Raw genomic sequence first — 67,716 nt, forward strand, 5'->3', positions numbered from 1 at the left:
CTTGTTAAGTATGCCATCTATGAAGGAATTAAATCAGCTTTGGCCAGATATTAAGACATTCATGTTTATGATGCACACTTAACATGGCTTTCGTAATACTTGAACGATAAGTAGATGTATCAAGTCAGCTTTGGCCAGAAGTGATACATCAGAAGCTCATTCAAGTTAAGCCATTTTGGTTTTGTAAAACATTGTTTGATCCTCATTAATTAACTAATTAATTACAAAAAACCAATCATTTTGGTTTTGTAAAACATTGTTTGACAGCGTGCCCCCGCACGGGGCTCGGGGCGGAGCCCCGAGCTAAATCTTAGTTCACATTAAACAACCTAAAATAATGAGGTTTCGAGTCAGGTTTCGACTGAGTTATGAGATCTCGAGTCAGTTATGAGGTCTCGAGTCGCAACCTTGTTGTCACGAGTCGGAACCATGGTCTCGACTACTATATCTTATGAGATCTCGAGTCATGATGAGGTCTTGAGTCGCAACCACGGTCTCGAGTCGCAACCTTATGGTCTCGAGTTATGACGTTATGGTCTCGAGTCGCAACCTTATGGTCTCGAGTTATGACGAGACCTTTGTCTCGAGTTGTAGACCTTTGAGCCCTTATGATTTCGAGTCGAGACCTTATGGTCTCGAGTCGAGATCTGTTGGTCTCGAGTTGTGAAGGTTTAAGGACCTGATGATTTCGAGTCGAGACCTTATGGTCTCGAGTCGAGACTGATGGTCTCGAGTCGTAATCTGATGAACTCGAAGCTTCCTGTTAACAGCTGTGAATGTGAAAGCATAACTGAAAATTCGAATTCTAAGGGATTATGAGATATTATTTCCTGTTTTAAGATGATCTAATTTTATCAGCATATTTCGAAAATTATAACTGTTTATCTAATAACAGTTTTCGAATAAACTTAAAAAATAAAATTGGATCAAACATGGAAAAAACACTCATTAATCCTAAAACATTCCAAAACATAATAGAATTTTCGAATTTTCCTAAGAACATGATGAACCCTAAAAAAACATAAAACATAAATTCTGGAACCCGAAACCTGAATTTTAATAGTTTTTCTAAACAGATTTCGGTCAAAACATAACCCAGTTGAAATCGAGTGAACATATAATTAATCTTTTTTTCCCGAAAACAGAGATCTCGAGTCGATCTTCATGACTCGAAACCGGCTGTCACCGTTTTAAGTTACAAAAAATCCGTTTTCCAAGTTTCAATCCCAGAATTATGGATACGAAAACAAAACTGACTAATCAACATATGCTCTGATACCACATGTTGGTTCAGTTCTGTTTATACATGAAGGAAAACATGAAAACATACCTTTGATTGCATCAGTACAGGCCAGCAGAGAATCTAGATGTAGATGCAGCAATAGTGTTTGACATAGTTGTCAGTTTTGGTCTGGTTCCTCCTTAGGGTGCAATCTAATGATGGTGGTTAAGAAAACCGAAAAGGGTATCGGCTGTAGGAGAGGGAGGTCGAACATTATGATGTTATGGCTAATAGGGTGTCTGATTGTGTAACTGAGTAACCCCTTAACCTCCACATAAGTCTCCTTATATAAGCACCCAGGAGGAAACCCTAATTAGTTAATAAGGGTAATTAGGCCCATCAACAATTACCAACTAATTATTTAATAGGATTGTTATATATTTTGATCCATATAATGTAAATGATTATAATGGCTACTAGATTAAATATAAAATAAATATATTTAATCTTACAAATCCAACTCTAGTTTATTGGCCTGAGAGAATACAATGTGTTTGAAACTAAGGAGTAGAGATACAGAATCATGATCTTATGGTACGATTGAAAACAAAATTTCATGAAAGTGGCCATAGGTGTTTGGTAATTAAGCTATTGCAAAACTTATATTTAAGTAATTCCTCTTATTTTAGCATTCAAACATGGTTCCATGGTCTAGCGGTTAGGACATTGGACTCTGAATCCAGTAACCCGAGTTCAAGTCTCGGTGGAACCTTTGTTGAAGTTTTTTGTTATAACCATTTGTTCATATCAAAATTAATATTTTACCTTTTTTATATTATTAGGCATCCACATAAGGTACTCACAGTTACATACTTGTAAAATAATATAAGTGTTGTATTTTGCGATATTAGGTTACAATAATCATTGCGAAAATATTCTGATTTCAATAATCAGTTGCACATCCAAACAGCCTTCCAATTTCAAGCGATTGTAACAAAATTCCTTGGTATCATATGAATCCAACCAAGATACACATGAGCATTTTATTAAACATTAACATGAAGATCATCCACAAATACAAACACAACAAAACAAAACAAAACAGTTGTATGCATGTTGGGGCTTTTTTTCTTGAACTCAAATCAAATCCTGAGCCAATAACATGTATCATCTAGGAGTCGATCTCCTTGGAGCTGCTTGAACTGGATACTGCATGCACAATAAATTCAAAACAAAATTTCATCCATCATATGCTTAAGGAAACTAACTGATTAGCTACAGAGCCAGACCTGCATGACGACATATGGTGAGCTTTGTGCCATGAGCCTAACAAATTCTTGCTTCTTGACTTCAAATATGTACTTGACATGTTGTACAATTGCTTCTTCTCTCTGCACTTCTTCCACCGATGTTTCCTTTCTCCATTTCAGTTCCTTCATTTTATTTTCAATATCGTCACCTGCAAAAGAGCTTCTTGCAAATCTAACTTTCATCTCATCCCTAAATCACATAAAACCAATATATCAGCATTCGACTTTGGAATACAAACAATCATCATCTAATCTCTTACCGAGTGCCAAAAACAATAACACCATTGCTCCTTACTAACCCGCCATCCAGTGATATGGCTCCGTGGGATAAAAAAGGGAGAGCCTGAAGCATGTGGGCCCTTGTGCTGTAAACTTGCAGCCCCGAGAATAGATTATAGAAAAGAGTCTCTCTAAGCCCATGTCCATCACTTGTGAGAGATATCAAATGTGCGCTATCAAGCTGGATCATATTTACAGCAAACCCTAGAAAACCTTGTGGAGATTCACCATTTGGTAACTTCGGTTTCAAAAGAGCAAGCCGCTTTTGCGGGTCATCCGGTATAAACTCACCAACATATGGTCTTCTTATGCCATATTCAAAAAAAGGCAACCAAATCAGCACTGATTTTATCTGTGAAAGGTAGATTGGATGATAGGAAACACAAACCTTAAATTCTCTAGACAGATTACATTAAACCGTCCATCTATGGGCCTACCGATTGAAGCTGAGAGCCCATGAAGCCCAGAGCTTTTACTTACAAAGCCTTCTTTGTCATAAGTTTCCAGAGCTTCAACATCATTATATGTCACGCAAACTAATGCTAACATAGTATCTAGCCCAAGGTACTCTGATAGAATCCTATTCTCCATAAAAAACATTATATTAACGAGCATTTAGATGATTAAGAATGAAAATTGATTAACCTACTTCAACCTGTGATCATTTGTTTGTATTAGGGGAACTCCCAGAACACTACAGTCTACACCATATGAAAATGACTTACAACCTCAAGCAGCATAAACACTTGCACTATTTCCTGTAGCTGATTTGTTAATCTATTATGATTATTCAATATCACATAATCAATCAAGAATCTAATGGACCAAGATGTAAAATACATACACGGTTTATAGCGTATTTCATCTAGCTATCTTATAATACTACCCTTGCTGGAGCCCCCAAAAATAAGGTAAACACAAGTATATATATGTTACTTTTATTTCAGTAAATTGACTTTGACGCTCATAATTTAGTAAAGGCTGACCTTAACAGCCATGTGCAACCACTTTACACATACATTCAAGATGGCACAGAAAATAACTGATAACGAGTGGCAAGAAAATGCATATAAAGATTATTATCGACATGAATGTAAATAACCTGCTAAGGTTGTCATCATTGAGTTTTCCTAGAGTAGCAACAACACCTAGGAGATCATTAATAGAAGAATTTGGATCGGCATTATACTTCAGTTGGCATACAATGGAAGCAGCTGATTTCTGATGCTGCATTATCTGTTCTAATGTTGCCTGGGGTGCGTCTGGTGAATGATTCTTCTTTGCAAGAGTAACTAAGGGATATCATCATCACATGATCAAAGTTGAGAAACTATTGTAGCTGCATGGTATCAACAAAGTGAATATACCACCTACCTTGCATATCTGCAATTTGGTCATCTAAACTGCTTATACAAGTCTTCAATTGTCTGATATTTTCTTCATGGTGTTTTATGTTGTTTCCTAACGAGAGCAATTCGTCCTCAAGTTTCTGCAAAGATACACAAACAAACATTTGAAAAACATGATCTTAGTTACTATTACAGAGAGACAGAGAGACAAATAGCCAGATGCCTTTGAAAAACCTTAGAAGAATGGACTAGTGATTCTGCCTGAGACAATGCGAATCCATCCCTATTCTGAGCAACATAGTTCATTGGTGACGGTGGCGGAACTTGTACATTTAACAGATTAGCAGCAGCATGTACTGCCGCCATCTGAAAGCAAGCAAAATATCATCTTTGTAAAGATATGTAGGCTCAACAGTCAGTGATTCATTTAAACTATTACTGTGACTTGGAGAAGCAGTTTGTTATATCTAATTATTAGGGTCAAAACAAAACATTCACACCAGAGAAACAAGCTTTTTAAATAAAACGAATTAATAATAATAATTATGGAGATATTACAGAAAACCCTTATTTAAAGTAATTGAACAACTATTAATTCAAATAAAATCTGAGCCCTAAGACATGAGGTTTTGTTTGGATAAGAGATAGAGATGGTTCGGGCATGTGAATGTGAAGAGAAGACAAATTAAGGCTGAGTTATTGAGAGGCACATCCAAACACCCCTTACAAATGCATGCTGCTAGTATAATCAGCAGCGAGCATTGCCAATAAAAACAGGAAACAACAATCCCATCTATCTATCTATCTATCTATCTATCTATCTATCTATCTATCTTAGAGACAGACAGACAGAGTAATTGAGTGGTCTGAATTTATTCAACGAGATATAATAAAGTAACAACAAGTGAAGTGAAGATTTATCTGTACCTGTTGTTGCTGTTGGTTAGGTGAAAACATATCTCCTCCTCCTCTTCTCCCAACGCCAGCCAACTGCTTCAATTGGATTTGGGGATCATATTCATATTCATACCAAAATTATTAATCGCTTCTCTCCCATTTACTTTTTTATACACTTAATTAATTAATTAATTGCATTAATGGCCCTTACACTAATTTATATGGATTTATTATTTTCTTTTGAGTAAAATGCACGGATAGTCCCTGTGATTTTGTAAAATAACACTTATAGTCTCCAACTTTTGAAAATTACACTGGTGCTCCCTGTGGTTTGACAGTTTGTTACTCGAATAGTCCCTGAAGTGGATGGGGGTTAGTTTTCTCAGTTAAGTGGGTGTCAAATGACCTTAATGCCCTTGTTGTATTAAAAAATATTAAAAGATAAAGTTAACTCAAGTGGGCCCCACCCCACACTCAAACACACAAACCCCCCCCCCCCCCCCCCTTAAAACACCACCACTCTGTTATGGAGGCAGATTTGAATACAGATTTGAACAGAAGGATGGAAGTAACAAGGAGCTGGAGAAGGATTTCGGATCAAAGGTCGTCGTTGGAAGGATTAAATTTGCAGACGAAGTTGATTGATGATCGGAATCTGTTATGGAGGCCTGCGGGAAGCAGTTTTTTAGGGTGTTTCGGGTTTTCTTGATTTTGGCTCTGGTATTTAACATAATAATTATATTAATCGACCAATCGAATTAACAAATTAACAATCCCCTTTATTACAATGTGTATAACAAGTCAAATATCCTACAACTTATGTATAATGTATGCAAATACTGTGTACACACCCAACCCAACAAGTTAGTGTAGAAGTTGTTTGAGGACTTTATGAAAGCAGACATAAGCACATGTAGCTTTAAACTTACAGTAGTAGCTTAACTAAGTGTAATCAAAGAATTTGGTTTCATTAGAAACCAATAATACACTCATGACTCATTTGTGGTAACTCATAAATGGATAATCATGAACATTAACTCATAAATGCAGGTAATACATTGAAGAAACCAGAAATCAGCAAGTAAATGGGGCGGCGGTTGGAGATTCTGGTATTGTTGCATAAGCAGGGTAAGAGGATTTTGAGGAAGCGGTGGTGTTTGAGAGTTTCAGGTTGTGGAGGTGGGGGTGAGGGTGAGGGTGGGCTGCTTGAGTTAACTTTATCTTTTAATATTTTTAATATTTTTTAATACAGTAAGGGCATTAATGTCATTTCACACCCACTTAACTGAGAAAACTAACCTCCGTCCACTCTAGGGACTATCCGAGTAACAAACTGTCAAACCATAGGGAGCACAGGTGTAATTTCTAAAAGTTGGGGACTATAAGTGTTATTTTACAAAACCACAGGAACTATCCGTGCATTTCTCTTTTCTTTTTAAATTACATAGGACCTCGCCATTAATGATTTGATCCTTGGAATGGACAATATGAATTTTTTTTTACGCCCAACTAAATCACCGAAATAGCATTACGGGATGCCCTCAATTGAGCAAATGCATCCCCTCCTTCATAACGATCAGAGTTGGATGCATATCCGAGCCACCAAGCCACCAGTTCCGAGGAAAACCCGTCGCCCGAAGGCCCACTGCGGTAAAACCCGGTTTGTCTCGGTTTCAAACTGGCGAAACTTCACCGGCACCACCAATGTCCTTCAAAGTGATGTTAGTGGGAGTTGAACTTGAGACCTCAAAGAGAGAAACCAAGTGACTAACCACTAGAATATACTTTGAGTATTTTCAATTTTTTTTAATAACCCAAACATCTCAGATCGTCTGGTTATATGAAAAAATAAATAAAACTTGTGATATGACCTTACCATATGAACCATAAGTGTCGTTTACTAATAGTTTTACAGAAGTTTGTGAATAAAAAAATGAAATAAATGACCCATGTTCCTTCCTCAATGTGGCAAGGCCGTCCTATTGTCTCAAACATCGGACAAGGTTTCTCTATATATTTTTTGAACGACAACATTGTATTAACGCAAAAACAAGGCTAGCAAGCTAGGACAGGAACAACAACAAACACCAATCTCGCCATTACAACGTCTTGTAATTGGACATCCTGCAAAGTTGGATCCAATGTTCCTATTTCTCACCTTAGTGGCAGTGGCATGATCGAGAATATCATATGTAAATGCAAGGTTGACCTTTTTACATTCTAAGACATCATCAATCAACATGCTAAAGAAGGTGAAGGTACTTTGCACTGGAAATCAATGTTTTAAAAATTGGTTTTCATATCGTACCTTGTTGGGCTTACAAACAGTTCAACTGATTGGATCGAGCAGTACAAGTTGACCAGTCAACCCTATAATTCCATAGAATACAATTTTTGTAAGCCCAACAAGGTACGATATGAAAACCAAGATATGAAAACCAACCTTCCCATACGATATGGGGTATTTCTTTAAAAAGGATAAAAGAAATATAGAAAAATTCCCCAACCTGCCCATCGTCTTCTTCCTTGTTAAATCTGCCGATGCCAAATTGACTGCCAGATTAAAACCAGGATCTACCCCTTCGATTGTTTAAGAATCATCACTTTAAAAACCCAATTTAAAAAGATGGTAAAAAAAACTTCTCAATCGTTGTGAGAAATTAGTGAGAAGTTGTCTGCTACTGGGTAAATTTCTAGAGAGTTATTGATATGATAAGCACATACAAGTGATTGAAGAACTTTGCAAAAGATTGAAAACACTGCTTTAGTTTCTCATTAGAGAGTACACAACTTCTCTCATTGTATTATGTATTATAGAGGCTTTTGCTCAAATTCAAACTAAAATATGAATATAGTACCTCCAATCCATTGATGTTAACATAATTTAAAGGTTCAATTTATAAATTTTTACAATCTCAAACATTGTCATTCAGTTTTTGTTGCACCGTTTCCGAACCTCCCATCTCGAACTTGACTGATTTATAGTTTGAAACAAGACCATCAGGTTGTCGGTTGGGTGGTAGATTGGCATCCTTTGAAGGATCCATACGAATCGGAGACTTCCAATTTTGCATGGGGCTGGGAATCGCAGAAAGCCCATGGCAGATTCATCTTACCATCAATACCCATGGCAACAGACATGGCGAATTCCGGCGAACCCTGATCGTAGCAGACAACTTGTCACTAATTTCTCACAATGATTGAGAAGTTTTTTTTACCATCTTTTTAAATTGGGTTCTTAAAGTGATGATTCTTAAACAATCGAACGAACAGATCCTGGTTTCAATCTGGCAGTCAATTTGGCGTCGGCAGATATAACAAGGAAGAAGACGATGGGAAGGTTGGGGGATTTTTCTATATTTCTTTTATTATTTTTAAAAAATAACCCATTTTGGTAAATACTTTTAAAACAACCCATTTTGGTAAATAATTTTCTTGACTACGTCCATTTGGGAAAAAACTCCCATAAACGTCTCCTGTCACCACCTTTGCAACGACCATCATTCAACGTCACCAACCACCACTTTCTAATACATCCACCACCACATCCGCAAACCAGAAAAACATAAATACCACATCCACCACCGTCGCTTTCAACCACAACCCCCACCCACCTCGTTCCACCAACGCCTTCACCTTATCCTCGATTAAACATAAAACATTGAATTTCAATTCATGCAAATCACACAACCAAACGAGATTCATCAAGGTTTAATTAAATATTCAATTTAAGAACATGAACAACGAACTTAATTAGTGAATATCGGGTCAAATTAAGGTAGGGCTAGTTCTATTATTTGTAAGTGGATAAGGTGATCAAGACAAGAGCTTACAGATTCTTGCTGATGAGAGAATTGGATTTGAAAGAAGAAGAGAAGCCTTGAATTTATGAACCCTAGATATTGCTATGAGGATTTAGAAGCTGACACGGTATGGTGGTTGCTGGTTGATTTAGGGCGGCAAAGACTGTTATGGACTAAGAGCACTCGGGGCGGTGCCGTTATAAAACTTCATCACGCGTTGAATGCCCACGGAACACCGCCGCCGCTCAATTTTTCACGCGTTAATTTTAAAACGCGTTACATCTCGGAGAGAAAGGGGAAGAGGAAGAAGAACAAAATGATGACGTTCAAGAAATCGCTCCAATCGGCCGACAACCTTGGACGAGCGAGGAGGAGGTGTCCTTGACGAAGGCGTATTTGCACATCTCGGAGAGTAAGAAACATGGGAACGAGCAACGAAAAGATGCGTTTTGGAGACGGGTCATTAATCATTTTAGGCAACTTCCCGGTGCAAGGATACGAAACATGGACCAAATGATGTCGAAGTGGACGGATTTGAACGGGAAAATTAGCAAGTTCAACGCTTGTTTCATTCAAAAGGTATGTTTTTTATTAAAGTTTAATAAAAAACAGTTTTAAAAAAAAATACAGAAACAGTTTTTAATTAAAATAAAACAGTAACAGTTTTTTTTTAAAAAAAATTACAGAAACAGTTTTATAAAAACAGTTTTATAAAAAAACTGTTTTAAAAAAACAGTTTTAAAAAATACAGTTTTATAAAAAAACAGTTTTAAAAAATACAGTTTTATAAAAAAACAGTTTAAAAAAACAGTTTTATAAAAAAACAGTTTTAAAAAAACAGTTTTCTAAAAAAAATTAACATTTTATATTTTTTGTAGAACCGAAACCCACAAAGTGGAGCGAGCGGGGCGACGATCATGCAACAAGCCACCGCAGAGTATTGCCGAGTGTACAAAAAGAGAACTTTTCCACACGTGGGGGCATGGGAAGTTGCGAGACATCACCCGAAGTGGGTCCCCGTTGAGTTGGTTGACATGCATGGTCCTACGGCTCCAAAAAAACGAGGCGGTTCGAAAAGATCAAAGACATCCGAGTCGGGAACTACACGACTTCTGCGTCGGATAACTTGCCCCAAATGAACTTAAACGACGACCCCCTTGACGAACCCGATCAACCCCTTGACGACCCCGTTGAAGAAGATACACCCACAAGGCCACGACGCAGACGAGGTGGTGAATCGTCAAGCAAAGGGAAGGAAGCGGTGGCGGAGTCGATCTTCAGAATCGAAGAGGAGAAAATGACCTAATTCAAGAAGGCCGAACAAAGAAAAGAAACAATGATGTCCCTAAAAGTTGAACGCGAGCAGGCGTACAAGGAACACTTGAAAACGATTGAAAGACAAAATGATTTAAAAATCTTGTGTGAAAACCACACCCATCTCGACGAACCGTTCAAGTCAGTTGTCATTCAACAAAAGCGCGCGATTTGCGCAAAGTGGGGTTGGGAGATGTCACCCGTCTAGTTGTTTTTTTTATTTGGCTATGTAATTTATTTTTAAAGTTTAATGAAATTTATAATTTAGTGTTTTATTTTTAATTTCTAATTTTAAAATGAAAATTAAAAAAATTGGAAGTGATAGAATTCCATCACTAGTGATTACACCCCTCCTACATTTCTATCACTAGTGATATAAATTTGGTTGATGACATGGCATGATTTGATTGGAGAGTGAGAGTGATAGAATCTATCACTAGTGAACCACCCCTCCTCCCCTAAGAGGAGGAGAGGTGATAGAATTCAATCACTCCTAATATCCAATCAACTCATACCATACTCCTAATATCCAATCAACTCATACCATGTTATCATCCAATATTCTATCACTAGTGATAGAAATGTAGTGGGGGTGGTCACTAGTGATAGAATTCTATCACTCTCAAATTTTTTTAATTTTTATTTTAAAATTACAAATTAACAATAAAACACTAAATTATAAATTTCATTAAAATTAAAAAATAAATTACATAGCAAAATAAAAAACAACTAAACATTGGAAAAAAAAAAAAAACTAAACGGGTGGCATCTCCCAACCCCACTTTGCGCAAATCTCGCGTTTTTGTTGAATTACAATTGACTTAAACGGTTCGTCAAGATGGGCGTGCTTTTCACACAGAGTTTTAAATCATTTTGTCTTTCAACCGTTTTCAAGTGTTCCTTGTACGCCTGCTCGCATTCAACTTTTAGGGACATAATTGTTTCTTTTCTTTGTTCGGCCTTCTTGAATTGGGTCATTTTCTCCTCTTCGATTCTGAAGATCGACTTCACCACCGCTTCCTTCCCTTTGCTTGACGATTCACCACTTTTCTTGCGTCGTGGCCTTGTAGGTGTATCTTCTTCAACGGGGTCATCAACGGGTTGATCGGGTTCGTCAAGGGGGTCGTCGTTTAAGTTCATTTGGGGCAAGTTATCCGACGCGGAAGTCGTGTAGTTCCCCGAATCAAATGTCTTTGATCTTTTCGAACCTCCTCGTTTTTTTTTTGAGCCGTAGGACCACGCATGTCAACCAACTCAACCGGGACCCACTTCGGGTGATTTCTCGCAACTTCCCATGCCGCCAAGTGTGGAAAACTCCTCTTTTTGTAGAGATAGCAATACTGTTCGGTGGCTTGTCGCATTATTGTCGCCTCGCTCGCTCCACTTTGTGGGTTTCGGTTCTACAAAAAATATAAAAAGGTAATGTATTTAAAAAAAATCTGTTTAAAAAAACAGCTTTCTGTTTTTTTAACAAAAGTTGTTTTCTGTTTAAAAAAAACAGTTTTCTGTTTTTTTAAAAAATAAACTGTTTTCTGTTTTATAAAAAAATACTGTTTTTTGGTTTTTTTAACAAAACTGTTTTCGGTTTTTTTTTTAAAAACTGTTTTCTGTTTTTTTTTTAAATTAATTGTTTCTGTTTATTTAAAAAAATAGTTGTTTTCTGTTATATTTAAAAAAACAGTTTCTTTTTTTTAAACAGTTTCTTTTAAAAAAAACAGTTTCTTTTTTTTTTAAAAAACAGTTTCTTTAAAAAAAACAATTTCCGGTATTTATTATTAAAAAAAGATTTAAACTTTATAAAAAAAAACATACCTTTTGAATGAAACAAGCGTTGAACTTACTAATTTTCCCGTTCAAATCCATCCATTTCGACGTCATTTGGTCCATGTTTCGTTGCTTTGCACCAGGAAGTCGGCTAAAATGATTAATGACCCGTCTCCAAAACGTATCCTTTCTTTGCTCGTTGGCATGTTTCTTGCTCTCCGAGATGTGCAAGAACGCCTTCACCAAGGCCACCTCCTCCTCGCTCGTCCAATGTTGTCGGACGGTTGGGACAATTTCTTGAACGTCATCATTTTCTTCTTCTTCCTCTTTTTCTTCCTCTTCGTCTTCTTCTTGTTGTTCTTGAACGTAATCATCATCTTCATCGTCGTCAAGACTTTGTTGTGGTTCACGATACGTGTTTGCAAAATGATGGATGATGGTGTTGGTTTCTAGTAGTGGGTCGAGTTGGTGGGGTTGGGTTTGATACGTTTGGGGTTGAAATTGGTGAGGTTGAAACGGTGGGAGGAACGGTTGGTTTTGATACGTTTGCGATTGGAAGGGTGGATATTGTTGGGTTTGAAAGGGTGGGACTTGCTCGGGTTCGTCTTGCAACCTAAAGCGCATCGGCTCGCCAAGATTCGCTCGAACCTTGGGTCTTACGGGATTTTTCTTCGTACCCGAACCTCTTTTTTTCGAACCCCCACCTCTCTTGCTTGAACCTTCCATGTTTCTTGTAAAATTATTTAGATTGAGTTGGAGAGTTTGTTGACTTTTTGTATTGAGTGTGAGAATGGTTTAGAGAATTTGTTGTTTTTTTGAATTGAGTAGTGAGGATTTTATAAAAAAAAGGCTTCAAACGGTCAAAAAAAATTACAAACGGTCAAAAATCACATCCAAACGGTTGCTTTCAACGTTCCAATTTTGAAAATCAACGCGTGATACTTTCAACGCGTTTAAAATACCACGCGTGATGAACTATGCGGCGGCGGTGTTCCGTTGTTGTTTAACGCGTGATGGGGTGGCATCACGGACCACCCCGCCTCCCCTAATACCATTGCAAGGTACGGGACTTGTCCCACATCGGTTGTATGGGCAACTGATGTGGGGTTTATATACCAAATGAGCTCTCTCACTCACCAGACTAGTCTTTTGGGTTGAGTTCTCTTGTTTGGTATGTAACATTGATATCTGAGCCAGAACTCGGAGTGGTGGCCTGGAAAGAGCCAGCTGTGACCAACGAGGACGTTGCCCTTAAGGAGGGTTGATTGTAATGGACTAATACCATTGCAAAGTATGTGACTTTTCCCACATCGACTGTATGGGCAATTGATGTGGGGTTTATATACCAAATGAGCTCTCCAATCCACCAGACTAGTCTTTTGGGTTGAGTTGTAAGAACTCAGAAGTTGCACTTTTTGAAAATGAAAGGGACTCAAAATGACTCTGACAACATACCAAATGGACTTAAATTGCAGTTTAGTTTAGTGTTTGTACAATATAATTCTTTTGTAGTATAAAATGAAGAGAAGCAAGGAATAAAGATTGGTACCCAGATACCAAGGACCGATCATTCCATTCCAATTTTTCAATAATAATCGAAATGATGAGCAACCAACCTGCTTGCTTGCTTGCTTTTTTCTCTTCCTCCTTTACAGGTCTTCTGCTACCCTAATCTTGGAGATCTTCTTTCTTTCTTCTTGGAAATCCTTCATTATTTTGGTTGGACCCAACCCAATCCTTCCTTCTTTACAGATGAACAATCTTACTTGAGGATATCATTGTCGTTGATCTTTAATTATTCCATCACGTGTTTCTTCACCGGTTCTGCTTTTGCAAGCAATCCCCCCCTCCCTATATATTTGCTTGCTTCTTTTCTATGGACATACCACTCTGTAAAGCCCACACTTCATGGAACTTTTTGCTGTAAATAGTTTTCTTGTTTCTTTGGATTTAATCAACTGTTGTTAGTCTTATCTTATCCCAACCCAATTTGGCCTGCCTGGGCATCATTATACTTCCATGCAATGCAATGCAATGCAGTGGGGTTGCTTAAATATATATATGTTATTCACTAGTGATTTAGTTTCTTAAGTGAGTATCCAAACTAGAAAGAGGAACTAAAAAACCCTTTTTTATATAGTTACTTACTTACACTCACCTGTTTATCTGTTCTTTTTGTATAATAATAATATAATAATAGGGACAAAAATACAACCAAGATTTTAAGCTTTTGTCTCCTGGCCCAGAAGAGAAAATAAAAGTTAAGAAAGTGGGGTCTTGAGGTCTGCCTTTACTGAAACCAATGGAACAAATTATATTGCTCTTTCCCTCCCTATACTCATCACTTACATTATTAAGTACCTTCTATATAATTATTAATACCATCTCATTTTATATCGCTTATCCAGATTTTTCTCTTCATGCTCCACTTCAACTTCAACTTCATCTTGTAACTTCTGCCACTCTTTCCTGTCATTAGATTATATTCACTTGTACTTTTTCTACCTAATATTCTCAGATCCCTTAATTTTTTGCCACAACAATTTTTATTTGTTCAGGGTAAACACATGCATACCCTTACTTCCATGTAGTTGATCTATGGGGAGACTAAACATATAGTTTTTTTTTTTTAATTTTTTATAGGCATAACCAAATTCTTGCTATGAACAAAAAGGAGATCACAGGATCATGTGCGGTTAAACTCGATGAGAAATCGAGCACCTTGTATCCTATGCTTATTGGGGTTTCATGTGCACTCTTTTCCTTCAAACACTTGTTAAATCGAACTGAAACCACACATGAAATGGTTGGCCTCATGGGTTTGCTTCTCTGGAGAGTTGAGAGAGAAGAACAATTCAATTCCGAGAAGGGTGAGCTTTTAGATAAGCTCAACAATGCAGAAACCGAGATCAAAGAGTTAAAAAGAAGGCGAGTTGAAGATGCAAAAGCCAATGAGAAAGTTGTTGGCATCTTTGCATCACATGAACAAAGATGGCTAATGGAAAAGAAGAAACTTACACAACAAATTCGTCTTCTTGTGAAAGAATTACAAGTTATCAACACAAAGAGAGAAGAAGACATATCCGAATTACGCAGTCAGCTACAAGAGAAAGATGAGTTGTTGGAGGAAGAGAAAGGTAGGAGGAAAGAGCATGAAGAAACTGTAAAGAAGGTTGAGAAAATGAATCAAGTGTTGAGAGAAACGTTAAAACGTGAAGCTCAAGAGCATTCGAAAGAGATTTGGAAGCATAAAAGTGCATTTATTGAGCTAGTATCAACCCAAAGGCAGCTTGAAGCAGAGATGGGTAGGGCTGTTAGACAAGTTGAAGCAGAAAAACAAGAGCTTGATGCAGTCTTAGAGCAAAAAGAGGAGTATGTATTGATGACACAGAAGTTGTCAATGGAACTTATCAAAACACGCAAGGATTTGGAGCAGAAAGACAAGATCTTGTCAGCCATGCTCAGGAAATCTAAAATGGATTTGGCTGAGAAACAAATGTTATTGAAACAAGTCAAATTGTCAAAGAGTAAAAGACAGCAAGCTGCTGTACAAACCCGATATGAGAAATACTCGCTGAGAAGTATGCTATCTAGAAATCACAAAACCAAACTGCCAACCAGCAATTGGCATGAATTAGAGGAAGAGCAAGACACTGCTTCTCCCCTTTCTCAACAACCCATCACAGAAGCAACCGACGAATTGGGTAAGGATTCTTCAACTTTGTGCACCAGAAGAATGTCAACAATTTTATTTTAGGGTCAAGCATTCTTTAATTTAAACATCTTGATTGATTATGTCTTTTGAGTTGTAAATACTGGTTGCAGCAGATATGAGACAATTGGAAGGGTGGGTTCAATGTGAAGCTGAGAAATATGTAAGTGTCGTGGAGGAAAGGCATCAACTTGAGGTGAATGCTTTTGCAGAACAATTGAGACTCAAAGATGAGAAACTAGAAGCTTTTCGTTGGCATTCAGTGAGTACGGATATCGAATTGAAACGACTTCAATCTCAAATTGAAGGACTTACCCATGATCTAACAAAGCTCAAAGAACAAAACCATAAAGTTGAAGCATTGTTACTGGAGCGTGAATCAGAATTGCATTCCTTGAAAGAGCAAATGGAATCAGAATCATATCTCAGAACGCAATCTATAAATCATGATCAAGAAGTTTGCTTAGAAGAAATCTCAGAGGAAAACTCATTGAAAGATACAGTGTTGACAGTCCAATCTCCTGATAAGGAATTTGAAGATAACAAGAATACATCTATGGATATAATTTCGGTTGGTGAAGAATGTGGGGTGAAAAAAGATATTCAAAGTGGTGGTGAATGCATATCAGCAACAATATGGAAGATGGATCTTCATGCTCTTGGGGTGTTCTACAAGATCAAGAGGCTTAATCAACAACTTCTCATGTTCGAGAGGCTGACCGGAAAGCAAGAAAGTTGTGAGAATAGCAAACGTGATGACAAGAGTCAGTTTTCTAGCCTCATGTGTTTGGTCAATAAACAAGTCAACAGATACCAGTCTCTCCAAGACAAGGCTAATGATATCTGCAAAAGAATGGTAAGATTTCAGATTCATTTACTTGACTGCTTGAAAATCTGAATACTTATGTCTTGTTGGTTACTTTCTACACAGTATGAGAATGATCGAGATGCAAGCAGCAGGGGATGTATAGCTGCAAAATCGAAGGAAGAAACTAAGAAATTGGAGCACTTTCTTGAAGAAACATTCCAGTTGCAGAGGTACATAGTTGCAACAGGGCAGAAATTGATGGAGATACAGTCCAAGATTGCTTCTGGTGTTGAAGATGATGCCAGTTTTGACATGAAGAAATTTGCTGATTGCCTTCGAACCCTTTTTAGGGAAGTCCAAAGAGGTTTAGAAGTTAGAATATCTCGAATCATAGGGGACCTTGAGGGCCCACTTGCGTGCGATGGAATGATATATCCAAGAAATTAGTTATTTGATTTGTCATAGCATATTGCTGAAGAACATTGAGTATGTATAGGAAAGTGTTTACCTGAATTTTGTATAGGGAAATAAACAGATTTTGATGATGAATTATAGAAAGATTGAGCTTCATTAAAAAAAATATATATATTTTTATGCTCCTAGTGCCTTTTGTATGGCTGAGAGTAGTGCATTACATACAGTCAGAATATTCCAATGGCATATTACTCCAGTTATTCCATTTATATAGCATGCGGTATTCTCTCATTTCAATTTATAAATCAATGCATACTAAAGAGATGATGTTCGCTGTTGCAGTGCAGGTCCAGCGTATATTTACAGCTCAGTCTCAAGATTCTAAACAGCAGGTATATGAAATCTCCATAGTCAACTCATCTCAAATGCTCAATTATATTTTATTGAAGGTTACTTTGAAGTATTTCGATAATATTAACATGTTACAACTTGGTTTGCGAGGCTATATGCCCAATTGTCAACAGGGAAGGGGAGATTAGGGTGTAAAGTGATAACATTCCACATATAAAAGAAGCCCTGTTATTGTGAGAGGGCGGTGCCTATCCTAACCGGTTTTAGACGTCTTAAAACTCTTTTCATGTGCTCAGATGCCACCATGAATAAGCCAATTATGTACAATAATTTGAGTCTCAGCCTTTCTGTAATCCCGACATTGCTGGCTGGATTGCTGATTTCTGTTTCGGAATCTAACCTGCTAGATGATGATGACATCCAGCAGCCTGAAAACAAAAACCACAATACATTTGTTGGCTGAAAAGTGAGGAGAAATAGCATAATAAAACAATTAATAAGCAAGGGTTACCGGAGCTCTCAGGTGATAAATTTGTCCACTCACTCGGGCTTGTCTTTGTTTCTGACGCCTTAATCAAATCCAGCAGGGCTTCATTGACCTATCCTTTCCATCATAATATATAATAAGTTGTGGTTTGTGTTTGCAATAAGTGAAAATAAACAGATTACCAAATATATGGTACCTCTTTGGTCCTCTCGTGACTCACAAGATGACCTCCAGGAAGTTGTATCATCTTTGCAAATGGATATAGCTTCTTTGCGAGCCTTTTTGCATGAGATATTTGAGCAATGACGTCATGCCTAGGCAATAAGCAATTCATAACTTTGGTAAACTAGAAAATGGAAACAGAGATGTGTGAGTCGTAATCAAATGATGATACCTTCCATGAATGATAGATATTAAGAAACCTTGTGCACGGATCGCTTCAAGTTCGGCTTTTGAAACTTTGTGTGTCCAGCAAGCATTGATCTGCCCATCAAATCCATAACTTGACTGCATCCCCGTTGCTGATATCCCTTTAACATATTCCTGACAAAGCACGGGTTACAGATGAATAAATAACTGAGAACATGTTGTGTCTGGATGTTATATAGTCCTTACTTGATATAACACTTGTCTTCTTGTTTTATGTCCAACATATTCTTCAAGGTATTCCTGCACGGAAATTGTAAGAGAAGTCTAAAGTTATTAAATAAATGCAACAGATAAAGAAGGTGATGGAGGGACCTTTGTGTAGTGAGTGTCTAGATCAACATCTGCTCTTTGCTCTGGAGTTTTGGCTCTCAAGAAACGCAATGCAATGGATAATGTGTGACGATCAATCTGCATGCATACATACAGGAAGGTTAGTTTGATTGGGACGGAGGGTGTTCCAGCATAAGCACAGGCGTGATACCTTGGGGAGACATTCATAGCCTCCACCAGTTACGTTAAGTAAAGCCAAAGAGAGAATCCTATCCGGAGAGATGGCAGCCAGTTTACAAGCGATCATACCACCTGTATAATCAATCAATATTAGACTTAGCAACCACAAGTAGAAGAAGAAGAAGAAGAAGAAGAAGAAACCTATAAATAAATAAATATATGACTTACCCATTGAATGACCAAATACATGAGCTTTCTTCCAACCCAAATGATCCATTACAGACAATGCATCATTAGCCATCACCCTTGTTCTGCACACAACATCTACCTTAATATTATTATTATGTATGCAAGCATTGATAAAGAAGGAAAGGCGGCCACTTACGTGTATTCAGCTTTATTTTTAGGTATAGAGCTACGACCCATTCCTCGATTGTCAAAAGCGCACACTTGTATACCACTTTCATCATTAACGAGCCCCTCGATTTGTGGGTTCCAAGAATCGTGTGTCCCAGCCAGTCCTGACAAAAGTAAATTACTAAAGAAGATGGTGATGATATATATAGTCAAAGGAGCTAGTTAGCGAGACAGAAACACACCTATGATCATCAGAACTTTGATTGGTCCACTGCCATAGGTTGTATAAAAAATATTTATAGAGTTACTCTTGCCATCGTTACGGTACTTTCTAACGTTGCAAAACGGCATGTTTAATTTTCAGGGAAATGAAATGAAATGAAATCTTTTAGATGTGTGTATAGAGAGAGAGAGAGAGAGAGAGAGGATGAGGATTGGGGATGGAAGGTGTGTGTTGGGTTCTAGAAAAGAAAATGAGCATGTGGTATAAAAGGAAAATGGAGGGACGGATTTTAAAAACAGCAGACACGTATGATATATATTTTTTTTTTTTTTTTTTTTTTTTTTTTTTTTTTTTTTTTTTTTTTTTTTTTTGAATGGCTAACGTTACTCTCCCAAACTCCTATATTTACAAATAACTCACCCTTGCTTGGAATTGAACCCAAGACCTCCCACTAAGAGGCAAGAACCTCTACCAAGTGAGCTAGCCCCACTTAGTCAAAATATGACGGTCGGTCAGCAGTGGCAGCTTAGTCAAAATAAGCCAAGTCAACCCAACCAATCCATTTCATTTCATTTCGCTTCTATTATTATATTTGGAAATAATAATCTATAAATGTTAAATAATTAATAATATAAATGAGAAGTTGTACACCCGAATAAATAAAAAGCATTATGTTTGTTTTATATTAGAAATCCTTCCTTTGAAATAGGATATAAAAAGTGTGGTGAATATTCATCACTATCCGAAAAGAAAGATATTCAGGCCTAGAACAAGTTAAAGCCTCCAATCATGGACAAGTGTCTGGAGTCATCGTCACCTCAACTTTGTGAATGAAATCTTTTTTTTTTCTTTTATCAAAAAAAAAAAAAAAAAAAAAAAAAAAAAAAAAAAAAAAAAAAAAACCCTCAACTATAGGGTATCTGCATTACCGGTATTTGTGGGGAGTTAACGCAATGCACGTCTCCGTCCATGGCCATTCTTGGTTGTTTAACAAACGTTTTATTTTAGACATCCACCGCATAACAATAACCAAACAACAGGATAATAATAATAATAATAATAATAATGATGATGATGATGATGATACAAGCACATGCGTCTAAGATAAATAAACTCGGGCTTGCAGACTTCAATTTATCACCACAACCTCATAGGATGGATGTTTACAAGTGTCAGTTTCATATATGCACATACCTAAAACCATGTGAAATGTTAAGAAACCATTAGGCAGGCAGTAGCAAGATGCATGGTTTGCTAACAGACAATAAAAGAAACAATTTCCACATGGACAATCAAACAAAGTGCTTCCAATCAGGGAGAAGAAAATAACCAACCAGCACCAAGCTTGTGTTTGGTGGGGTACCATGGCTGATACTTTCTAAGCCTAAGCTGGTAGAGGCAAAGGGTCTCCAACTCAAGTACGTAGAGCCACTTCTTATAAGCAAACATCTGCTTGAGATGGCATGTTCCTTTTCATTGCAGCCTCCCTTACTCACCTTTCAGAGTAACGTACCTGAGTGTTGCTGACTTCACTATTGAACTTGACCTCATCAGATTGTGTCGTACTGTAATCATTGTTACAAGGTCAAATACAAGCCTAGGAACAACATGGTTAGTTATAATTACATATGCTGGTGACCAGTATAACACTATATTAACATTATTATTCAATATTTCAAAGATATGGTATTCCATTCAAGTATCAATATATATATCAGGAATACGGTATATAAGACCAAGTAGCCATCTATGGGTTTTGTAATTGTTTTTGTGTCCGCCTGAATGCCCAAAAGTATTTATTTGAATCCAAAAAAAAGGAAAAAGTAAACCAATACACAGGACTAGATAAAAACAGAAAGAGGTAATAAATACCTAAAAAACAGAAAGAGGTAACATGAATACCATATGCACATCTTCAAATCAAAATACCATTAATTTTACATATCTTGCTTCATACTAAAGAAGAAAAATAAATTAAGTCAGCTAGCTGGTAACTAATGATTTTGATATACAAACATAAAAAGAAACAGTTAGCGGTCAGTTTTCGATGATAGCCTAACCTCAAGCTCTCATGACACTTAAACAAGGCATGAATTTTAGGTAACCTAACATGTTCTCTCAGCTGACAAACACAAATGACATTGATATTTGAGTTTGATTTTTTTTTAAAAAAAACACCATGTTTGCAATTTGCACAATAGAAAAGAAGAAGGTATAGTATCAAGGTAGCAAAACAACCAAGAGGCCGTGAGTTTTAAAAAAGGGAAGGAGGTTGCTTGAACATATTCTATATATGAGAAAGAAGATCAACTAAAGGTCATTAACATGTTAGGTACAACTTGGGGATATTTACTCTAATTTATAGCAACACCCCTGGTGTGATCAAATGCTTTGTTTTGCGGCCCAATCAGTTAATATTCACTCGTATCAACACTAGAAGACAATAACATGGCGAGTAAGTAAAGTATTACCTAAAAGGAGTATATAAACCACACAGTGACCATCTTGTCTGAGGAAGTGGAAGATCACAGTTGTCAGAACGTTGGAGTGTTTTGTGAGAAACAAGGGAAGAAAAGTCATCTGCTCGCCACCATGGTTGATTCCAATCTGAGACTCTAGTTGTGAGAATAGCCTGGAACTGAACCCACTTTCTTATCACAACAATGGATACATTAACTCTGAATCTTAATATATTATCTCACTAACATTCAACAAGCATCTATGAAAAAGCAAACCTGCATCTGTTTCACTTATCAAAATAACAAAACTCTGATACACTGAAATGAATGATCTGTTTTATAGAATCCCAGAAATCAAGAGTTGATTATGAGAGATCGATTACAAGGTTAACCCGATTCAAGATGGGTAATATATCAATTACATATTAAATCGGATAAAGATAAAAACACCAACCACATCACAATGGAAAAACAAAGAAATGAATACTAACCCTAATACTGATAAAAACTTCCCGATTACTTTCCCTCCACTGATTTCTCTTGAATTAATAAATTTAGGCAGGAACGTGAATCTGTGACTTGACCCGTTTACCAGCCTCATTCTTTTCTAATGTTAATACCTAAAAATGTCCAACTTTATTTCAAGGTTGATTTATATCAAACCAAAATGATTGGTGTACAGTATTTTAACCATGAGCAGCTTTGTAAGTCTATCAATACACAATGCCCAACCACTAGTTAAAGGTAAATCATATTCAAGAGGACCTACAGAATGTTTGGTTCATTAATGATTTTGAGAAACTAGAGAAAACAAACTGTGAAACCAACCAGAGTCAAACCACAATATATATATATGTCTAAATAATTAAATCCTCAAAAAGGGTAAGCAATGGACAAAGTACATTCATTGAACTGTTGATATAAAAAAAGATGGGATGTTTTCCCGTATAACTGAAGAAGAATCAAGTGAAAAGATCATCATACAAAATGCTCAGTAGGATACTCATTTTCATATGCATTGTAGTCATAATACAATCTTTCTCCCTTTGATATATCACGGTTAGCCACTAGCAACACCCTGGCCTCCCCATCTACATTGAATCTCACACACTTCAAATTCTGCTTCTTTCTCCCCTCCCTGTTTTACACAAATCAATCAATATATAATATAAATACTTCATTGTTAATCAGGTAAAAGTATCCCTCACAAAAACAGACTTACGGTGTGTGATTGTTGATGCCATTGATGAATCTGGCAATATTACTGCGCTTGTCAGGGCAAATGACCAGAGTCTTTGAACAAGTAGCAGCAGAGATAAGAGTCATTATACTGTCTCCATCATCGTTTTCACGGTTTCGCAGATAATCAACATCCCCAACATACTCTGTGATGATTGTCATATCTTTAATGAATTTATCAGCTTCTACAGTGAAACTGCAGCAGCAGGAGCATACTAGAGTCAGTTAATAATAATTATAATCTGAGTTTGAACAAGAAAAAGAACAAAGAGAAGTGCACTAACCCTTCAAGAGGGTCAAAGACAACCATGAGAGGTGGGCATTCCCCTTTCCTCATCAAAGTCTTACACAAATTCAAAGCCTCAGTGTCTTCTCTTGATAGAAGCTGCATTCCCCCCTTCTCAAAAGCAGGGCAATTAGCTGACTTGGGAGCCATGCCAGGGATGTATGTAAGCTCATTACTGAACTCAGCGCCTGTGGCTGTCAACGCTGTGGCCAGGGAGGCCATCTGTTCTAGCCTTCTTGCAGAATCCTCACTTGGACTGTAAGCCAAAAGCCTCCTCCTTTTCTTCTTTAATGCCCCAAGGCTTCTTGTTCTCCGTCTTTTCTTGTTATTATTATCAATGTCTTCTACTGCAAATCAATAACAAACATCATGAGGAGGGACCCATCCTATCCCTATCAAACATAATATGAATAACAAATTACATACCTTGGCAATCAGTTTCATAGGACCTCTGGATGCGGAAGAAGTCAATGATTTTGGTTTGAACCAATGGAAATCCTGTCCACATTACAATTATAAATTAACAAAACAGAACTGGGGCATCAAAAATTAGGGCAAAATGAAAAAAAAAAAATAGGGCAAAAAAAAAGTTTTAAGAGTAAAAAAAAATTAGGGCAAAATGAAAGAAACAACATACTTGGAATGGTTTTCCGATTAGATGAGCAAGAAGAGCAGAACCATGAGCCGATTGGAACAGAGGGAAGGATAGGTCTGAGGCAAAACAAGTGAAACCCTCGGTCACATTGGTCGCATAAAAGGAGCTCCGATCCGAAATCACCCGACCCGCATTGTTCGCATCTTGTGTCGTCGTAGTCTTGTTTCTTGGATTTGGATTTGGAAGCTTGAGTCCTCCGTCTAGCCACAACTCTCGGTGTAGAAGCAGAAGAAGCCATCGTTGAGGAAATGGGGCCAGGTGTTGCTTCTATGTATACCTCTACACTCCGCGGGAATCCGGAACCAGTTGGCGCCCTAATTTAATTTTACCGCGTATTTGGGGCTAAAACCCAGCAAACAAAATGAATCATCAAATATAGCGGCTTTCTAGTTTTGGTGTGGTAACCCTTTATTAAATTTTGTTTTTTAAATTGTTGTTTTTTTTTTTTTTTCATATTAACTCATTAACTAAATACTAATAAAGTATTTAGTGATATACTTTGATATACATAGACACACACCAAAATTGGGAAGCCTTTCGATACAATTTTGTAAATACTAATATTTAATTTTTTTTACGTAAATGGCTCCATAACAAGGCTGTTCATTGCAATTTTGTATGTCATCTTCATCTATGACATCATCAAACAGATTTGATGATTGTAAAACTATAATATCAATGTTTTCATCGACCAAATCAAATAACGCATATCAAATCCATAAATCTTGATATGCGACTACTTGTAGTATTAGGGTTGGATAATCGTGGTCACCTCGATGGTGTTGCCCTTTCCAAGCAGTTAGACAAGCAACCCACATCCAATGCGTACAAGCTAAGCTACCTATCATCAAGGGAAACCGTGTATTCATTGGTGGGTTTCATATAAAAGTGGGATGCCGGTAGACGTCAGATTCCTCATATGTTGCCTTCCGTAGAGGTTGATAACACCTAATAAGATCATGTGTAGTGGGAGAGGAAGATAATGCCCCACCCTTGCGCATTATCCGCCATATGGCGGTCCAGGCAACTTTTGGGCATTATCTTATAACTGGTGTAGTGGTCTAATGCCCCTGCAGTTATTACCCATTATTATTTTTGTTTTTTTTATTAAACTAATGTTTAAAATGTGGTAGTGACATGATTGGCCAAAAGAATCTCACCAGGCGTTTGATTTGGAACGCCCCAATTAAATTTTTGAAGAAAAATGCCCCTGGGGGCGGTAGTGGGACATTTTTTTTGTTTTGTTTTTTTTTTTTTGGGGGGGGGGGGCGGCCAAAAAAAACCCACTACGGGTGGTCTAATATAAAAAGGATTATAAACAACAACAACAACAACAACAATAATAATAATAATAATAAGAATAAATTAAAAGAATACTCTTTCTGACATTCGTAACTACTCGTCCCATGCATCCGTTGCCATGTTGTACGCCAGCTAACGAATTGCGGCTATACATTTTGCAAACCAGAGAATCCAAGTTTATATCTAGCATCTTATATATACTCGCGTTCTAAATCGCCCGAAATCTAAAAAAAAAAAAGTCAGCGACTCATACAAAGGGGTTTTAGCAAAATAATCATCTACCAAACGTTGATGGGCATCCAACCAATCTCATTCAAGGGGTTCTTGTCTTGTATGTGGCTGAGACAATTCAGCTTCATTTCTTAAAAGTTGAACTGTCTCATTAGCAGCTTGGATAATCAAGTCGTCTTGCATTCCCGCGTCTTCCTAAAATGAGTCGAAAGACATTTTTTACAAAAAAAAATTTGGTGAGGATTTAAAGTGTTTAAGGGTTTAGGATGTTTTGTGAGTTGTGATTAGGTTGTATGCATGGGCGTAGCTTAGAAGGTGGCCGGGGGGCGCCCAACCCCCCGAACTTTTCAATCAGTAGTGTTATATATGTAACTTTCGTATAGAAAATTTTGGGTATATACGTTTTCGACCCCCCGGTTCTATAGAAAATTTTGGGTATATACGTTTTCGACCCCCCCCCCCCCCCGTTATTCGGGTCAAGCTTCGCCACTGATTGTATGTTGTTTGGTTGAATGATTTGCGTAATATATCTAATGTTTATTTATTTTTTTAAATGGCCGTTGGCAACGATCATTGCCATTCAAATGACCAAGTTTCAACTTTTAGCGCTCGCCAAGCTGACCACGAAGCCCTTGATAGTGCCCGGGAAATGGTGTTGGTGGGGCTCTACCCCACACTAAGTGGTCTAAAGAAAACCAATTTACCACTAGGGTAGAAGTCCTTTGGTGTGACTAGTATTAAATAATCCTCATTATCTATAAAAAAAAGTTTTAATTCATTTAGTTTTTAATCATTGAAAATATAATTAATTTAGTTTTTAATCATTTAAATTTAAAAGTATTTTCATAATCTGTATTTTAATTTTGCTGATATTACCAAAATCTAAATATTGTATTTGTTAATTTTTTTTATTTGTCTATTTAAATCTCTAAAATAATTTGTTTACAAAAATTAAACGTAAAATATGCTGATAATGTGAAAAAAAGTAAGGATGTGTGATATAATTCGTAGCATCTACTAGACATTACTAAAAGTAAAAGTAAAAGTAAAGTTGAAGAAGTGTATGAAAATGTTAGCATATAATCTCTGTCATGGATACATGATACATCTAACATGCAATATGTGCCATCTACAAGACAAGAAGCCCTATCTATATATTAAAAAGAAATTCTTAGCCATTCTGCTACTGATTGGGCATGTAAATCTGACCAACAACTCATGGCTCAAGCTAAAACTCGCAGAGTGCTCGAGTCCCCTATTCACTAATGACTAAACTATCATTTTGGACCATCATTTGATCAACTCTTAGAATGCATATATTATCGAAGGAACTTGTACGGAGTGACATTATCATATGAAATGAAACAATTTTTTTTACAAAATTGAAATGATGTGCTTTGTGTGTCGTTGAGCCGCATCTACTCAAGTAAAACAACAAAGAAAAGATTTAGCCTAAGCTTCCAGTTCAGTCAGTTGAGGTAATCTTACAGACATCAATGAACTTTTGGACTGCATTGTGATATTGTGTTCCCTGCAATTAATGATCCAAAGATTACTTTCTTGAAAGTAACAACAACATATGATGAAAAGAGGAGCATGGTGGTTACCTCCCAGTAAAGTTGATTGCAGTCTATGCATTGCCAGAACTCAATATTCCTGTCGAATAAACAGTTGGGGATAACTTGAAATCCCTTTGCTGCTTCAAGGGCCTCTTCAATTGACAATGGTTTCTGGATGAATTTGCCATTGCACTTTGTGCACCTTGACATCAGTTGATCCTCACATATTTTCAACTCGAAAGTTTCAATCACCTGTTACATACATTAAACACCTCCACATTATAGCAGTTACCTACAAATATTTGGTTTTACACAGGCGCTCTCAAAAAATCAACTAGTTAAAAGTATTCTCGTGTAACTAAAATACCTCAAGTAGCTGGTCATTTTTTAGAAGGCTCCTGACCCTATAAATCTGATTTCTTAACAGATATTCATGTCTCAATAGCTTGGCATCTCTGGTCAGAATAACCCTCTTCTCTTTAATAGCCTGATCTATTAACTCCCTGAAGATGAACAAAGAAAAAAAATCTTAAGAAAATAGACATGTAAGTAGAAAGATGAAATAATAAAGTATAATATAATACTACATAACTAAGAATAAAGTATCTCCATCCCAGTCCCCTACAAGGACAACTTCCCACCAACTAACTAAAGAATGCATCAGCACCTCTGAATAAAAATGAGTGGTAGGTTGTGTGGAGTAACGATGACAGTGAAAAAATTCATACCACTACACTCAAAATCATAACAATAACAGACTTTTGGACTTGATTAAAAATGATCAATTTCTTTTAAGTGCTGTACCTAGTTTCCGGCTTTTTAGAATAGGGAACAGCAGCATCAATTCCAACACACCTTAAATGTTTTGCCAATCCTTCCACCTGAATTAATCAAACAAAAACAAAACCACTGTAATAGTATTTCCAAGTCCTACATTTGGCTCCGTGATGAGGAGAACATATTATATAAATATGGAATTTTCATATTGGGATGTCCATATACGGTGCTTTCTTTAAACTTTAGCAAAACCTACTCAGATGCTAATTTTAAATATTTCTACTACTTTTTAATTGTTAAAAGGCACTTCAACATGTGACAATAGTCAGTTACTTTTCTTAAACTACATCCCAGATCAAAAAATAGTTAAGTTGTTATAAAGGGACTAACATTTAGCAAGAGATTTTGGAGTAAATTTATAAGAAAAATAACAAGTGTGAGGTTACCATGACATCACAGAGAAACTTAGGGCATCCATCACCACCCAACAAAGAGTCCCATGGTGGTGGGCCTTGCCAGTCATCAATAGTATCAACTTGTTTTTCTTTGCATGTAAACCCAGTAGAGGATTTCCTTTTTCCTTTCTTTTTTGATGTTCTAGGCTTTCCGTCTGATTCCGTTAAAATTAATTTATCACCATATTGTCTTACAATCTGCAAGAGCGTATAATCCATGGGGGGTATGCTGCTGCTATCCCAACTTGATTTCTTCAAACTTGCTTCCAGTTGCCTTCGAGGGTATTCAAGCATAGTAGCTCTCACCATCTCTACAGCTTCACAATATGTGGTCCTCAATATTCTACTAGAATTATCAGGTTCCCGAAGAATTTGCCTTAACCCAAGATTTAGATCTGAATACTCAACTTCAGTGAGGCTTTGAATGGTTCCTGCAGTCAACATAACCTATATAGGCTGAGGTCATTGTAAAAAGGGCTTTTTTTTGGTATAAGGTGTAGGAAAAAAATCTATCCCTTAATAGCATCAAATGAAGGTGAAAAATATTTAGTGGCAAAACTATAATAAATAAAAAGTTAATACGTACAAAGGAGCAAAATGCCGAAAAAGCAAGAATGCAGTCGCACATCTTTAACTTATGCTTTAAATTTAAAAAAAATAGTTTCCACCAAACTACTAACCTCAAAATATATAATCTACTTCAGTCTTTTTACTAAATAATTCATATCATATTACTAAATAACTCATATCATATACTTCTGCCACGAAAAACGTTATGATAAAGAACACTCAATTTTCTGCGCTCTTGCCAGCATCTAGAATGCTATACTCTTTAATTTACAAGAGCCTTGTTATTTTTTAACAGCATTTGTAATAGAATTTGATGTATCGCTGATTACAACGTTGCATCAAAATGTACATTAGTGCATACGAAAAGTAAAGGTCAAGGAGATTGTACCCCTAGCAGTGGCAATTAGCAAGTGAGGTCAAAGACACTACCCTAGCGGACTTAGGGGTCGTGCACCGAAACCTAAACGGTTAGCAATGCACACATTTGCAATGGTGTGTCAAACCCCATTACAACAATGCATTGAACTTGGAAAGTGTGACGCACCGTTGTAGTGGGTTGACGTGTCATTATAAAGCTTGTGCATCAAAACGCATTACATGGGTTCTTCCAAGTTAGAGGCACTGGCGTAATGGGTTTTGATGCAATGCAAAAGCTTTATAGCAGTGTGTCAAACCATTACAACGGCGTCACACTTTTCATGTTTGATGGACACGTTGGAAACCCTTTTGTCAATCCATATAGTTTGACTTTTTTAGCTATAACGCTTAAAAAACAAATGAGTTGTGCTAACTATAATTAGAGAGAAAAAATGATATAAAATGCATGTTACTTTTCTCATAGACGAATTCACAAACACTTAATGTGCACACATAAATGATACAGGGTACAAGTTAAGAAAAACAACTATATATGATATGCCAGTTTGTGCTATCTTTCTCACACTCAAAACTGCAAACACCTGATGTGCAAACATAAATAATATAAGAATCTTCACTGTTTTTCATATAATATTGTAAAAAGACAATGAAAATCTGTAAAATCAAATAAAAGAAAAGGATGTCGATGTAGATATTTCGTCACCGTGTAGGGTTACCGTTGGGCAGTCGAGGTGAGGGTTTCTTCACTGTGGATAGACTATCGGTGAGAATTTCATCAATTGAGATATGTTGTTGATAAAGATGCCCAACTACCATGAGTATGACTATGCCATAAGTAGCCTTCTATGAAGAATATTATATCATAAGTAACGTCCAGGTCCAACTACTGTGAGTATACCACTTTCTAAAGTGCAAAAGCATGGTTTACAAACAAACTGAAGCAAACTACAATCATAAGTGATAGTGATTCTACAAGTTGAACTTGAATGAGCAATGAGCTAATGGTTTTGTGTTTATGCCTTCAGCTGTCCATCTAGTGCTATAAAAAGTTGACTCGCCCAAGCTACTTTTTATTGAATGGCAAAGCTTACAAACTCCTAAATTACACCAGATAAATCCTAATCTACTCCTTGCTTGCGATTGAACCCAAGACCTCCCACTAAGAGGCAAGAGCCTCTACCAAGTGAGCTAGCCCCACATTGGCATCCCATAATATAATAATATTTCATGATTTGTGTGGGTGCATTCTTCGTATACAATATTTCCATAGTTGTGTTGGTGTAAGATTTCCTAACATAAACACCCAAACTTAAAATGATCATGTAAGAATGTCTGTTGTTTGTTCAAAATTGAAAAGCTGAAAACAGGGCAATAGAAGTAAATAGACACAATGTGTATGGGGAGTTTAAACCGGAGGATGACACTTTCGTATATCCTTATCAATGTTATATACCAAGTCCTCAAAAGTCTCAGCTTTGGAATATAAAAAATGATATTTGTGGCTTTGATTAGGAATGCAGCAAGGTAATGTATATAGTATTATGTTCATTTAGAAACACAGAAAGGGAATGAAAAACCTACCTTGTTTGAGAAGTCTTTGCTGAAAAACATGAAAAATGTGAATCAAACAAAGAGCGTCTAAAGCGGCGTAAGTAATTTGGTGTTGTGTAAGAGGACGTAGAGACCAATCGCTGCATTGAAGTTCCTGAAAGAAAAAATGTAAGTAAGGTGTGGACTGAAAGAAAGAGAGAGAGAGAGAGAGAGAGAGGTACCTTTGAAAGAGAGATGCCTAGAAGTTCCTGGCATATGGATGAAAGGCTGTTTGTCTTTTTTCTGGTTTGCTTGTGGTGGTGTAGATGACTACTGTATATGCTTGCAATATCCAAATACGGCTCCACCTTATTTGTTTGTTTGTTTGTTAATTAATACCACAACACAACAAGCAATCAATCAATTTCTCATGGAATACTACTTACCCTATTGAAACCACCACCACCACCAGAATGGGAACGAAAAGTAGAGGAGAGGTAAAGCAGGTCCTGTTTAAATCGAAACCCTAGCTTAAGAATATTAGGAGAGAGGAATACGTGAGTGAGTAGGTGGTGTATATCGGGCAGAGGAAGCTGTGAAAGGTCGAGTAGGAAAACAACAAGGGGGGAGTCTTCTTGGTTGAGTAGTCGGCAGGCCATCTGGAGAAGCAAAACGGGAGGAAAAGTGGCCTGGTGAACTCGGACGGGCTTCCATTCGGCGTCCAGTCCGATGATGGAGGAATGACTTACTGCCCATTTTAACCGACCGAACTCGGGAGAATCGGTGGAGGACACCAGGTGGATATCACAGCCGCTGGCTTCCATGTCTTCTACACTTTTCCTTCCGGCTCCCTGTCTGTCTTGTCACCTCCCCATATATCACCAAAACCTTTTTATTTTAATTAAAAATTATAAATTAACTAATTAAGTACGTGACGTGGCGTGACGTGAGGAAAGATAAGAAGGTCTGTGACACGTGTGGAGTTGGTTACTTGTTGATGAGGCATACATACATACATAGAGAGATTGGATTGGATTGGAAAATCAATCTATCTGAATTCTTTCTGAAAGATGGAGAACCTGCCTGCCGATCTCTGTATCAAAGTTTTCTCTTTCTTGGATCTTCATCAGGATCTAGTCGCGGCTCAACAAGGTCAGTCAGTCTTTATCTCTTTTATTTTTTTAGTGTCATAGCTAAGATCTGTAATTGTATTCAAAGGGGAATACTGACTGGTAATCGATCCATCTCTAATAGTAATGGTAATTGGTCATCTGAATTCACCGGTTAATGTCTAAAGAAAACAAATACAACACTTGATCCAGTTTTTTGTTTTCTGATTACATCAACTTAAATATGCTGCAATTGAAACAACTCCTCACTGGTTGCTAGAAAGGAAACTATATAATAAACACAGGCATAGAAACATGAGTATGTATCAAGTGACTTGTTGTGTCAATTCTGCACTTGAGTTAGTTACAAGAGGGCTTTTTTTGGTGTTTCTCAAGTTTGCAGGAAGTGGAAGCTGGTGGCTTCAGAAAATGATCTCTGGTCTAACCTATTTAAACAGCGATGGGGAATAGACCGAGCCGTATTTTATGCACCTGTTGATTCTTCTAAATCATGGAAAGATGTATATGCAGTTCAGGATCGATGTGACCGTGTTGGACTGTAAGTAATTTAATTCAACAGCCTCTTGTTAAAAAGGGATGACTGAAATGTTACTCTATCCAGGGGCCTCAAGATTATACGGGAGGGAGATGACTATTTCCTGATCCACCAGGGACAAATTCAAAAGCATTTGGGCTCAAGAAGTCTGCAACCAGACCATGCAGCAGCAGCAGGCTACACCCGAGATGAGATCATGGGTAGAAATGAGCGTCAGATGGGGATTCTTGATAGAATCTTGTTCTTCATTGGAGACCTAGAAACTGCTTCAGCACCTGCAAAGCGAGGCCGCCATCTCCTCTAGTTGCTGTTTATTGTATATCTGTCTGTCTGTATTCTTATTGTCTGTAATGTAATTTATTATTGGAACATCATAAAATTTATTGTATTGCTGTTAAATGTTTATTATGCATTGTTCCTTCTTTAGTCAGCTCCAACTTCCAACTGATATTTTGTGGTTGTTCAACTTACTAATTTCTATTTCCACAATTCAATATGGCTGTTTCTACAATTTAAGAATACCCTACGATGGATCCAATCAGGATTCTGATCATCCAACAAAGCATGTGACCATAGGCATAGCAGCAAGACTTGTGTGATGATGTTATAAAAGAATCATATGGTATTTAAATAACACTCAAGACCAAAGTTGTTAAGGTCTCTCATACAAGCAAGCACAAAATAGAAGCAAAATTATACATCGCAGAAATAAGGCGCCTTCTGGCTTTGGTGTAAATAATACTTTCTTCAATAACTGTCTTCTTTCAACCTTGTAATAATTTTAGTCATCATTTAGGGGCTCAGTCTCAATGTCTCTCTCTTTCATCGATGTCCAATCATCCAACTCTGAAATTAATCACACAAAACAACTCTTTAACAACAGTAACTTGTCACTGATAGGGATGTAGCTTTGTGGTGGTGCATAAATAATGTAGTCTGGTATAAGTTGACAGCATAAACCACTTACTTGACTTGTCTGTTATGACTAGTAATCGCCTCTGCAGCACTGCAGCCACAAAAAGAAAGATGGAGCACATTCCAAACATGATTGTTATAGGGAATGCATTCACCTGCAATTTCAAAGCACAACCAAAATATTCTTACGCATCAAAAGCTAAAGAAAATACTCGAGCTTGAATTTGAATTACGTACATTGTAGAGGACGATGCAGACGAATATATTGAGAGGAATGCGGAAAAAGTTCATGATGGTGCTTCTGGCCTCCTCAGGAATGTATTGGGATCTCATCTTCATGATGGATGGCCAAAAGATTCCAACACAGCCCTCAAATGCACAAAACCCAACAAGTTGAACACTAGCCCCCAATGAGATGCCTCCATCTTTCATCTCAGAAGAAGATACAAAAAACTGTCACAAATAACAACCCACAACATTTTCTGTCAATAAATGTGAAAAAAAGTGTTAAATGTTAGACAAAAACCCCGTACATTTGTGACAATTGGAAGCAAAAGTGATGCTGCAGAAACCAAAAACACAATCTGCATGTAGCTCTCAACTCTAGGTGAGGTGCGGGCCATCAATCGGGCAGCAACTGAACTTCCCAGCATTGATGCTAACATGAATGTGGCAAAAATGAAACCATGTGGAATCTCCTCATCATTTGGACTCAAGGCGGGAGTCCATAGAAAAACAAATGTGTACATGGAGCCTTCAAACAAAGACTGTATAGCTCCCAGCAATGCAATTTTCTCATCTGACACAGAATAATAATAATAATAATGAGTGAAAGGGGTATTATTATTATGAATGAAGCATTTGAGTAGGTTAGGTAGGAGGATATGATACCAGAAGCAATAGCTACAGCGGCACCCTTGAACTGAGAAAGAAGGTCCTTGTTCTCGGAAGGGTCTCCGTAGTTTTCACCCCAGGATGAGAGTATAATGGCCATGCCAAGGGCAAGAATGCATGCTGCAGCATCAAAGGGGGCGACAGGTCCAAGGGCTGCAACATCAACTAAAAAGTTGCCAAACAGGCCAGAGAGGATGGCAATGAGACCATTGCCGAGGAAGATGGCCTTGGAGAAGGTTAAGGAGAGCCATTGTTGTTCAAAGCCTCGCTTGTTGTGTTCGGCAACAAGCCAAGATTCAAATGCTGAAAAGAGGAGAGAGGTAGCAACACCGCCCAAAATACGGCCTAAGAGTAGAACTTTGTATTGGGGAGAATGTTTGGTCATGCAGCTGAGTATGTAAGTGATGCAGTATGTGATACATGCTCGCTTACGGCCCCTGAAATTCATCATATAGATTTATTTAGATTTAGATTATTATTATGGATTATTAAAAAGAGAATTGAATTGAATTGAGTGAGAGCATAGTTACTGTTTATCAGCTAAAGAGCCGACGATGGTGCCAAAGAGCATGGATGAGCCAAAGCCAGCAATGAAGAGCTGCCCGATATCCCCCTTTCCGTAGCCATATGTTGTATACAGGTAGTAGACATAGGGACCCTGCAACCAGTCCCCAGCTACACCACCCAAATCAAATCAAATCATTTAGTTAGTTGTTTGATTTCTTTCAAATCTGACTCAAAGATCCCGATCCGGCAATCAGATCTTAACCTAAATTAAGAAGAAAAGGAATGAAAAGTACCCATCATGAGAGAGTAAACAAGGAGATAGTTGTTCTTGAAGGAAGTAAAAGCCTGGGAAGTGGTAATTCGATCTTTGTTGGTCTTACTCAACTCCAGAGCGGCGACGATCAACCCTAAAACCCCAAAAACCATGTAATAAAACACCTCCATTGCTCACCAACGGATCCTCCTCTCCTCTCCTCTCTTCTGTCTGGAACTAACTATCGCTTCGTCTTCCCTTTCCTCCTGTCAAACACAGTTGAACGCGCTTTGCTTTGCTTTGCTTTGCTTTGCTCTGCCTTCCCTTCCCTTCCTCGGCATAGAAAGAAAGAACCTTCAATTCATTTTAAAAGTCCCCCATCTTCTTTTACTATTTCCTCTTTTACCCCCTTGTTGCTACAAACAAACCCAACGTTCCTTCTGTTTGTATTCGTTAATTCAACACCAACACAAAATTCGGTTTGTTTTGTTAAATGAACCAACATAAAGAGGGGTATTGTTCATTCATTTATGTTTGATAATGTGTTCATTTATGTTTGTTTGTTTTAGATAGTGTGTTTTCTTTATTTAAATACTTCAGATTTTTGTCAAATAAAATATTTAATAAGTACCAGTGTGTTATATTTCTGTTCATGAACACTTGTTTGTTTTTATTTGTGTTCATGAGCATTCGTTACCTAAAATTAACAAACAAACAGGAATACACACATTTCCTTAACGAACGAGCACGAACAGAAAATCCCATTCGATTAATATTTATAAACACTTATAAACAATAACAATTTTTCTAGGATGTCTTCATAATTCATTATTACGCCTTCAAATGTTGTATCTTTAGAATACTTGCATTCAGATAAATTAATAGCACAGGCTAGGATTTTATTGTAGAATAATCAAGACGTGATGACAACACCACTCCTTAATAATAGATTATGACAACGTGCCTCTTCAATCAATTTTCATTTTTGTGGGTTAGTTATTTCTTATCATATAAGAATAGAGTTAATTGCCCGGATGGTCCCTGTAGTTTCATGTTTTTTCACGTTTAGTCCCCACCTTTTGGAAATAGCAGATATGCTCCCTATGATTTGCCATTTTGTTACTCGAATTAGGGGTGAGCAAGAAAACCGAAATAACCGAACCGTAACCGAGTAACCGAAAAAACCGAACCGAAACAAAAACCGACGGTTCGGTTTTCGGATTTTTAATAACCGAAAATTTCGGTTCGGTTTTCGGATAAACGTTTTCAATAACCGAAAAAAACCGAACCGAACTGATAAGTTACAATCCATATATTTTTATGTTTAAGTTTAAATTGTTTAAGTGTTTAACCCAATGCTAGTAGAAAATGTTAATTTTATTCTTGAATGTAAAGTGTTTATAATAAAAACATTATAACTGAAATGATTTGTTATTACCTATAAGATATAACAAAATTTAATATAAAAATTAAATTTAATAAAACTTTGAAGAAACATAAAAATATATTAGAAGGTTAGGTTTATGTAAACAATACTAAATAAAGAGGTGAACTATAATAACTTAAATATAAACATATAAAAAGATTGTTATAATATAAATTATACTTTTTATTTTTTGAATCTTACATAATTTTGTTCCAAAAACCGAAATAACCAAAAAACCGAACCGAACCGACGTAAAAACCGAAAAAAACCGAAACCGAACGGTTTTTAAAACCCAAAAACCGACATTTCGGTTTCGGTTTTGATTTTACCCAAAAACCGAACCGAACCGTGCACACCCCTAACTCGAATAGTCCCCTGACATTTACTCAGGGGACTATCCGAGTAACAAAATGACAAACCATAGGGAGCATACCTGCTATTTCAAACTAACTGATATCTACTCATGGGACTATCCGAGTAACAAAATAACAAACCATAGGAAGCATACCTGCTATTTTCAAAAGGTGGGGACTAAACGTGAAACCACAGGGACCATCCGGGCAATTAACTCTATATAAGAATACTAAAAACCTAATTAAACTCACGTAACTATTATTAATTATAAGTGTTTAAAGATGATGTATTTGTACCAACCCATGAAAGATGATAAATTTCTCAAGCCTCATCAAATGTGGACCCAGCCCTGATTCCTTTATTCACACACACCCCATCACAACACAAAAAACAAATCTTCACTTCACAACACAACAATCAAAATAAAATCTACTTACCTATACATACATACAAAGTACAAATAACAAAAAGCTTTTAGGTATCATCCATATCAAGGAATCCAATCCAAATCAAATCAGGGAGAGGTCTCTGCAGTTCGATATATCGTGATTTCCTGCTGCTTGAAGTACCTGCGATCTTCCTCGTCAACAAGCACCAGATTCAAATAATACTTCACACTAAATTTGTTGTTAATATTGCGGTGTGTTGGCGTCAGTTCGTATGGGCTCAGAAACAGCCTGATTGGAATCGACTCACCTATCAACAACAACTTCCTTTAATTATCATAGATAACAAAAGATAAACAGGAACAGCAAAGCAAAATGCAAAATGAAACCTCTAACAGGAGCACCATCCATCAACTCAAATTTTGCTAAGGTTTCTGTCTCCACATGAGTGTTGGCCCCAGAACCAGTCGATTCTCTTCGTCTGATCTCAAGATCCATATTCTTTAGCTTGATTCTAACAAGAAGAAAATATATCTTCCCAATAATCACATCTTTAAGATGATACCTGAATACATACAACCCCCGTATTACTATTATTAACTACTCAACTCTCGTTTTCTTTGTAATCTTCTCAACTTACTTGCTCTTGTTGTACTCAAACTCAATATGAAGGCAGTCTTCTATTCCAACTTCCATCTGCCATGTGCCACAGAACAACGATGCTATTGTTATATACAATACAAAACAACTACAGTTGCCAGTTTCCTAATAAATAATCATATCACCAACCTTAATACTATTGTTGATTTCAGGAGATGGGCTGTAGTTGCGGACCTGGTGAACCAATGAATTACATTAAACGTATTCTTACCAGGAAGAGAAATATATAAAAGCAAAAAAGTAGATAGCTCATAAAATATTTCAGTTCACAAAAGTAAGAGAAACAACTTTCATTCAATGTCCTCCTATAAGATATTCATAATTCTTTTCAAACGACACTCAGAGAGAGAAGGAGATTATTTACCACAAAATCTTGGTATTCCACTATGCTACCAGCATAGCCACGAGCAATGGTTACCTTTAAGACGTATCTGAGAATTGAATGATGCACAAATATAAGTTGGGAGAAAAAGCAACAGATACTGCTGAGAAAAATAAAATGCATTCTACTCAAAATGAATGTGGTTTTCCTTCCATTCAAATCAACAACTACTTAGCTCTGCCTAAATATGCCAAAAGTAGGAACGTACCCAAAAAAATATGTTGAACATGAAATCATAACTATGGCTTGATTCTTTAAAAAAAATTAAATGCATATCCTTTAAACTACATATAAGAAACTTACCGAAGTCGAACATTGGCTCCATTGTATGTCTCATACGGCATTTCAACTGTTGAAAATTCAAAAGGATATGTTTTCCTCTCATATAGTTCACCAGGAATATCCAGTTCACGAACTGCATACCAAAAGATTGTCAATGGTCAAACAACAACTTCATAATTAGATATAGAGACAACACAAAACCATTATTATTATTATTATTATTTTTTTTTTTTTTTTGCATCTAGCAATGAAGACCTACCAAGTGAGGTAAAGTCATAGAAGTTCCCCCTGTCAAAATACATTTCTGCAAAAAAGACATAAGATAACAAGATATTAACAGCAACTCAAATGTCCAACTGTTTCACTAAATAAACTCACAGCATGACCCAACAAAATGAATAATGAGCTAAACAAGCGGACTCTATGATGTTCATAAAGGCCTAAATAGTTACAGTGGAAATAAAACGAGACAGCCCTCAAGTGATGAGTATAATTTACATAGCCCAGCTACTAAAAGCCTGTCGTTTACAAGAACAATAAGCCACATCCTGTCACCACCCCTAGAGAAAGTACACACACAAAAAAAATAGTTCGAAAGGTTTTCTGAAAATGCCACAACTTCTTTGCAAGGAAAATGTGTAATGATAAAACTTATGTTTGTAAAGTTGGATCCTTGGGGCAAAATGGCTTAAAGAGAATCTAGAAATAATTAACCTCCATTCTATAAATATTTCTCTCTTACAGCATGTAAATAACAAAGGAAGATTTTGAAGACTCAAAGTCATCATAACTAGTCCAGAGGATTTGTCCAAGCACTGCCTAATCTAATTATGGTAACTTATAACAACTGATATATATTCATTGTTGAATCTTTTACAATTTCTCCCTGTGTTGTGGTTACTACCCATTCAACCGGTTGGAATGGTTTTATCTTTCACCGCAACAAACTTCAAAGAATATTATAATCTTTTTATTGCAAAAATCAATAATTTTTCTACATTTAGAACAAAAAGTGAACCCATCTCTTCTGTCTTGCATTACGTAATGAGAGCCAACCAGGGCGAACATAATAGAATAACAACCCCCGCCCCGCCTCGCCCCAATACAATATTATACTATATGGCAGCGTTTTTAGAAAATCGAGAAGAAAGAAAGGTAAAACTGATGAGGTTGCTACATACATAATAAACTCACCAATCTGACCAAGGAGCTCAATTTTAATGCCATTGTGTTCAACTTTCTTTCCTTGCACTGGTTCTACAGAAATCTGAAAACAGGGATGGTGAAGAAAAATGCAGTTGTCTATGAGAAAGATGATATTTATTATAATACCTTTCCAGCAATGTTTTCTTGACTATGGAAAAGGGGGACCAGTATCGTCTGACCATTTTCTTTCTTTAATGGAACCTAGCAAAACCAAACAAACAAAACATCAAGAAAGCAGTGATGATTGCAAGTTGTTATTGAAAAGAAACATGGCATAAAAGCAAATTGAAATTCATCGGTGCTTGTCTAAGCCATTTTACAGTCCACACCAGACAGACAGACAGAGTGATCAAATCAAATCCGTAGCAATGTCTATGAGTACCTGCTTGCGAGTTTTGGCATCGGCAAAAGTAATTGAAATATTACAAGCCGGTTTGAAAGCTCCTAATATGTAATTCTGAAACAAAGCAACTCAAAATCACAGATGAATCATAAGATAATCATATGGTGTAGAATTATTCGCTATTACCATCCTTCTTCTCAAACTCCTGAAATCAATTTAGACAGAAAGTCAAAACCCTAATCGCAACCAAACCAAAGAGGAGGAAACCAATCACCGGATCGGCTGAGTTGACTATAGAAGCGATCGATCGAGGGGGACGACGACCCCGATGATGTAAAACACAGCCTGCCTGCCTGCCTGCCAGATCATCTTCAAAACCCATTAAACCCAGCCCCTTCATTTTCTTAACTGCGGCCCATCAAACTTATCCCTCTATTCTATTCTATAGGGCCAACAACTTAAGACACACACACCATAACACGAAATCTAGGGCTGTTTGTTTACCTCTTAATGAGGCTCTTAATGGTTCAGACCTATTACTGGTTCAACACTTAATGATTCAGACTGTTTGTTTCATGAGCAGATGTCTAAATGGTTAAGACCTCTAATTTGAATTGGTCAGACATTTAGGGGCTGTTTGGTAGCCTCTTAATGACCATTCAGATGTTACCTCTTAATGGTTTAAAACCTCTGAATGAATAACAGGTAACCTCAAGTCTGAATGGTTAAGAGGTAACCTCTGAATGGTAAATCATCACATGTCACATTCTTCTACCTTCTCATTGGTAAAATTCTTAATGGTTCTATTAAGAGGTAGCCTCTTAATGACCATTCAGAGGCTACCAAACAGTAGCTCTTAATGGTTCAGACCTCTTACTGGTTTAAAACTTAACCATTCAGATGTTGCCAAACAGCCCCTTAATGACATGAACTTAAAAGGTTTTGTGTTTAACTTTAGCAAATTTCGTATCTTTTTTTAACAGTAAATTTGGATCACTGACGAACCACTGGAGTATAATTGTGCCACAAGCGGAACCACCCGATCATATCCAACTTAAGGTCACATGCTCGCATCTCACAATCACTCACGACCCTCAATTAATAGGTTCGTATCTTATTATGTTAACCTGTTACAAACAAGTTCGTGTTTGGAAAAAAGACACAATAAGTTATCGTGTCGTGTTCGTTTCTAGCCCCTCAGGTCACCGTGTCGTGTCTTATTGTGTCAGACCCTACCTTAGACTTAAATACAGTTTTAATACGTATGATTTGACCAAAATAATCCTTTTACTTTAATAGTTCTTTTTTACTTTTTTTAGTTCAATAGTTTGTTTCAGTCAATCCACATTTAACTCCACCCGTCTCTGCTGTTAATTTTTCGATGAATAAAAACAAACATGCTCTTATTTTTTAGAGTAAATTTCAATGAATAAAAACAAATATGCTCTTACTTTTTAGAGTAAATCACGATTTGTGTCCCTGTGGTTTACACCTTCTGCACATTAAGCCCCTAACTTTTTTCTTACTCCTCTGAGTCCTCGTGGTTTACACTTTCATGCATTTTGAGTCTTTCGTCACATTAAATGGGAATATTTCGTTTAAAAGTCAACAAAGACCATTAGAGGGGAATTATTTTCGTCTTTTCACCCACAATCCATACCTAAAGTCTCCAATCCACCAATTGTGTCCCCCCAAATCGCAACATTCTTGTAACAACCCGACATTTAAAGTCAAAGTCAAGAAATGTCAACGTTCAGATCTGTCATTTCTTACTTAATTATTACGTGTACTCTCGAACCTCGATAATCAATATAGTAGTTAACGCTGTTTTAAATTACGATTTGTAATATGTGAAGTAACAATGCGATAAACGTAATTAAACGCTATTCTACTTAATGTTATCTCATCGCTATCGCACCGCAACTCGAATCGCAATTATTGTTATGTGTGTGTGTTATTATGTGATTTACTTGTGTGTGTTGATGTTATGTTGAAAGGTGTTTTTCGCAACGCAATCGCAACTCTATCACAACGCAATACGCAATTTTACTTACTTGTATGTTGTTATGTGTTAGTTATGTTATTTGTGTAACTATTATTTAATACTATTGCATCGCTTACTCGCAACACGCCTAAACACAACCCAACGCAACGCAACGCAACGCAACGCAACGCTCAACGCACGAAACGAAAGTTGGAAAACTAACTCGCACGCGCCGTCCGACCGAACGACCATTCGATCGAATGGACATCCGACCGGATGACCATCTGATCAAACAGTTGTCCGGCTCGTTTAACCTCCACCGCCTTTTCTTCTCTCACACTATAAATACCCCTCTTGTCACATCACTGTTCATTGATGTGACAGCTCCCTCCGACCCGTGCACTCTCAGCCTCTTTTCTCTCGATTCCTCGCGATTCTTGTAAGTTTTCACTCCAAATCTTGTACTTTCAGCATCACTACACACTTTCTCATCAATTTCACCAACAAATCTTGCGTTTCCACCGTGAAATCATCGGATTTAGACAGTTCTAAGGTGACGTCATAATGGAGTTCTTATGAACATTGAAGTGTGACCTCATCTCATCAAGAACGGTTCGGATCTAATGGATTTCTACACATTTTACACTGATTTTGACATGAATCTAAACATTTCAAACTGTTTCAAACTTTTCTTCAACATCTTTCACTTTTCACTCAAAACCGTTAGAATCTGGACTCATTCGGGCTCTCTACTCATTCTCTAGTGGAATACCGGCCTGAGAATAGGTTTCTACCGGAGAGATGACCGATTCACGGGTTGAATATGAAACTCCGTCAAGAACAGTTGGTTCTGATCGAACGGGGTGATTCCTGTCCGACTGGACGAGCTGGACTTGATGTGATTTCCGATTGTTTAACATGCCGTCTCCGTCAAACCGCGATTTTTTCAACTTAACTGGTTTCACCAAGTTTTCAAGCAAACTAGATACTCAATAGAATAGCTGTCCGATCGGACGACCATACGATCGAATGACTATTCGACCAGGTGCCTTGATCTGATGAGTTAAACACTTAAACTTTTACAAAATTTTCAAAGATCATCAGTTTCAAACGAATAGCCATCCGATCGAACGACCATTTGTCCGGATGACCATCCGATCGAATGACTTTATTTATACTACAACGAAAACTTCAAAAGTTCAACATTTTACAAACATACCTTCCTCAGTCGAATGACCATCCGACCGAACGGTCATCCGTCCGGATGACCTTCCGTCTTGACGGTCATCCGATCGAACCATCATTCGCTCACTTAGCTCACCGACACGCTATTTCACTGTTCAACACTTACACTGTCGTACTGTGATCAGGCTAATCTCTCAAGCGCTCCCTTCAATCCAAGCTTGTATTTATTTATTAAACACGAACTGAGTATACTCGATCCCTTTTTGCTTAACGCACTTTTGGGTTTTACATACGTTACCTATATCAAATCATATTGACACACAACGCAAACACTTTTTATACGCTAACCGCTCTGCATGTTACACGTGTTATTTGATTAATGTTTGTATGTTATGTTTACACAGTGATTGTTGCCTGACACCTTAGCAACGATAGTACTATTGTCTGGACTCAGCACCTGTCATGGACAGGGGTTGTTAAGGGTATTTCTTCACGTGTCACAGTGGTGATATGTGTTGCGCATTCTACAACTCGCAGTCATGTCTGTGCATATTTCATTGTCGATAGCCTACTAGCTTCACATTTCTATGTGCTACATGTCGGTTATGCGTAAACCGCTTTCGCTATACTATATGCTATTAAACTTGTATGCTCACCTTTACATATGTGTATTGACCTATTTTAACGTATGTGACGGGTGCTTAAGATGCTAGGATTGCTGTGATGAATCAAGTTCAGGTGGTCTAGAAACCCATGAATAATTTATGAGTTGTCGGAACAATATTTGTCTTTGAGAACACTATCTGTAATAACTATTTGTGCTTTATAAGTTTATGGTATGGGACATGAATGTTAATTATATTGTCCCTAATAGTGTTATGGATTCTCTTGGACAATCTGTTTTGCTCAGTGCCTCACCCCGATGTTTCCGCCATCGGTTGGGGTGTGACAATTCTAGCTCGGTTGAGTCCTCTTGTTGTCGGTCCCCTTCTCCGTTCACCACACCTGAAGGTCGTCTTCTCTAGCTCCTGATCTTACCCATCTCCAACCACCGATCATCAACAACATCAACACCGCTTACAGTTACAAATCGTCTTCTCCATTTCACTATTGAGACACCTCACCATCTAAGGCCACCAATTATCAACATCGGCCAGTCATGCCTTCAGTAGATGTCAATGCCACTGTTGATATGCAATGTGTCAGAGGTAAGTGTTCTATTTTGCCTATATCTTGCAATATGAAATTAACCATAATTTAATCGACACTTTGAACTTGAAGTTGAATTGTGTAGCTGGAATTAGGCTTAATGGTACTAACTTTAAACGTTATTTTACTAATTTCGTGAAAATAACGTTAAAAGTGGCGGATGGTTAATCATGCATCATGTGGTGACGTTGATAGCTGAAAGACACGGGGTACATGCACCAATCAGTCAATGTCCCGATTGTTTGAGTGTTATGTGTCTTAGGTTCAAGGCTTGATACAAAACTACAATCGAGCCGGGGGTCTCACTGGAAGCAGCCTCTCTATTCCTACGGGGTAGAGGTAAGGCTGTCTACACCTACCCTCCTCAAACCCTACCTTAGCTTTGCTATTGGTGGGATTTACTGAGTTTGATGATGATGATGCATCACTACGCCACCTCGTCATGCATTTGAGGGTTGTTCTAAGGTTTTGGAACACTGCGACCTTTGACATTATCTTTGAACGAGGTCGGGATGATAAAATCGAGTAGGGTACTTTGATGGTTAACTATATAGTATTTGATTAAGTAGTCCGGATTTTGTAATGATCCAATGTACCTAGATTTTTTTGTAATGATCTATTGTAGCCGAGTTTTTTTTTTTTTTTTTTTTTTTGTAATGATGTATTGTACCTGGGTTATTTGTAATGAAATACATGGATGATGGTGTGTATGTTAGTTAATGGATGATGAATTTTATATATAAGTTAGTTAATGGATGATGAATTTTATGTATATATTAGTTGTTGAATTTTATGTACCTTAGTTAATGAACTGATTATATGTTAGATGATTGAATTTTACGTAACTTAGGTAGGTGTAGATTGAGATAATCGGATACATTTGGTTGCTGATTGATAAAATGCTTGGTAACGTGCATAATTGATTGAATACACTGCGATTGAATGCATTTGGGAAGTGCAGATCTGTTGAATGCAGATTTAGTCAAGGCACACATGATATGGAAGCTGCAAGCTGATTGCATGAATGTAAGGTTGCTGCAATCTAATTACAAAGCTGCAAGTTGTTGTAACCTGATTGCATAGTTGTTGCGACTTGATTGCAAGTTGCAGTATGTGGTAAGTGTAAAAATATTTGAAGTTTCAAGCTGATTTGCATGAATGTAAGTTGTTGCACGCTGATTGCAAGCTTGAGTGTGTTGGTTCATGCTGATCATGATCAATTCAGTGTGTTGGTTTACCGTGTTAGTTCATGCTAATCAATTTGTGTCATGTTCGAATTTGGATGGAAATACGAATTTGGTTGGAAGGTTTTCAATCTACAGGAACGCATGTTGTTATGGCATAAATAACATGGGCATTTTATTCTTTTCACAATATTTAAAAAGTATTTCCAAAAGATGCTAAATGAGAAGACTCGTAGTGCATGAAAGTATAAACCACAAGGACTTAAAGGAGTAAAAAACAAAAGTTAGAGGCTCAACGTGTAGGATAGTGTAAACCACATAGACACATATTTTAATTTAATCCATTTTTTTACGAGCTAAAAGAATTTAACTTTGAAAATCAAAAGTAAACAAATAGAGGACTTATTTCCAAAACTAATACAAGAAAACGGTAGTAACACGTTCCATGTGATATAAAATATATGTTAGGTTTGGCACATGTCGTTGCCTATCTTGGAAGTATTGTATTGTTTTGAGCTGTTAACTGAGTTTGTTCTTAACTGGTGTAAATCTGTTAATACCCATATTGAACAAAATTATATTGTTACAACTACTTGTAAATCTAATGAGACCTTCTTAACATGAATAAATGGTCATCATAATTAATTCGAAAACTAATTTATCTGTCTCATAATAGACATGACATACTTTCTACTATTCAACGTATATAAGTAAGTTTATCCATAAACTTTCTCATTCTCACTTACATATTGCCTTGGAGTTACTAAGATATCTAAAAGAGGCTCTAGGTAAGGGCATCCTAATTAAGAAGTTTACGTCTCTTGAACTTTCAGCCTTTTCTACTTTAGACTTGGGCAAATGTTTAGGATCTAGAAAACTTGTTGCAAGTTTTTGTGTTTTTTGGGTGCGTCCTTGATTTCTTGGAAAAACAAGGAACTGTTTCTCGTTCTACAACTGAATATAGAGCTAGTGCTCGAATACTTATGAACACGTGTGGTTACTAAATATCCTGAAGGAGCTAAAGATTTTGGAATACCATCAAAATTCTGAAAGTGATTCACACGATTCAAAAAACTATCTAGAGAAACTCCCAACAGTGACCAATCCGTTTTTGTGAATTCTCATTCAAGGAGTTAATTCCCTTCTTCAATTCTGGCTTCAATTTTAATAGCACATACTTCCTTCGATTTTTAAATTCACAGGAACGACTTTTCTTTTTGTTTATGCCTCTTCAATCGCTTCTCAATTCTTCTTTGAAATCAATATGTTCGGAATTGATTTTTGCTTCTTCTTCGCTGATTCTTGGCTTTGCGACACTCTAAAGTGAACCTTTGAATTATTTGTTCTTCTACTCTAAACTTCTGAATATGTTTATTGTTAGTGGCCTCAAGAAAGAATCAAATCTTGATTGAAGCTAGAATGAACAATGATCTCGCTCTTTAGAACCTTCGGGTCTAATACCACTATTCTACCTAGGGATCATTGAAGTCGATCATACAATCAATAACACAAAAGAAATTGAGTAGAAAAGAGAACTTTTATTAGGGGTTTTAACCCTTCTATTTACATCCTGGTCGCCAATATGGCGACATGCCCTAATCGATGTGTCGTTTGGTAAAGGAGACATGCTTACGGTTCTCTATTTACAATCCTTACTTACACCATAACCTCTTAACCTAATACAAATTACATAATGATCATTAAAACTTAACTTATACAGACCTGACCCATAAGGTTCATCCAAACTAGTATCAAACAACTAATTCCAACAAACAAGGATTGTTGATCAAAAGTTAGATAGCATTAAGAAACGAAAAATAAGATGGATCGAGTTTGGCAATCACATGAGATTTTGAGTTGAACGTGAAGACACACTAGTAGTAGTAGTAGTAGTAGTTTGCACACATATCTTGCATATAAGTGCAGACAAACAGCAAGCCCGTCCACATGCTCACCACTTTGCCGTTACATCCTTAATTAGCTCCTCCTATATATCTAATTAGTATCCTAGCTAGCTAGCTAGCTACTTCAATTCAAACCCCATAAGATATACATATATAATTCTCTACGCTATATATGTATAATATCGATCATGAGTTTGATGACCAAATGTCCCACCAGTTTGAACATGACTGATCAAAAAGACTAGCCATGTCAAGGTTTTCATGCCTTTCTTCTTCTTCTTCTTCTTCTTCTGAGACTAATTTATCACCCTGCATGTATTCTAATGGTCCGCTGCTTGAGTTACCATTCTTCAACTCTCCTCCGTTTTCAGACCCACTGTCCAGTTCTTTTAGCTGACTTACCTGTTTGATCAATCACCATCAGTTGGTTAAGGAAGTTACTACTTGGTTGAATATACATAGATAGATAGATACCTGGTGGAGCAAGGCATGTTTCTCCTTCTTTAAGGACTCGAAGCGGTGAGCTAAGGTGTCGTAATCGGCCTTGAGATTGTAGTAGTCTTGCTCCACCTGTTTGGACTTCCAGCGAGCCCTTCTGTTTTGAAACCATATAGCCACCTGGCGCGGGTGCAGTCCCAGCTCTCTAGCCATCTCCACCTTCTTCCTTGGTTCCAGCTTGTTCTCCCTCTTGAACACCGACTCTAGTGATTTTATTTGTTCATCGCTGAACCTCCTACTGCTGCTATTGTTATGCTTCTTGCTCTTCTTTCTCTCTATACTACTACTACTGTTTTCTGCCATTTTCTCAACTACCAATTGGGAGTTGATCGAGATATATAAATAAATAAATAATTCTAAGAGCCAATGGCCTCTAGTGGCGTGTGCTATTATTCAACCTCCCTAGCTACTAGATATTATCATTAATCATATTTCCTTTTTCTTATTTCCACAACTAATTTTATTCATATCACTTGGAAGACAATATGCCTAACCGATTATTATTAATTATTAAATATACATGAGCAGACTAATAATTAATAATACAAAAATCTGGTACGACATAACATGTGTTGATGCTTACAATTAGTTACAAGTTATTAATTAATAACCTTAAAACGTGCACCGACGATAAAAATGATTTTTTTTTTTTTTTGCAACGGCGAATGTTACATTAATCCTACCCATAGTTATACCATATTCATGCTAATCTACCCCATGCTAGGATTTGAATCCTAATCGATCTTCTCCTTCAAAGACAACAATCTCTACCGCCTAGGCATACTTGGAATGGCGTATAAAATGAATTAACAACGGTGTTGAAGGTTAGTTTTCATTATGTATACTCATATATAGTAAAAGCTAGAGAAGGTAATATATATATGTGAGATGATCATGTTCATTTGTAGTTAATCCAGGTATATGTTTTTGTCAAAGTATGCTATGATAAGTACAAATTCAATTAGGACAAAAATGAAGGATGTACGTATTGAAGTCTATGGGGTTCCACTCTAAAACCAATTGGTGATAGAGGGAGTAACCCAAGATCTTATTAATACAACCGGAAGGTCTTATTCGTTCGATGTGGGATAGGGCTCCTCCAATAGTACGCTTTCACACATGCATTACATTTGCTTCACATAATAAATAAATTTCAATAATCTCAATCGTAAGGAGGAAGACACTGAATTTAGCTAGCTAGCTAGCTTTCCTGCCACCTGTAAAGATATCATGATAATCAAGATTCATTTCCCCGAATCGATCATCTTATACACCGGCTTTAAGATATATGGTTTAGATTAACAAAGACAAGTGTTTTGATAATTGATGAACAAGCTAGCTAGCAGCTTATTTACAATTGTCAACATAAGTTGATGGTTGTGGGCAATGTTATGCGTTTGGTTTTGGACACCTAGCTAGCTAGGCCAAATTTGTCAAACAAAATTGACATGATGAATAAAAATAAATATAAATAATGAAAAAGAAAAAGAAAGGTGATGAATGAAATTTAGACACCCCAACTCTTTTACGAAAACGACTGGAGGGTTTGTCTTACACGGCCATTATTACATTTCTTTATCCTTGTTTGTGGGTATCCCGATAAAAGAAAACGAAAATATTCCTGACAAAATTATTACTCGTTTTCAACTAAACAGAGAAAGAAAAGAAGCAAAAAAAACAGATCATATTCATATCGACGGGTTGTGAACGCACATATATATCATTTGGTTTTTTTTTATTTATTACAATACTGGAAGATGATGGATCTATTGGGCATATGGTGATGGCCCATGATGTTGACTATGTGACACTTGTAGGGCATCGTTAGTGTGGTGGTGGGGTGACCTAGGGGACACAATAAGTTTTGTACAAATTAAAGCATGTGTGAATGATGATGACAAACATGAAGATTATGAGGTTAAATTTTCATTGTTTCCATCTTGATACATGTAGAAAAGATTGGTTCAATGTCACGTTCATATTACCTGCTGGCTACCACATATCCGTTTGGCGAACGCAACATTTTTTCTGACTGAGGTCCACTATTTTCGGTGTTTAGATATTTTACAACTAAATATTAGATTTCGTCAGGGGCGGTTCTTAATATAGTTGTGGCAGGGCCACGGCCCGGGCATTTTCGGCCATAGTGCTAATTTTCCACATTTCGATCGAATTTTTTTATATATACTATGTTTGGCCCGGGCTTGCCCGGGTTTTTTTTAGTATCCGTGTCTTTCAGCCCTGGCACATTTAACGGGCAAGATCCGCCACTGGATTTCGTGTCGGCCGTTGTTCGGGTCAGGTCATGCCAACGGACATAATAAAATAAAGTATTATAACAAAAAATATATAATTATTACACATTAGAAAACACATCATAAAAATACAATGTTGTTCGAATTAAAAATAACAATACAAAGTCACAAATTCTAAAAAAAAATCAGTGATCGTTTTATAATGAGCCTAAAATTCATGCTTTAAGAAACTATAATCACAATTCACAACTTCTAAGCACACAAAGATTTACATGTTATTCTTATTTAATATACATAGTCATAAATCCTTAAACAACTAAACAGAAGCAAAATTAAAGTTACAAGACTAAAAAAAATTGTGTTTACCTGTTGAAGGGGAGGATTACCCTAGTTTTCATTTGGATTAAAAAGAAAAGATCAAAATCAGGTTCCATGAGGGTAGAACTTGTGACCACTTGTTAATAATCAGGGGGTTTGCCACTTCATTAGCTTCACTTTTAGCACTATGGGGTACAATTAATTATTCTTACGAGGTCCTTGAAATATTTAATATATTGGATCTATTAATTTTATAAAAATGATTGGGGTCTGGGAAACCCGACCCACTCTTTGTGGGTCCGCACTTGCATTTGGCTGCCTTGGAATTTCATAGAGTCTTATATTTTAGTTATTGTGTTTCATACTTGGGATTTGTATAAATATGTGAGCAGAATTTTGGAGGACCAAACAACCGTCCAACAAGCCTGGACAAACTTCAGGCGATCTTTCAGAATAACAAAAACTCTCATGATTCTCTGTTAAAAGCCTTCACTAGTAACACGTTATCTTCTTGTTCATCTTTAAATGATTATTTTCAGAAATTGAAAGACATATCAGAACAACTCAAAGACGTAGATCAACCGGTCACGGAATAGCGGTTAGTCTTGCAGATGGTTCAGTGCTTTCAACCGGAATACAACACCACCACATCTTTCATTAATCAATCTAACACCTCTTCGGATGATGCATGTTTTATGATTGAAAGAAAGCAATGCCAACAAATAGACGTCAACAACTTTTAGCTCTTACCGCCCCTTGCAACATGGCTCCAACTTCGACTCCCACTGCTAGTGTTCCACAGCCACCCCCTTCGGAGCACCCAGGTCAACCGTTTGACTCATTTCAATCTCGGAAAAATTATAGAGGTCAGGGACGTGGCCGGAACTAGCGTGGCAGCCGTGGACATGGCCGGAATAATCAAGGTTACTACCAACAACAGGCGTGGGCGAATTCTGGAAGTTATCCTCAACCTGCTGCTGCAAATCAAAGCTCACAAAATCAAAGGTATAGCTCGTGGCCCACGTCACCTCCTTGCCCTCATCCAACCCAGTCACCGTGGACTGCTAATTGGACCAGGCTCAATACACCTTCACTACAGCAGCAACCACCCCAGTCATATTACATCAACTTCGGCCCAACACCACCTCCCGGTTTTGGCTTCTAGGCCCAGCAGCAACCACCACCGAACTACCTAGCACAGCGTGGCCAGTCTAACATCAACCATCTGAACCCGACAGAACTTGGTGCCACCCTCAACACACTCTCCTTCAACCAACAGGATCCGCAATGGTACATGGATTTAGATGCGTCGTCTCAGTTAGGATAACACTACTACTCCTTTACCAACAACTCTTAATACTAACACATTTGTGGGTAATGCTCAACCTTTGCCAATCACGGGTACCAGTAACAGTTTTTGCATTGTAGCTAATAACACCTTTAAACTCAACAACATACTTTATGCACCCAATGTTGTTAAAAACCTCCTTTCTGTTAGAAAATTTACCCATGATAACCATGTTTCTATTGAATTTGACCCTAATGGTTTTACACTGAAGGACCTCAAGACGGAATAACCCTTTTCACGCCATGAGAGCACTAGCAACCTCTATTCGTTCACTTCATCAAATAAGTGGCATGATCGTCTTAGCCACCCCGACTCAGAAGTTTTACATTTTCTTTCAAATCGTTGTTTGATTAATTGCACTAAGAACTCATTTGGTTTTTGTGATTCTTGCCATTTATCTAATAGTAAAAGACTTCCTTGTGTTGCTTCTAATTCATTTACTTATGCACGATTTGATATTACTCATTGCGACTTTTAGACCTCACCGAGTTTGAGTAAATCATCTTATAAATATTACATGGTCTTGATTGATAATTATTCACATTATGTTTGGGTGTATCCACTAACATTTAAATCTAAAGCATTCACCAACTTTGTCAAATTCCATAAACTTGTTCAAACTCAATTTCACAAAAATATAAAATCTTTTCATTGTGATTTAGGGGGAGAATACGATAATCATGTATTCCATAACTTTCCAAACTCGAATGGCCTTGTTTTCAGTTTTATTGTCCCCAAATTTTGACTCAACATGGTCGTTTCGAACGGATGATACGACGTTTAAATGACATCGTCCGAGCTCTTCTCGTTCATGCTCACCTTTTGCCCTCGTACTGGGTGGAGGCGCTCCATAGTGCCACTTATTTACACAACATCATTCCTACCAAACACCTTAATTTTAATACCCCTACGTTCACATTATATCACTGTTATCTCACCTATGATCATCTAAGGGTGTTTGGATGTGCATGTTACCCGAACATATCGGCCACTCAACCTCACAAGTTACACCTGCGATCTCGTTGGTGTATTTTCTTAGGCTATCCTGATCATTTCCGAGGTTACTGTGTCTCGATCCCTCAATTAGCCATGTAAACGTATCCCGTCATGTGAACTTTGATTAGAATTCCTTCCCTTTTTTTAATCCCCTTACTCTTAATGTTTATCAATTCCTTAATGACGAACCTAACTACCCTCCAACTTATTGGTTTCCTGCCAACCAACCATCCCTACACCAGCCAACCAACAACATCACTGTCCTTACCCCACCCCCACACCCGTCACCCAACTCCACCACCACCCCTCTCACCTCCTCCCTCACTTATGACATGCCTAACCTATTGTCAAACTTCACATCAGTTTTTACCAACCACAACTATCTCTGAAAGTTCAAAATTTGGCAACCTTATCCACTCTGGTATTCATGCGCCAAAATGGCTCAGCCTAACACGTCATCACCATTCTGGTACACATGCGCCAAAATGACTCAGTTCAACACGCCTTCACCACTCCAGTACGCATGTGCCAAAATGGCTCATTCTAGCACGACACCACTGTTCCCGCTCGCATGCGCCAAATTGGCTCATTCTGTCACGCCATCGCCATTCCGGTACCCGTGTGCCAAGATACACCTCCTAAACACCTATGTACCAAGACATACACACTCGAACGAAGGGTTACACACTCAGCTAATCTAGAGTTCCACCCGCTTGATATTCTCTCATGAAAGGAACACTGGCCTGGGGGACTTAAAGGGGTATGGTCCCAAATGGATCGCATGGCCATGCGCACACAGGACCATACCCACATTTAATTAACGAACACTCAGCCAGCTCAAGAGTTTCCCTACATGGGAACACTCGTGTGTGCGCACCATGACAACTCTCGAAAGGAACAGGTAGTATATATGATAGCAACAAGCAACTAATCAGGCTGCAACAAGGCTTGCAACCACAATTCCCATGATGGATGAATCATGCAGGGGACAACAAGTACAAAAGGACAGTGAAGTGGCGCGAATCAGTTATCGCCACTAGCTGCTCCACGATTTCCACTAACAGTTGACGACAAACTCGACAAAAAGGACAGTTGGACGATGACGTGTAGCCAATCACGTTGCGCCATGCCGCCTCCACCTCTGCAGACACTACCGGCCATGTCAGAGGGGACCAGGTGGATATTCCTTGAAAGCGACGTTGGCCCAAGGCCCATCAACCCACATTCTTCTCCCTATCCTTCGGCTATAAAAACTACACTCCTCCAAAGGTTTAAGGATCCAATTTCTTTCACTCTCACTCCTAACACATACTTTCTTTATTCTTCTTAAATCGATACTTATTATCACGTCGAATGGTGGTTAGGAGAAGAACCCCCACCTCTCATTCTCGTAACGAGCTTATTGTTTTGCAGATTAGCTCTTTAGACTCCATCGTTTCCATGATCTAGAAGTGATTAAAGATTAACCCTCTTGTCGAAATTTCCTCTCAGGTTCTATCCTCCATGAATTAGAATTGGTGTTTCTTCAAGTAGGCACTTTCTTTTCATCCTTGTATTTGTTTGACCCCCCTGGCCTCGAGTTATGTTTAATAGTCATTTTGGATGGCTTATTATATCACATTAACCAGACATAGGTAGATGTTGGGGATCAAGGAATGATTTACGGTGTTAATGAAATTGATCAAAGAATATAGCAGATAAGGATTGATTTGAATGCCATGCATATATAGAGACAAAACAATAGCAATAAGTGTTTAGAATTTAAATGCACTAAACAAACACATACATACCACAACTCACAAATATTGATCTACCGGTTTACACATACAGATATCCATGAATTGGTGTAATTTCAACCAACACACCCTTTCACAAGTGGCGGTTTAATCAACCAATCCTAACTAACCGATTATCATGATGATAAATAAATTTCAAGTCTAAATTATAACAACAATGGCAAATATTTAACAGCAGATATATCTGTCTTAAAAATGTTTTCCTTTGTTTTAGCATACCTCAGAATTCTTCTTGTCGATAGCTAGCTAGATGCTTCTTCATATTGAAGGACTCAAATGGGAAACACAACATACATAAACAAAACATCAAACTGTCATCTAAACTACCTTCTCTCTTCACTAATTGAAGAGCGGGAAATCTCATCTTCAACTCTGTTTGCGACAAGAAGACATGCTTAACCTTCTCTCCGTAATAGGAATTGGGCTCCTGTCTAATTCGCCGTCACTGACTCCACCAGCGTTCATGTATAAACCGAAAGAAAGGCGTCTCCTCGTAGACTTTTGCTCTGTCATTGACATTGATGCACTTTGTGGTCTAATTCTAGCCATGGCTGATGTCGTTGCAGACATGTAACTTGGATTTACGACCCCAGCTGCTCTTTGGCTTCGAGGGCTGGTTGACTGCATTTTGACTCTTGAGATGGATGATTGGGGAGATGAAATTGGGATTAAGTCTAGTCTTTGTTGTTGAGAGTGATTCTGTGATCTCTCGCAGCGTGGAGATAAGGAACAACGTTGGCAAGTGTCTATTCTTGGGTCCAGATTCAACTCCTCATGTTCAGTTTGATCACATCTCCAGATCTATAAAGGAAAAAATTTAAATACATACATGCACTTGAGGAAATTGCAAATGCACAGATGGATATATGAAATGAACCTGATTGTTGAAGGCATCTTTTTGAGACATGGCTCGGATTCTGTAAGATGCGTCTTTTTGAGTAGTCTGTAATTACAATGAAAGAAATCATAGTTATGGTGACGTTGAAAAGAAAAAGGAATTAACAAAGTGGCGGGTTGTTACAATGGAGTCCGGGAAGGTTGAAAGCTTTCTGCGCTGGTCACAGACTTGAGCCTGGACACGAAGCAGTGATTGCATGCATTTTAGTGTCATCTTTGCCCTCTTCCTTACATTGTGACCTCTTATCAAGGCTTGTAGCTTCACAACCCCTTTAAGTGCCTCCAGAGCTCTTCTTGCCTAAACTAATATTCACATCCCCATCCCAGGTTGTTAGCGTTTCAAACTATATATTAATTTAGGTACAATGAATTACCAGGTATCCTCTGAATGACGTTTGAACAATAAGGGCTGCTTTGTGTTTATGCCTGTCTGCTGCATCCTCAGCCTGTTGCATGGAGACATGATGATGCAGTATAGTGGTTGTTTCATGGAGAAATGTTTTCCTGAAAACCCATCTTCTCTTGCTGTTCTTCTGCTGCACACACACACAACCATGAAATGATGAAAATTTAAAGGCATATGAAGTAAAGAAGCTGTTGGTTGCCTTATGATCTTGGTGGAGGTCTGATTCTGATTCTTGTTCATCTCTCATTCTGGCTTTGATCGTTTTGGCGGTGTGAATGTGTTTGGTTGGAGACCCAAAAGCCTTTTTGACAACATCCAGCCATGAAGTCTTTCCCATGATCTACAATTCATATAATTAGTGAGATTGAAGCAGATAGCTAGCTATATAATGAATGTATGCATATATATGGTAATGGATTATTAAAGTTAAAAGAGAAGGGTGTATTGGTTGGTTGGTGTTGTTGAATGGAAAGAGAAAGCTGCACTCTACTCTGCTAAATAAATTCAATTTTGTTTCTCTTTCTTTCTTTAAGGGAAAAAAGAAGAAGAAGTTGTTTTGCTTTGCTTTGCTTTGAGATGGAAGTAGCCAATATCTGAACTTTAATCACTCCTCTAAAGCAAAGCAATCTCTTTTGCTTTTGCATAGGACAGGAACCTCCATCCATTAAGTATGTACAATAATATATATGCAGCAGCAGCAGCAGGGGGAAATGATACTTCCACAACTTCCAATCTATTTTGGGACGTTATCTTCTTATGTATATATAGAAAGTTTATCAAAACATTTTGAAACCGGAAATAATTTATAGCTAGTTAATGAAGTAGAAATTAAAAAGTTAGCTGTTGCTGAGTTTAGAAGTAATTAAGTAATACTACAAACTAACTGATGACACTAAAGATCTTTAGAAGAGTTTTGCTAGCTAGCTATTGAAGGTGATTACCATGCATACCGGCAGGGGGAAGTTGCTATTATTGATGACTACAACTTATTATTATATCTAGCTACCAAAAGTAAAAGTAAAAGTGAAATCCAGATGAAGTTTCTAGTGAAGTGAGGATTAATTAAGTTGCTACTGTGATGCTGCTGACAAGATTTAAAACCCAAATCTAGATGCAAGCTTAGAAATCCAAGATGCAATAAAAGAGCAACCTTTTAGTAAGTAAACTGCCAAAATATTGATAAGTTAACCTATACTTCTTCGTACAACTAGCAGGGGCGGATTGAAAGGAAAAACAAAAAAAAAAAATAGTGTGTGACAACGACCTATTGTCTGCCGTTGAGGGACCCATAAAAGAAAAAAAATGTCCTTGACAATCCCCAATAGATTGCCCCCTTGAACTCGTCGCCCTCTGCAGATTTACAAGGGAAGGAGACTAAATATGCCATCGTTGGAACTTTCAAGCCGACGAAGATTAAATTGGACCAAGAAGAAGAAGAAGATGATCGTGTTCGGATGCGTGCTTTTTGAAACCAAAACTTAATGTTATATTATTTATATTTTACCTCCCTTTCTGGAAACCCACGTATTCTCCACCAACTTATTACTTAAGGCTATGTGTAGTCATAAAGCCCTTTTGTGGGCGTTATGCGACACGTGTCGTGCCACGTCACACAAGGGCTTTATAGGGCGTTATGTCATTAGAGCCCGTAGTCATAAAGCCCCTACCTCATCATTACTCAATTAACTAATTTTTGTTTTTTAATTAATTTCTAACTTTATAAAATTAAAAACCATTTCATTAAATAAAAAAAAATATTATAATAAAATTAAAAAAAAACGTTAAAATAAAATAAATAAAAAAACTTTACACTAAAATAAAATTAACTCAAATTATAATAACCTATAAACAAGCTTCTTGGCTCAATAAAACCACAAAACCTAGCCCAGCCCAAAGCCCATAAAACCAAAACCCTAAAATTTCTAAACCTCATTTTCATACAAAAAGAAAACCTCCTTTCTTTCCAGCCGTTTCCAGACCTTCAATCCCAGCTCATACATGGCGAGTCTCCTGTTACATGAATTCTTTCATGGGTTTTAATCTTTTTTTCTGAATTTCATCATATCAGTAAGAAATGTGCTCAATTTAGTTGTATTTTTCTCCATTTTTTGCTGAAAAGCTTCTCCTCCATGGCGCCGCGATATGGATGGCGCTGCCACCTTCTTTTGGCCTGATACCGCCCCTCGTCCCGGTGTGGACGGCGCCATTGGGCGCTATAATTGGTTTTTTGGGGCATATAGCGCCCCACTACGTTTAGTCTTAACAAGTTACTCTTCATTATTTATTTTTTTAAACATTCAACGATTAATAATGGATAATTTTCCCTTAGTTTCCATATTTTATTGTTTACTTCTATCCACTTAATATATATTATGTACCACTTTATTTATGTATTTGTTTTATGTGATCTGTGAATGAAAGCGTTGTTAAGAAAAAAAAACACTTGTATTTTATTTGGCCCATTTAAAGTCTTGGTGCTCTAGACAACCTTTTACGTTATTTTTCAAAAATATAAATTACGAGATAACACTTTTATTCATGTAAATAAAAAGATTTTGTTGTAGAGACCATTTCGCAAAAACAAAACCCTCCAATCCTTTCTAAAATATTAAATATCAATAAAGTTAACAATTAACTAAGCTGAGACCGAAAATGTTATATAAAATTTAGTTTAATTATTTTTTATATGATCTGACCCAATCTGTCCCGAACCGGTTCAAAATATTTACACGACCCTTAAAATTTCCGCTCTTTATGAAAATGTTTTTGGGTCCGTCACTTCATACAAAAAGGTTAGGATAGGAAAAGAGAAAACAAGTGAACAACAAGCTCATAAGGGTGTACGAGGTGGGTTAGGCAAAGAGTTCGGCAACCCCACCGCCGTCTCATCGTTGCCGCGCAGGGAGGAGATTTTCGAGGAAGACATGCCGCATGCGGCAAAGATGAGGTAGGGGGTAAGGGGTGGGGCCCGGTTCTTGTCAACAAATAATAATTTTTTTTTTAAATTAGTTTGCCTAATCTCAATTTAGGTATGCCTCCCTTATATTTTTGGGCAATAGGCAAAAATAAGAGGGAAATTACATGGCACATCATGATTTGGTGGGGGAAAAGTTTGCCTAATCTCATTAGGCATGCACCCCTTACACCCTAATAGTCTTCCTGTAATTCTAGAAGAAGGGATAATGATCATTAAGATGTCGAATTTTACTTTCTATCATGTCTTACTATCAACGACAGATCTAGCGTAGAAAAGGGAGGGAAGGCACACCGTGCTAAGGGTGAGTGGAGTGGGGCGGTAAACCCACTCGGTACCGACCCCTCATCCACCGCCAACGTTTTACCGAGCCACGTTTACCGATTGGGGGGGAAATTTTCGGTGAAGCTTTACTGATTGGGGGAGAAGGAGGGAAGGGGGGGGAGAGAGATGGGTGTGTGGTGGGGTCCATTCCTTCTCAACCAATCACACATTTTTCCTATTTTTTTTAAATAGTTTACCTAAACCCCATTAGGTAAACCACCGTCAACGTTTTTTAGCATTAGGTAAACAATTTAGATGAATTGATCTGACACTATCTGATTGAGTGAATGGAGAGTTTACCTATTCCAAATAGGTAACCACTCCCTTCACCCTAATCTCTCCAACAATGGTAAAATTATTAAATTTTTTTTTAGCTTTTTTTTTTCAACAAAGAGGGACACAGTCGAGCTATTTTGTGAGCAAATGTGCTCACCATAATTTCTCAACTTCTTTCTAATGCTATCATGTGGTCAAATGAGCAAGTATAAAGTATGCCATTAGTTTCAATAAAATTACTATTTAAACTTTTTAAGTATAATATAAAATTTTTTTGAATGATCCTAGAGTTAGGACTTGAATTTTAGGTAGTGTTTGTATGAAAGAATGAGAGACGGAATTAAATAGGGAATGGAAAAAATATGTTTGGTTGGTCAAGGTAATGGAATAATCCATTATATAGGGTATTCCATTCCCTCAAATTCATTAAATCCACACCACTTGTTTTTTTCCATCCCATTCTCTTTCTCACCTTCATCACCAACACCTCCCACTAAGCCACCCACCACCGACTCCACCCTATACCGTCGACCAACGGCGCCATTGCCGACAATGTCGCCGCAACCCGTCGTTGCCACCCGCCACCGCCTCCCACCGTCACCACCACCCTCCGAAACCGAACATCGGCTCCACCGCTACCACCATCCAACACTGCTGCCACCTTCCGCCATGGAACACTGGCGGCACCAGCGACCACTACCATCCTTCGCCAACAGTGTTCGTCGTCGTCGCAACCACCCACTACTGCCACCACCGACGCCACCAAACACTGCCATCACTAGCCGCCAACGAACACCGGCGCCACCGACCACCGAACACCACCACCGTCGCCACCCTCCACCACCAAACACTGTTGCCACCAAACACCGATGCCACCTAACACTGGCGTCGTCGCCGCCCACCGCCGCCACCCACTACGTCGTCGACCGCCGCCACCCACTGCCGATTTTATTTTTTCTTCTTTTCATGTCTACCAAACAACACAAGGTAATGATTCATTCCATTCCAACGTGGTAACCAAACAAGTCCATGATATGTAATGATGCATTTCATTCCTTTGTCCATTCCATTACCTCGTCCATCCATTCCCTTATCCATTCCGTAACCCCATACCAAAGAAAACCTTACTCTTCTATCAGGCACTTATCACCTTATTACATCATCACTTACAAACTAACTAAACATAAACTGTCACCTCTTTCCACCCAATTCTATTACACTTTTACTAAATCACTTGTACCAGTCATCACATCCATCAATAAATCATTCCTAACCAATCACATAAAACCAACTAATCACAACAATGACATTTTATTCCCCACAAAAAAACCTACCAATCATAAAATCCCAACCAATCACAAAAAACATGTTACGCCCCATACCTTACTTAATTCGACGTATATAATAAGTAGGAAAATTTTTGGAAATTTCGGCATGACCTATTCATTTAAAACTATTAACAACCTGTTTTACACAAACAAACTTCGACATTTAACATCTTTGACAAAACCCAAGACGGACAAAGTTTACATTGGACACGACATGACTTCAACTACTAAGTTTTTACCCAACGACAAGGATATCGACATACTACATAAGCTTAAATACATATGACCAAAACTTAACCCATATCAAAATAATTTGTGACGGAAGCGTGAGGCGGGCGTAGATCAAGTGTGCACGTTCCAAGCCGTCCATACGCCTAAGTCGAGGATTTACCTACATTCAACAACAATTTTAAAAAGTTAGTCTTATTACTTATTTTGCTTACAATACCACTTATTAGCCGCATTCGTTTGATTTCATTCTTATCATTATGCATTCGATTTACCCATTTAAATGGGTAAGCTTATATTCTCATAAAGAGATTTAGGCGTACCATTTACAACCCGGTAACATCGGGGTGATTGCTTTCAACATAAGCCTATCGTTCTATCCATATAACGGATTGAACTTCATACATACGGTTTTGCTTACACGACCACCCGTTCTAGACGGATGGTAACATATCCTTACTCGACCTAGTCTACACGAACCGGTCGACTTGCATAACTTAACATAATTCTTCATTAGCATAACCAAATCCGCAAGGGATTTGCTAATTATTTACTAACACCGTAATCATTATAACATGGAATAATCATTATATCAAGGTTGTTCAATATATTTACTAACAAATTATAAGTAAAGTTTCGTATGCAACGGGACATACCTCGGTCTTGTGATCCTTCCAATTTCTTAGAATTTGAACCTTCTTCCTTCACACCTATATCAACACATTCATTCATTCGTTTAGTACCCCAACTTTCATTCCATCACGTTCCAATTTACACATAATTACTCTTTCAAGCATTTCATCGAACACCTAGTGTGCGTTACATTAATAAAGCATAGTGTACAAGCATTTAAAGCATGACTTGCTATTTCATCCTATATGTCATCACTAATCAATCTAATTCTTACAATTCCTTTAATCTACATCAATTTATCTAGCATTCGGGTACTACAAGCTGAATTACATATCAAATTACATATATTCATAATCCCTATAATCTTCATATTCATAACATAAATTTCACAAAGTGGGTTTATAGAGTTTTCTTTCAATTAACCAAAATCAAGCATGATTTCTACTCTAGGGAGTATCCTTAATATCTAAATAACATAAATCATATCACAATTTCATGATTGGGTCGAAACCCTTTTTCTATAATTCATCAAATCCAGAAATTCGACTTACCACTTCACCGGGTATGGGTAGATGATCGAAATTTTACTACATGCAACTGATAAACATCGATTTTTCCTTGTCAATTTGGTGAATTTGATGAAAACAAGGGTAAACCCTTGTTTTTCTTTGCTCCAGGTCGATCCACACACGTACAGTGTGTGTGTTTTGTGGTTTAGTCACAATTAACCTCACTAGTTTGATAATTTTCATATTTCCCCCTTAAAGTTTGCTAACTTGTAAATCTTAATCTTAAAACCCACATTTAAGTACCATATCACCATACATTCTTAATCACATTAAGTTTATTATTATTTATCGTGTTTTTCATTTTTGGGGTGTTACAAGTTTACCCCTCTTAAAAGAGGTTTCGTCCCTGAAACCTAAACACATAACAATTTAAATATTAACATACCAAAGAGAAACGGATAGTGCTTCATCATTTCATCTTCCGCTTCCCATGTAAGTTCTGATCCCTTTCGGTGCTGCCATTGTACCAACACTTGTCGAACAGCCTTGTTGCGGAGATTCTTCACCTTGACATCTTTAATGGCTATTGGTCTTTCGACATAATTCAACCCCTCGTCCAACTCGATGTCATCGAGAGGTACTAATGCGGTTTCATCCGAAAGACACTTTCTCAATTGCGACACGTGGAAGGTATTGTGAATCCCGTCTAGAGTAGGCGGTAATTCTAATCGATATGCAACTTTTCCAACCCGAACTAAGATTTTAAACGGTCCGATGTAACGAGGACCTAATTTACCCCGTTTGCGAAAACGGATTATACCCTTCCATGGTGATACTTTCAACAGAACATAATCTCCGACCTGAAATTCAATAGGACGCCTTCTCTTGTTTACATAACCTTTTTGTCGATCCAGGGCTGCTTTCAATCGAGCTCTAATCAATTCAATCTTTTCATTTGTTACTGCTATCAAATCACTCGGCGCGAGCTCCCTTTGCCCCACTTCACCCCAACATACGAGAGTTCTACATTTTCTCCCGTATAGTAATTCGTAAGGTGCCATTTGAATACCACTATGGTAACTATTATTATAAGAAAACTCCACAAGTGGTAAATGGTCATCCCAACATCCCCCGAAATCTAAGGCACACGCCCTCAGCATATCAACAAGTGTTTGAATGGTCCTTTCTGACTGGTCGTCGGTTTGAGGGTGGTAGGCGGTACTTATGTGTAATTTCGTACCCACACTCTCGTGAAACTTTTGCCAGTAACGAGAAGTAAATCTAGTGTCCCGATCCGAGACAATTGACACGGGCACCCCGTGTCGAGATATAATCTCGTTCATGAAAATTTCCGCCATTTTCTCGGAAGAATAAGCTTCTTTGATGGGTAGAAAGTGAGCGCTTTTAGTAAGTCGGTCTACGATTACCCATATTGTATCATGCCCCTTTTTCGTTTTAGGAAGCTTGGTTACTAAGTCCATCGTTAGCTCCTCCCACTTCCATACCGGTACCTCCAAAGGTTGTGATTCTCCGTAGGGTTTTTGATGTTCCGCTTTCACTTGGGAGCATGTTAAGCATTTTGCGACATATTTGACGATATCGCGTTTCATACCTGGCCACCAATAGTTGATCTTCAAGTCCCGATACATCTTTGTAGCCCCGGGGTGGACCGAATATCGTGACTTATGAGCTTCTTCAAGTAACGCAGTCTTGACTTCGCAGAAACGTGGTATCCAAATTCGGCCGAACCTCATCTTGAGTCCGGTCGAATTTTCTTCTAGCTTATCTGCCACACCTTTTAACCTTTCTTTCTTTAAGTCTTCCGCTTCAAGCGACTTTATTTGAGAATCCCGTATCATTTCAAGCAAACGTGGTGTAACTATCATTTTCATGGATCTCACACGAATTGAAGGTGGAGTCTCTTTTCGGCTTAGTGCGTCCGCCACCACATTCGCTTTTCCCGGGTGATAAAGGATATCGCAATCATAGTCTTTGATCAGTTCTAACCACCTTCGTTGCCTCATATTCAAGTCCTTCTGTTCGAAGAAATACTTGAGGCTTTTATGATCTGAGTAAATTGTACATTTTGTACCATATAGGTAGTGTCTCCAAATCTTTAAGGCGAACACTACCGCTGCCAATTCCAGATCATGTGTTGGGTAGTTTATCTCGTGAGGTTTTAGTTGCCGCGAAGCATATGCAATAACCCTTCCCCTTTGCATTAAAACACAACCTAAACCCCGCCGTAAAGCGTCTGAATAGACAACCAAATCTTCAGTCCCATCTGGCAAGGTCAAAACCGGAGGACTCGACAATTTCTCCTTTAATATACGAAACGCCTCTTCCTGTTCCGTACCCCATACAAACTTCTCTTTCTTTCTCGTCAGTTTGGTTAAGGGTAAAGCTATCTTCGAGAAATCCTGTATGAACCGTCTATAGTATCCCGCGAGGCCTAGAAAACTTCTTATCTTTGTCGGATTCTTCGGGGAAACCCACTTCATTACGGCATCAATTTTTGATGGATCTACCAAGACACCCTCTGAATTGATCACATGCCCCAGAAACTGCACTTCTCTGAGCCAAAAGGCGCATTTTGAGAATTTCGCGTAGAGTTTCTCCTTACGATGAATTTCAAGTACTCCACGCAAGTGCTTTACATGTTCGGCCTTGCTTCGTGAGTAAACTAGAATATCGTCTATGAACATGATCACAGATTTATCTAGCATAGGTCGGCATACCCGGTTCATAAGATCCATAAACGCAGCCGGCGCATTCGTCAACCCAAACGACATGACTAGAAATTCATAATGCCCAAAATGGGTTCTAAATGCGGTCTTTGGAATATCTTCTTCCCGTACTCTAACTTGATGGTACCCCGAACGCAGGTCTATCTTGGAGAACCAACTCGCCCCTTGTAATTGATCAAAAAGGTCGTCAATTCTAGGTAAAGGGTAGCAGTTCCTCATAGTCAGCTTATTTAATTCTCTGTAGTCGATGCACATGCGCATCGACCCGTCTTTCTTTCTAACAAATAGGACAGGTGCTCCCCAAGGCGACACACTTGGGCGTATGAAGCCCTTATCTAGAAGATCTTGTAATTATGTCATTAATTCCCGCATCTCGGTGGGAGAAAGTCTATAGGGAGCCTTCGCAACTGGCTTCGCACCCAAGTTTAATTCGATGCGAAACTCTATTTCTCTTTCGGGAGGGAGTCCTGGCAATTCTTCCGGGAATACATCCAGAAATTCATTCACGACCTCAACGTCTTCAAGCTTCGGGAGGGTTTGTCGGGCATCTACTACATAAGCTAGGTATGCTCTACTCCCGTTAAGTACGTATTTGAAAGCTTGGACAACGGTGCACAATTTGGTTTCCACGTTTCTCTCTCCTTGAATACTCAATTGCCTTCCACTTGGAGTTTGGACAAGCATTATCTTATTTTCACAATTGATCTCTACATGGTGTCGTGCCAACCAATCCATTCCCACTATCATTTTAAATTCCCCCAAAACCATAGGTATGAGGTCAATATCGAATTCCTCATCTTCTATAGTGAATTTGCAATTTCTACAAATCTCATGTAACATATAGATCTTACTATCGGCTATTTCTACTTCTAGAGGCATTGGCATTCGTTCAATATTAAATGAAGGATGTTGTACAATTTCATTCGAAATAAATGACATAGTGGCTCCAGTATCGAACAAAACATAAACCGGTATGGAGTTTAATAGAAAGATACCTGAGACCACATTTGGGTGAGATTTGGCTTCTTCGGATGTAATTTGGAACATCCTCCCTTTAGCCCTAGAACCCTCTTGCTTCTTATCTTCTTTTTTTGACTCTTGCTGGAGTTTTGGACATTCAGATTTGATGTGTCCCTTTTCAAAACAATTGAAGCAAGTCTTCGGGTTATTCGGACATTGATAAGATGAATGTCCCTCCTTACCACATTTGTAACACCCCTTCTTGCCTAACAGACACTCTCCAGTATGGAGCTTTCCACAAGTCTTGCAAGGAGTAATTCCACCTTTTGACTTTTCCTTCCTCCCTTGATCTTGAAACTTTCCCTTTTTAGATGGATTCGAACTTGCACCCTTTTCATTTGGTCTCTTTTCACCACGTTCTTCTTGCCTCTTGATTTCAATTTCTCTATCCCGCGCTAGATTGATGAGTTCATCAAGGGTCTCGCATTTCGAGGGAGTGATGAACTCCCTAAATTCTGCCTTCAATATTCCATAAAAACGATTGATCTTCATTCTTTCAGTTTGCACAAACTCTCCACAAAACTTCATCCTATCCAAGAAAATGTTCGAGATCTCATTTATCGTCTCATTTTTCTGTCGGAGGCGTAAGAAAGCCTCTTGGATCTTACAGATGGCTGACTGAGGACAGTGGTATCTTATGACGGGCTCTTTAAATTCTTGCCAAGTCATCATTTGTAGCCTTTCTTCACCTATTTCCTTACTATGCGCATCCCACCAATCTTTCGCCTGGAAAGTGAGTTGGCCAGTAGCGAACATCACCTGATCTTCCTTATCACACCGACTTCGTATGAACACCGCTTCTATGTTCGAAATCCATCTTTGGCATGCAATCGGGTCGATTTTACCATCGTACGTTGCGGGATGGCATGCCATGAAATCTTTATACGTGCATCGTCGTTCCTTGCTTTTACTTTTGGACCCTTCAATCAATTCCTTCAATTCCTCGATCTTGCTAGTCATCATAGCATCCACGACTCCTAAAACCCGGCTTTCTACCTCTTGAGCTAATCGTGGGAGATTGGCTTGCATAACCCCTTCCGCTACTTCCGTGACTTTTCTCTCAAATGCTTCTTGTCTAGCCACATCATCGTTATCATCATTATCATCATTAACATTTCTTACTTCGGACATCTACAAAAAGACGTTTTAATTCATCAGGAATCTCAAGCTTTTCATATAGCACACACTTCGACCTTTGTTTAATACAATGTTAATCATATGATTCGAAATTTTGATTACTAAGCTTCATCATTCGACTTATGTTACTCACGTCATTTCTTTCAACTCGTTACGAATCCTTTTTCGTTATGATCACAGATTGTGATCATAAGTATCTTATAATTATGTTTTCAAGAATCTTATATCATTATCTAATAGCCTTTATATCATATGATAACCCAAATCATGAAAAACAAACAAACAAAAACAATCTCAGCGGATCGAATTTCTGATAGCCGTCGGCGACGGCCTCTTTTACCGTCGGCGACGGGCTCTGTAAAGTACCGTCGGCCACTCTTGTCCGTAGACAGCGAGTTAAGGCGTCGGCTGATTAGGGGCGTCGACGACGGCCACCTTACCCGTCGGCGACGGTCTTCCTATTGCCAGAACGCTGCTGAACTTATTTTTGGCTGACCCGAGCATTTCCTGGGTCCGTTTTCAGCAGCGCGGGTCCCGAGACTTCTCATTCCACCCCCAATATCATTTATTGGCATACGTAACTTAAAATCTTAAGCCGTGAATACATTATACATTCTCATACTAAACGAATATTTAAAACTTTACCTCGTTAACGATCTCGGAGCGAGCACACTTTT

The 67,716-nt window shown here is 37.8% G+C and overlaps 11 protein-coding genes, 1 long non-coding RNA gene and 1 other non-coding gene across 22 annotated transcripts; 3 read left to right on the plus strand and 10 right to left on the minus strand.

Annotated features, from left to right (window-relative positions):
• Positions 1-1,922: 1,922 nt before the first annotated feature.
• Positions 1,923-1,994, plus strand: TRNAQ-CUG. The gene has a single exon. It is a non-coding gene; the product is annotated as a tRNA-Gln (tRNA).
• Positions 1,995-2,160: 166 nt separating this feature from the next.
• LOC110935909 (protein DEFECTIVE IN MERISTEM SILENCING 3) lies at positions 2,161-5,256 on the minus strand. Of its 4 annotated transcripts, none has more exons than XM_022178257.2 (8): positions 5,088-5,256; positions 4,395-4,526; positions 4,186-4,300; positions 3,914-4,103; positions 3,200-3,391; positions 2,793-3,113; positions 2,512-2,722; positions 2,161-2,431 (listed from the first exon to the last, which is right to left on the minus strand). In XM_022178257.2, the coding sequence occupies exons 1-8, from the start codon at positions 5,115-5,117 to the stop codon at positions 2,390-2,392; spliced, it is 1,233 nt and encodes a 410-aa protein (XP_022033949.1). In that variant the 5' UTR covers positions 5,118-5,256; the 3' UTR covers positions 2,161-2,389. The 4 variants fall into 4 exon arrangements, with proteins under 4 accessions (XP_022033949.1, XP_022033948.1, XP_035839501.1 ...); XM_022178256.2 differs by having other exon boundaries at positions 2,793-3,116; positions 5,088-5,247; XM_035983608.1 differs by lacking the exon at positions 4,395-4,526 and having other exon boundaries at positions 5,088-5,226.
• Positions 5,257-14,212: 8,956 nt separating this feature from the next.
• On the plus strand, positions 14,213-17,112 carry LOC110935906 (uncharacterized protein MCAP_0864). Of its 3 annotated transcripts, none has more exons than XM_022178253.2 (4): positions 14,213-14,387; positions 14,582-15,642; positions 15,767-16,506; positions 16,582-17,112. In XM_022178253.2, exons 1-4 carry the CDS (start codon positions 14,359-14,361, stop codon positions 16,903-16,905), a joined length of 2,154 nt encoding a protein of 717 aa, XP_022033945.1. In that variant the 5' UTR covers positions 14,213-14,358; the 3' UTR covers positions 16,906-17,112. The 3 variants fall into 3 exon arrangements, with proteins under 3 accessions (XP_022033945.1, XP_022033944.1, XP_035839502.1); XM_022178252.2 differs by having other exon boundaries at positions 14,219-14,387; positions 15,764-16,506; positions 16,582-17,110; XM_035983609.1 differs by having other exon boundaries at positions 14,229-14,497; positions 15,764-16,506; positions 16,582-17,109.
• A 176-nt stretch (positions 17,113-17,288) lies between these two features.
• On the minus strand, positions 17,289-19,914 carry LOC110935908 (putative aminoacrylate hydrolase RutD). 2 transcript variants are annotated; one of them, XR_002589541.2, is made up of 10 exons: positions 19,189-19,473; positions 18,975-19,110; positions 18,818-18,900; positions 18,621-18,721; positions 18,452-18,547; positions 18,326-18,379; positions 18,105-18,253; positions 17,907-18,024; positions 17,735-17,827; positions 17,289-17,651 (listed from the first exon to the last, which is right to left on the minus strand). XR_002589541.2 is itself a non-coding variant. In XM_022178254.2 (10 exons), exons 1-10 carry the CDS (start codon positions 19,295-19,297, stop codon positions 17,452-17,454), a joined length of 1,134 nt encoding a protein of 377 aa, XP_022033946.1. In that variant the 5' UTR covers positions 19,298-19,914; the 3' UTR covers positions 17,289-17,451. The 2 variants fall into 2 exon arrangements, 1 of the variants encoding a protein (XP_022033946.1); XM_022178254.2 differs by having other exon boundaries at positions 17,735-17,822; positions 19,189-19,914.
• A 2,566-nt stretch (positions 19,915-22,480) lies between these two features.
• Positions 22,481-24,162, minus strand: LOC110935904 (histone-lysine N-methyltransferase ATXR6). The gene is made up of 5 exons (XM_022178250.2): positions 23,791-24,162; positions 23,580-23,651; positions 23,152-23,500; positions 22,851-23,063; positions 22,481-22,766 (listed from the first exon to the last, which is right to left on the minus strand). Exons 1-5 carry the CDS (start codon positions 24,044-24,046, stop codon positions 22,607-22,609), a joined length of 1,050 nt encoding a protein of 349 aa, XP_022033942.1. The 5' UTR covers positions 24,047-24,162; the 3' UTR covers positions 22,481-22,606.
• A 2,472-nt stretch (positions 24,163-26,634) lies between these two features.
• On the minus strand, positions 26,635-31,494 carry LOC110935902. Its single transcript, XM_022178248.2, has 8 exons — positions 31,057-31,494; positions 30,853-30,978; positions 30,662-30,785; positions 28,124-28,563; positions 27,705-27,781; positions 27,268-27,403; positions 26,949-27,152; positions 26,635-26,872 (listed from the first exon to the last, which is right to left on the minus strand). Exons 1-8 carry the CDS (start codon positions 31,432-31,434, stop codon positions 26,807-26,809), a joined length of 1,551 nt encoding a protein of 516 aa, XP_022033940.1. The 5' UTR covers positions 31,435-31,494; the 3' UTR covers positions 26,635-26,806.
• LOC110935905 lies at positions 30,930-32,705 on the plus strand. Of its 2 annotated transcripts, none has more exons than XM_022178251.2 (3): positions 30,930-31,762; positions 32,116-32,278; positions 32,342-32,705. In XM_022178251.2, exons 1-3 carry the CDS (start codon positions 31,681-31,683, stop codon positions 32,577-32,579), a joined length of 483 nt encoding a protein of 160 aa, XP_022033943.1. In that variant the 5' UTR covers positions 30,930-31,680; the 3' UTR covers positions 32,580-32,705. The 2 variants fall into 2 exon arrangements, with proteins under 2 accessions (XP_022033943.1, XP_035839504.1); XM_035983611.1 differs by having other exon boundaries at positions 31,083-31,762; positions 32,123-32,278.
• A 169-nt stretch (positions 32,706-32,874) lies between these two features.
• On the minus strand, positions 32,875-35,259 carry LOC110935903 (molybdate-anion transporter). Its single transcript, XM_022178249.2, has 7 exons — positions 34,885-35,259; positions 34,615-34,759; positions 34,082-34,521; positions 33,724-33,989; positions 33,428-33,643; positions 33,243-33,345; positions 32,875-33,121 (listed from the first exon to the last, which is right to left on the minus strand). The coding sequence occupies exons 1-7, from the start codon at positions 35,033-35,035 to the stop codon at positions 33,057-33,059; spliced, it is 1,386 nt and encodes a 461-aa protein (XP_022033941.1). The 5' UTR covers positions 35,036-35,259; the 3' UTR covers positions 32,875-33,056.
• A 1,675-nt stretch (positions 35,260-36,934) lies between these two features.
• LOC110935901 (vacuolar protein sorting-associated protein 26B) lies at positions 36,935-40,309 on the minus strand. Its single transcript, XM_022178247.2, has 11 exons — positions 40,070-40,309; positions 39,923-39,997; positions 39,667-39,741; positions 39,529-39,601; positions 38,594-38,638; positions 38,356-38,467; positions 38,035-38,101; positions 37,800-37,844; positions 37,651-37,706; positions 37,400-37,575; positions 36,935-37,320 (listed from the first exon to the last, which is right to left on the minus strand). The coding sequence occupies exons 1-11, from the start codon at positions 40,070-40,072 to the stop codon at positions 37,139-37,141; spliced, it is 909 nt and encodes a 302-aa protein (XP_022033939.1). The 5' UTR covers positions 40,073-40,309; the 3' UTR covers positions 36,935-37,138.
• Positions 40,310-46,968: 6,659 nt separating this feature from the next.
• On the minus strand, positions 46,969-48,283 carry LOC110935899 (homeobox-leucine zipper protein ATHB-12). The gene is made up of 2 exons (XM_022178246.2): positions 47,824-48,283; positions 46,969-47,751 (listed from the first exon to the last, which is right to left on the minus strand). Exons 1-2 carry the CDS (start codon positions 48,148-48,150, stop codon positions 47,536-47,538), a joined length of 543 nt encoding a protein of 180 aa, XP_022033938.2. The 5' UTR covers positions 48,151-48,283; the 3' UTR covers positions 46,969-47,535.
• Positions 48,284-54,725: 6,442 nt separating this feature from the next.
• Positions 54,726-56,593, minus strand: LOC110935898 (protein IQ-DOMAIN 14). 3 transcript variants are annotated; one of them, XM_022178245.2, is made up of 5 exons: positions 56,063-56,593; positions 55,832-55,990; positions 55,582-55,755; positions 55,438-55,503; positions 54,726-55,361 (listed from the first exon to the last, which is right to left on the minus strand). In XM_022178245.2, the coding sequence occupies exons 1-5, from the start codon at positions 56,198-56,200 to the stop codon at positions 54,927-54,929; spliced, it is 972 nt and encodes a 323-aa protein (XP_022033937.1). In that variant the 5' UTR covers positions 56,201-56,593; the 3' UTR covers positions 54,726-54,926. The 3 variants fall into 3 exon arrangements, with proteins under 3 accessions (XP_022033937.1, XP_022033936.1, XP_035839505.1); XM_022178244.2 differs by having other exon boundaries at positions 55,832-55,993; positions 56,063-56,582; XM_035983612.1 differs by having other exon boundaries at positions 55,832-56,573.
• A 4,261-nt stretch (positions 56,594-60,854) lies between these two features.
• Positions 60,855-62,305, minus strand: LOC110934428. Its single transcript, XR_002588334.2, has 3 exons — positions 62,178-62,305; positions 61,650-61,703; positions 60,855-61,156 (listed from the first exon to the last, which is right to left on the minus strand). It is a non-coding gene; the product is annotated as an uncharacterized LOC110934428 (long non-coding RNA).
• Positions 62,306-65,233: 2,928 nt separating this feature from the next.
• On the minus strand, positions 65,234-67,033 carry LOC110933023. Its single transcript, XM_022176266.1, has one exon. The coding sequence runs from the start codon at positions 67,031-67,033 to the stop codon at positions 65,234-65,236; it is 1,800 nt and encodes a 599-aa protein (XP_022031958.1).
• Positions 67,034-67,716: the final 683 nt, after the last annotated feature.

This window comes from Helianthus annuus, chromosome 14 (genome assembly GCF_002127325.2).
Source record: "Helianthus annuus cultivar XRQ/B chromosome 14, HanXRQr2.0-SUNRISE, whole genome shotgun sequence".
Lineage (NCBI taxonomy): Eukaryota > Viridiplantae > Streptophyta > Magnoliopsida > Asterales > Asteraceae > Helianthus > Helianthus annuus.

Excerpts from the sequence above, each read along its gene's own strand:
- LOC110935909 (XM_022178256.2), bottom strand. The coding sequence starts at position 5,117 with ATGTTTTCACCTAACCAACAGCAACAACAG. Across the intron at positions 4,301-4,394 it reads CACTAGTCCATTCTTCTAAG|AAACTTGAGGACGAATTGCT; the intron begins GTTTTTCAAAGG and ends GTATCTTTGCAG. Across the intron at positions 2,432-2,511 it reads CACCATATGTCGTCATGCAG|TATCCAGTTCAAGCAGCTCC; the intron begins GTCTGGCTCTGT and ends TTGTGCATGCAG.
- LOC110935906 (XM_022178252.2), top strand. The coding sequence starts at position 14,359 with ATGCTCCACTTCAACTTCAACTTCATCTT. Across the intron at positions 15,643-15,763 it reads AGAAGCAACCGACGAATTGG|CAGATATGAGACAATTGGAA; the intron begins GTAAGGATTCTT and ends TACTGGTTGCAG. Across the intron at positions 16,507-16,581 it reads ATGATATCTGCAAAAGAATG|TATGAGAATGATCGAGATGC; the intron begins GTAAGATTTCAG and ends CTTTCTACACAG.
- LOC110935908 (XM_022178254.2), bottom strand. The coding sequence starts at position 19,297 with ATGCCGTTTTGCAACGTTAGAAAGTACCGTAACGATGGCAAGAGTAAC. Across the intron at positions 18,901-18,974 it reads AAAAATAAAGCTGAATACAC|AACAAGGGTGATGGCTAATG; the intron begins GTAAGTGGCCGC and ends TGTTGTGTGCAG. Across the intron at positions 18,025-18,104 it reads ATATCTATCATTCATGGAAG|GCATGACGTCATTGCTCAAA; the intron begins GTATCATCATTT and ends CTTATTGCCTAG.
- LOC110935904 (XM_022178250.2), bottom strand. The coding sequence starts at position 24,046 with ATGGCTTCTTCTGCTTCTACACCGAGAGTTGTGGCTAGACGGAGGACT. Across the intron at positions 23,501-23,579 it reads CTATGAAACTGATTGCCAAG|TAGAAGACATTGATAATAAT; the intron begins GTATGTAATTTG and ends ATTGATTTGCAG. Across the intron at positions 23,064-23,151 it reads GTCTTTGACCCTCTTGAAGG|TTTCACTGTAGAAGCTGATA; the intron begins GTTAGTGCACTT and ends CTGCTGCTGCAG.
- LOC110935902 (XM_022178248.2), bottom strand. The coding sequence starts at position 31,434 with ATGGAAGCCAGCGGCTGTGATATCCACCTGGTGTCCTCCACCGATTCT. Across the intron at positions 27,404-27,704 it reads TCTAAAAAGCCGGAAACTAG|GGAGTTAATAGATCAGGCTA; the intron begins GTACAGCACTTA and ends GTTCATCTTCAG. Across the intron at positions 27,153-27,267 it reads AAAATGACCAGCTACTTGAG|GTGATTGAAACTTTCGAGTT; the intron begins GTATTTTAGTTA and ends TGTATGTAACAG.
- LOC110935905 (XM_035983611.1), top strand. The coding sequence starts at position 31,608 with ATGAGGCATACATACATACATAGAGAGATTGGATTGGATTGGAAAATC. Across the intron at positions 31,763-32,122 it reads TCTAGTCGCGGCTCAACAAG|GAAGTGGAAGCTGGTGGCTT; the intron begins GTCAGTCAGTCT and ends TCAAGTTTGCAG. Across the intron at positions 32,279-32,341 it reads CGATGTGACCGTGTTGGACT|GGGCCTCAAGATTATACGGG; the intron begins GTAAGTAATTTA and ends TACTCTATCCAG.
- LOC110935903 (XM_022178249.2), bottom strand. The coding sequence starts at position 35,035 with ATGGAGGTGTTTTATTACATGGTTTTTGGGGTTTTAGGGTTGATCGTC. Across the intron at positions 33,644-33,723 it reads TGCTTCCAATTGTCACAAAT|TTTTTTGTATCTTCTTCTGA; the intron begins GTACGGGGTTTT and ends TATTTGTGACAG. Across the intron at positions 33,346-33,427 it reads TCTGCATCGTCCTCTACAAT|GTGAATGCATTCCCTATAAC; the intron begins GTACGTAATTCA and ends TTGAAATTGCAG.
- LOC110935901 (XM_022178247.2), bottom strand. Across the intron at positions 39,602-39,666 it reads AAGAAAACATTGCTGGAAAG|ATTTCTGTAGAACCAGTGCA; the intron begins GTATTATAATAA and ends CCCTGTTTTCAG. Across the intron at positions 37,321-37,399 it reads GGATGGTGCTCCTGTTAGAG|GTGAGTCGATTCCAATCAGG; the intron begins GTTTCATTTTGC and ends TGTTGTTGATAG.
- LOC110935899 (XM_022178246.2), bottom strand. The coding sequence starts at position 48,150 with ATGGCAGAAAACAGTAGTAGTAGTATAGAGAGAAAGAAGAGCAAGAAG. Across the intron at positions 47,752-47,823 it reads AACATGCCTTGCTCCACCAG|GTAAGTCAGCTAAAAGAACT; the intron begins GTATCTATCTAT and ends TTGATCAAACAG.
- LOC110935898 (XM_035983612.1), bottom strand. The coding sequence starts at position 56,200 with ATGGGAAAGACTTCATGGCTGGATGTTGTCAAAAAGGCTTTTGGGTCT. Across the intron at positions 55,504-55,581 it reads CAACCTTCCCGGACTCCATT|ACTACTCAAAAAGACGCATC; the intron begins GTAACAACCCGC and ends TTGTAATTACAG. Across the intron at positions 55,362-55,437 it reads AAGATGCCTTCAACAATCAG|ATCTGGAGATGTGATCAAAC; the intron begins GTTCATTTCATA and ends TTTCCTTTATAG.
- LOC110933023 (XM_022176266.1), bottom strand. The coding sequence starts at position 67,033 with ATGTCCGAAGTAAGAAATGTTAATGATGATAATGATGATAACGATGAT.